At 37.4% G+C, this 70895-nt stretch overlaps 6 protein-coding genes, 1 long non-coding RNA gene and 1 pseudogene across 9 annotated transcripts; 7 read left to right on the top strand and 1 right to left on the bottom strand.

Moving 5' to 3' along the window:
* The first annotated feature begins 10312 nt into the window (after positions 1-10312).
* On the top strand, positions 10313-24233 carry LOC132096208 (E3 ubiquitin/ISG15 ligase TRIM25-like; annotated as a pseudogene).
* A 1822-nt stretch (positions 24234-26055) lies between these two features.
* On the top strand, positions 26056-33851 carry LOC132096189 (cytochrome P450 7B1-like). 2 transcript variants are annotated; one of them, XM_059501428.1, is made up of 6 exons: positions 26056-26296; positions 27709-27845; positions 28699-29301; positions 30689-30895; positions 31020-31198; positions 33091-33851. In XM_059501428.1, exons 1-6 carry the CDS (start codon positions 26217-26219, stop codon positions 33406-33408), a joined length of 1524 nt encoding a protein of 507 aa, XP_059357411.1. In that variant the 5' UTR covers positions 26056-26216; the 3' UTR covers positions 33409-33851. The 2 variants fall into 2 exon arrangements, with proteins under 2 accessions (XP_059357411.1, XP_059357412.1); XM_059501429.1 differs by lacking the exon at positions 27709-27845 and having other exon boundaries at positions 26058-26296.
* A 1547-nt stretch (positions 33852-35398) lies between these two features.
* On the bottom strand, positions 35399-41886 carry LOC132096207 (zinc transporter ZIP6-like). Its single transcript, XM_059501453.1, has 11 exons — positions 41787-41886; positions 39998-40670; positions 39672-39816; positions 39471-39572; positions 38792-38961; positions 37997-38167; positions 37743-37830; positions 37320-37658; positions 36649-36729; positions 36296-36486; positions 35399-35930 (listed from the first exon to the last, which is right to left on the bottom strand). The coding sequence occupies exons 1-11, from the start codon at positions 41882-41884 to the stop codon at positions 35778-35780; spliced, it is 2211 nt and encodes a 736-aa protein (XP_059357436.1). The 5' UTR covers positions 41885-41886; the 3' UTR covers positions 35399-35777.
* A 2222-nt stretch (positions 41887-44108) lies between these two features.
* On the top strand, positions 44109-49478 carry tmeff1a (transmembrane protein with EGF-like and two follistatin-like domains 1a). The gene is made up of 9 exons (XM_059501436.1): positions 44109-44564; positions 46165-46274; positions 46391-46520; positions 46888-46914; positions 47462-47555; positions 47766-47914; positions 48017-48134; positions 48246-48404; positions 48509-49478. The coding sequence occupies exons 1-9, from the start codon at positions 44414-44416 to the stop codon at positions 48591-48593; spliced, it is 1023 nt and encodes a 340-aa protein (XP_059357419.1). The 5' UTR covers positions 44109-44413; the 3' UTR covers positions 48594-49478.
* Positions 49479-50393: 915 nt separating this feature from the next.
* Positions 50394-53665, top strand: LOC132096197 (caveolae-associated protein 4a). Its single transcript, XM_059501438.1, has 2 exons — positions 50394-50913; positions 52818-53665. The coding sequence occupies exons 1-2, from the start codon at positions 50533-50535 to the stop codon at positions 53424-53426; spliced, it is 990 nt and encodes a 329-aa protein (XP_059357421.1). The 5' UTR covers positions 50394-50532; the 3' UTR covers positions 53427-53665.
* Positions 53666-54433: 768 nt separating this feature from the next.
* LOC132096194 (intraflagellar transport protein 57 homolog) lies at positions 54434-58595 on the top strand. The gene is made up of 11 exons (XM_059501435.1): positions 54434-54723; positions 55104-55278; positions 55355-55473; positions 55587-55677; positions 56533-56604; positions 56754-56873; positions 56958-57029; positions 57122-57253; positions 57356-57418; positions 57611-57677; positions 57779-58595. The coding sequence occupies exons 1-11, from the start codon at positions 54587-54589 to the stop codon at positions 57955-57957; spliced, it is 1227 nt and encodes a 408-aa protein (XP_059357418.1). The 5' UTR covers positions 54434-54586; the 3' UTR covers positions 57958-58595.
* A 397-nt stretch (positions 58596-58992) lies between these two features.
* Positions 58993-66289, top strand: LOC132096201 (transmembrane protein 71-like). 2 transcript variants are annotated; one of them, XM_059501445.1, is made up of 11 exons: positions 59031-59091; positions 61263-61288; positions 61409-61459; positions 61552-61600; positions 61763-61972; positions 63989-64179; positions 64274-64450; positions 64553-64619; positions 64963-65021; positions 65482-65531; positions 65650-66289. In XM_059501445.1, the coding sequence occupies exons 3-11, from the start codon at positions 61429-61431 to the stop codon at positions 65671-65673; spliced, it is 858 nt and encodes a 285-aa protein (XP_059357428.1). In that variant the 5' UTR covers positions 59031-59091; positions 61263-61288; positions 61409-61428; the 3' UTR covers positions 65674-66289. The 2 variants fall into 2 exon arrangements, with proteins under 2 accessions (XP_059357427.1, XP_059357428.1); XM_059501444.1 differs by lacking the exon at positions 61263-61288 and having other exon boundaries at positions 58993-59091.
* A 1739-nt stretch (positions 66290-68028) lies between these two features.
* Positions 68029-68430, top strand: LOC132096210 (uncharacterized). The gene is made up of 2 exons (XR_009422556.1): positions 68029-68239; positions 68345-68430. It is a non-coding gene; the product is annotated as an uncharacterized LOC132096210 (long non-coding RNA).
* Positions 68431-70895: the final 2465 nt, after the last annotated feature.

Raw genomic sequence — 70895 nt, 5'->3', positions numbered from 1 at the left:
ACATTATTTTAAAAATAATTTGTTTTTGTTTTTTGAACATTTAAGCATGTCAACATTACACCAAGTACACAAAATAATGATCTTTAAAAAAGCATCATATGACACCTTTAAGAAACCTATGGGTGACGTCACAGACACTACGTCCATGTTTTTGTACAGTATGGTTTAGGCAGGGGTTTTCAACTGGTTCTGTGCCAGGGACCACCATTCTGACTAACAAGTAATCGGCGGCCCACTATTGTGTGTGTGTGTGGGTGTGGGTGTGTGTGTGTGGGGGGGGGGGGGGGGGGGGGGTACTCCTTACCTGTTAGTGGGATTTCTGGGCGTGGTGACTTCCACACAGTCTGTCTATTCGTGGTGATATAGTGGTACATAGTGACAGCCTCATTTGAAAGCAACGTTGAACATACGAAACACAGTGGTACCTCCTCTCCTGTTTTGTCAGTCGTTACTGTAAATCCATATTTAACATAATCTTCACTGTATTTTCTTTTTCGTTTCCCACTACGTTTCCCTGTTTCCTCCGACGTTGTAGCTTTGTCTGAAGAGCATGCAGCAGAAGCCTGTCCATCTGTCCTGACATCTGTCACTTTCCTCACTAAAAAGCGATCCATGCTTGGTGCTGACTTTTTTTTTTTTTTTTTATTCAATTTTGAAAGTAACAATGACAATTTACATCAAACATAAGACAAACATACATTGGGGAAAACGTATAACAGATCTTACATTAGAAAGAATAAGAGTTAAATTCTACAAATATTTTTTTCAACAAAAGAGATGTTTTTATGCATTTCTTATTTCTAGTGATTGAATTCAATGAGTCATGGAATATTTTAAGATCTTTACAAAAAAAATTAAAGGAGGGTGTTATAGACATTACTTTAGCTTTATGTATATGAAACTTCCCAAGAAGAATTATTAACTTTAATGTGTTATCAATTATATTTGAACCAGTATTACAGTCCAAGAAGAAGATCATAGCCTCATCTATTCTGATTATTTTGTAGAATGTATCAAAAACCATCATAGATACCTGCTTCCAAAAGTCTTCAGAGTGTTTACATTTATAAAATAAGTGTATAAGCGTTTCAGATTCAAGATTACAAAAACAACATTGTGGCGAGAAGTCTTTTATAAATTTACTAAGAAATACATTACACGGATAATACCTGTGTAATATTTTAAAATGAGTTTCCTTAACCTTATTTGGCAGTAAAAATGCATTACTTGCTGACCAGATTATCTCAATTGAAGGTATAGAAGAAAAATGTTGTTTCCATTTCAGAATTGTTTTAGGGTAACAGCTGATATCTTGATTAAGACACTTTCTGATGTAAGAGTTATTACACTTCATATCCAAAATATGAACACCCCCAATAACAAGTTTAGGGGTTTGCCGTAACACTGGGTTGTAGCTGAGATGCGCTTTCACAAGCTGAAGCAATTTAATGGAGATGTTTTTAACAACCACATTGTAATCTCTGCATGTAGATTCAACCCCTGAGAGAGCAAGAAATTGTTGATAAGTATATATCTCACCATTACAATTTAGTAAGTCAGAAATAAAAATAATTCCTTTATCAAACCATTCTTTTTTATATATACTTTTCCTTTTAGATAATATATGTTGGTTATTCCATATTATACACTTGTGAGGGGAGAAATTGTGTTTAAAGGCTATTTTCCATGCATCTAGTGATTGCTTGTGAAAATTAGATAATTTGATGGGAAGTTTACTACATTTGAAGTCACATGATAATAAAAAGTTTAACCCACCACACTTTTCAAAAAACAAATTGGGGATATAAAACCATATAGAATCATTATGGGCCAAGCAATGTTTCAACCAATTGATTTTAAAAATGGTATTAAGAGTACTGAAATCAAGGACATTAAGCCCACCCTCTGAAAGAGTTCTGATAATCGTTTTTCTTTTTATATATTCAGTCTTATTTTTCCAAATGAATTTAAATATGGCCCTATCAATATCGGAGCACATTTTAGAATTTACGTACAATGAGAGAGCCGGGTATACCAGCCTCGAAATTCCCTCAGCCTTGGAAAGCAGAACACGTCCATGGATAGACAGGTTTCTCTGAGACCAGCAATTAAAAACCATCTTTGCTTTATGTAAACACGTAGAAAAATTATTTTCAAGTCTTTCATGTGGACATTTATTGATTATAATGCCAAGGTACCTAACCTTTTCTTTTACCTTAATTCCACATATGTCTGGGATAGCAGAAGGGTGAATTGTCATAATCTCAGATTTATTCTGATTAACAGAAAGGCCAGAGGCATGTGAAAAAAGTTTTAAAGCCTCTAATATAATGGGGATTTGACTTTTATCCTTCAGGAAGATGCATGTATCATCTGCCAGTTGACTGGTTAAAATAGTGCGGTCTGCTATTTGGATGCCTTCAATTTTCGAACAATTCACTACATAAAGATTAAGAAGCTCTGCAACCAACAGAAACAAAAAAGGAGAAATAGGGCAGCCTTGCCTGATGCCTCTCTCAATGACAAACCGTGGTGAAGTCCCACTAGACAAGGATACATTACTATTGATGTCTTTATACATAGTCTGTACAGTTTTCACAAATTTTGGACCAAAGCCAAATCGTCTTAAGGCATCATACATAAAGGCATGCTCTACTGTATCAAATGCCTTGTAGAAATCTAAGAACAAGATTAGTGCATCATCATTAACCAACTCAGAGTAATCTAAAAGATCCAAAACAAGACGAATATTATTTGAAATGTGTCGACCTTTCATGAAGCCAGATTGTGTGAGAGAGATAACTTCTTCTAAGCAGGGTTTTAGTCTCCTAGCATATACTGCAGCTAATATTTTGTAATCAGAATTAAGCAATGTTATAGGGCGCCAATTATCTAAAAAATTTTTGTCTTTATTTGGTTTAGGAATTAACGTAATAAGACCTTGCTTCATCGATGCAGATAATTCCCCTCGATCTAAACATTCTTTGAAAAAGTCTAAGATTAAATCTTTTATATCACTCCAAAATGATCGATAAAATTCAAACGGTAACCCATCAGGGCCCGGACTCTTATTAAATGGGGTCTTTGTAATTAGAATGTCCAGTTCTTCCATAGTTATTTCTCCCTCACAAACAGCATGACTATCTTCACTTATAGCTGGAATAAAAGGATCCACATTCAAGAAAAATGTATTAGAAAATTCAGAATGAAAGGAAGAAGTATACAGTCGTTGATAAAAGTCAGATACAAATTTTGAAATCTTGCCTTCCTCAGAAGTGAGATTACCATTAATATTAAGGGTTGTAATCCTTTTTAATTCACCTCTTCTTTTTTCTAAATTAAAAAAATATGTAGAATTCTTTTCTCCAAATTCAAGCCATTTTGCCCTTGATCTGATGAATGCACCTTTGGCCTTTTCTGCATAAAGAACATCAAGGTCTTCCTTCAATAAATACAACTTCTCCTTGTCTTGTTCACTGGGAGATGGCATACATAAAATATTATTAATTTCTTTTATGATCGCAGAGCTTCTTGACTCCTTTGCCTTAGAAAGTTGTTTACCAAACTTTATAGAGAATTTTCGGGACTCATATTTAAAAAATTCCCACTTTGCAATAGCAGAATCTGAATTAACTTTACATTTTTCAATAATATTTTTAATACCTGAACAATATGTAGGAAGTTGCAAAAACGAAGTATTCATCTTCCAGTATCCTGGTCGTCTCTGAGAACTGTTACGAAGCTCAGATATTTCAAGATCGATACAGGCATGGTCAGTTAGAGGGGCAGGAGAAATAGTACAAGAGCTATTAAAAGAAACTAGCCGGTCAGATATAAGCCAAAGGTCTATTCTAGATTTTTGAGACATGTCTGCTTTAAACCATGTAAACGACGAGATACTGTTTCCATGGACGTGTCTGTAAGCATCCAACAAGGAAAGGCTGCTACAAAAATCACTTATAACTAAATTAAGGTGATTAACATTAAGTCTTGGAGGGAATCTATCTAAATGCAGATCAGGGGCTTCATTAAAATCCCCTCCCACAATGAATGCTGCTGAAGGAAATTTCAAATTTAAAGCAAGTAATTTTGTAGATAAAGATTGGAAAAGAATATGATTTAAGTTAGAACTGTTAAAGCCATATACATTACATAAAATAATAACAGCTTCTCCAGACTGAACAACAGCTATTATCCATCTGCCCTCTAAAGAGAAGTGTGACTCAAGAATTTTACCACTAAAATTATGGTTAAATAAAATTACAACTCCCCCTGAATGAGTAGACCCATGTGAAAATAAAGTTTTACCTCCCCACTGTGCTGACCAAAAAGACTCATCATTAACACTAGAATGAGTTTCTTGTAGAAAATAAACATCTCTTCTTTTAGAATTACAAAATAAAAATAAAGCTTTTCGTTTAGTAAGATCGCGAATCCCCCGAACATTAAGAGAGAAACAAGAAAAGTTAAATGACATTTGTACAGAAAACAAACACACACAAAAAAAGAGAACAATCTGCCCTAGAGGGCAAAAAAGTTAACTATGCGAGAAGGAACAAAGTGCAAAACTTATCTCTTTAACCTTCCATATCAAGCATCAATGGATTAGAGAATATCCAAACCTATAAAACTAATCAGGCCAACATTCAAAAAGAAATGCTATGAGAAAAAAAAAAAGGACACCATCTTAGCAAGAGTTTACTTTAAAGTCATACTTGTAACTAAGATTCAATGTCACTTTTTTGGCCAAAAAAGGATAGAGGCGTTAATATGATTCACATATTATCCGCTGTAATCTTCTTTCCATCAATAATGGCAGCCGAACCCTTGAATCCAGCTCGTTTTCCATCTTTCCTGGCTTGACTTACCAGCGGCCACAGTTTATTCCGTGCGTCCCTCGCCCGTTGTGTCAGATCTTCTGTTATTTTGATGCCTTTCTGTTTGAGGACTTCAGAGTTTTTCGCGTCCATCCATATGCGATCCCGATGAGTGCGTGACAAAAACTGCACAATAATCCGCCGTGGGCTCGCGCCTCCCGCTTTCGGCCCGATTCTGTGTGCAACATCAATGGAAGTCTGAAGAACGTCTCTCAATCCCGGCGAGATTTGAGAAAAAATATCCATTGCGATCATTTTCACGTTTTCTCCCGTCTCCTCCGGAATACCAGACATTTTCAAATTCCACCTTCTTTTATATGCCTCCAGTTCGTCAACTTTTTCCCACAGTTGGTTGTTTTCATTGATCACGGCCGCTACTTGAACACCTAGTTCGTTAGTTTTAGTTACAGCCCTCTCCGTTTTGACGGTCACTGAATCAACTTTGGTGGCGAGTTGAGATATCAGGTTCGAATTGGATGCAACAGACCTTTCAATGTCCAGTAACTTCTCCATGAAATCATCTTGCTTTTTTCCCAGCCTCTCAATCGCCTTCAGTATATCATTTAGTATATCCGTATTTAAGGGCTCGGATACCTGCCGTCGTATCTTCGGAAGAGGGCTGTTGATCGGGGTGTCTGAAGATAAACAATCCATGTTTAAATCCTCTTCGACGTCGGGAGTGGGTTTAGCATAACCATGCACACGCTTCACACTCTCCGCCATTCCTTCCATTTGTCTCAGGTTATGTTTCGGCAGCGCGAGTTTCAATCAACGCACTCTGCAAGCCGCGACAGACGTTCAATTCTAACAGTCCCAAAAGGCAAATATTCTCAATTCCAGTTTAAAAACGTTGTAGAGTCATTCAAAACATAAAGTCACTTGTAGAATTAACGCAAAAAATCAAGGAAGGAAAAAAAAAAGATTAAGTTTTGCACAAAAGTTTATGCGAGACAGAAACGGTTTAGCTACACAGACGCCATCTTGGCGCAGTTTTTGCTTGGTGCTGACTAGCAATCTTCGCCTTAGTTAGAAACGTTATAGCTAACAGCTCCACTCCACTCCAAATTTAAATTCACCAATATTAAGCGTCTTTTCAATGAAACCTCAATAATGTATTTCCTTAACTCTCCGAGATGCTGGTCTATTTCGCGCGCAAGATGAATGTGTACGTATATGACGTTGCAAAGCATAGACCTGATAGGTGCAAAGCTAGCCTATCCTGTGTCAGTTTGAATCTCAACTCCTCTATATTATTTTTGATATTTTCATAAAATTTAGTGTATTCACACCAATGTGCAAATATTCTGGAAATGTTTGGAAAAATTAATTATTTAATAGTGAAATTACGTAGGCTGGAATGCATGTCACGGACCACATGCAATGCCGCCGCGGACCACACGGGGGGCCGCGGACCACCGGTTGAAAACCCCTGGTTTAGGTGTATGCTTCAGACACCTTTCACCGCTGAAAGGCGCGATTTGGCGTTCCCTCGGAAGGGAACAGTGTTAGATCGCCATCTGGTTGCTAGTGATGGGAAAACAAGGCTTTATTAACCTTTTGAGGCTTCATCAAACTGTGCCGAAAAACGGTTCATTACTCGAAGCTTTTTAACATGGTGCGCATTAGCGACATCTGGTGGTCAGATCGGTTTCTCCTGTCAATATACGCTTGAGAGGATGGTTTAAAAAAGTTATTTAAAAAACTCGTGTCATGCGTAGTCAGTTGATTCATACATTTATCCATCATATAGAATATGCAAGTGTGTGATTATAATTATTAAATGACTTGAGTAGCAGCAAAAATTTTGGATGAGCTGTTTTGGGTCTCCGTGTGACGTGCATTTTCTATGTGGTGTTGAGGTTATTCTAAACTATTCTACTGAATCCCAAATATGTGCACACACACACAACCAAGTCAATGTAAAGCCAAACACAAGTCATGCGACGCCCCGATTGTTTTTCAAACCAGGGGCCAGTTGCATAAATGATTTAGACAGGTCTTAAAAGTTAGTCATCTATTTTTTTTTCTTTAAGACTATTCATCAAATTCAGTTACATAAAAGCATAGATTAATCTGAGTTCATTCCAAAAACAAGACTGATTACTTATTGGCTAACTGCATGTTGGTCAAACTCATACTTAACATCGTCTTAAGGTTTATACAACTACTTGGAGGGCTGTCCCGTCCATAGACTACCGGTACATATAAAAACAGGTCCCGATTCCCGACCTTCCGATACTGCGTGACGTTCAAATATAAAGGTAAATCAGTAGCAAAACTCGAGAGGTTGAAGATCTGATTGTGAGAACTATTATTAATATTTACTAATATTTGTATTTGTAAGTTAAAATTTACACTCACAGCTCTGATGTGAAAAGCTGAATCTTTCAATTTACACACACAGACAATAATCAAAACACCCGTGTTTTGAATTGGAAGTTGTAGATTAATAGTCACAAATGTGTAGAATGACATTCACACAAAGAAAATGACATACACACATGTTTACGACATATTTACTTTTGCACTTTACTTCAGTTTCGCTGCACAACGTCAAGTCGGCACTTACAACCTCTCAGATCTGGAAGTACAAGTTCAAATCCTAGCGCTCTGACTTTTGCTACTCTTTTTGCGATATTCTTGTTGCAAAACTCACTTGTGCACTTGTATATGCAGATGTGAGAGAGCAGAGCTGTGGGCGGGGCTTTGGTGCGAATGAAGACATTTTATTGGTCGATGCCCGACCAATGAACAACGCCAACTGTTTTCACTGAATGGAATATCCTTAGCTTTGACAGGATTTAAAGACACTGCATTCATTTTGCCATTCAGGTATTATCTGGTAGACAAATAATGCAACATATTTTATATGTATATCCCACTGCATATCACTCTACCAGAGTTGCAATATAATGCTGTTTTTATTATTTTTATGTTTTGTAAAAATAATTTTAACATCTTCATTGGGTTAAATTCCTAATTTGCTTGTCAGTAATGAACCTTTTTAAATGCAACATTATTATTATTTTTTTAATAAAAATCGAGTGTTTAATAATGTCTAAATGTACATTAAACAGCAAAACCTAAAAAATAAGCACTTATGACCAGAAATACTGTTTTGAGCAACTAGTAGAGCTAAATACATGTATTTATTAAACATCAACATGGCCATCTAGTGTTTAAGCAATGGAATTGCATATGAATATGCCTCTAATTTAAAGCGTGCCTCTTTGCACTGGAATTTAAACCTAAATACTAGTTATTGTAGTATAAATAACCATATTAGAAAATGTTATATTTCAAATGGTCATTCATGGATCATAATTATTGTGCATATTATTTAGTACCATGATCTCTTCAAATTAACTAAACAGTAGAGTTGTGACGTTCGCGAACGAACCGATTCTTTTGAACGGCTCATAAACATGAACGATGGGAGCCGAGTCGCGGCTGGAGGGGAGCCGTTCTTTCTGTCGTTCTTTTTTCCTATGCGTTTTTCACACAGATGCACACAAATGAGCTCCTCCGCGAGACAGAACAGTTGTAGGGGGAGGGGCGCACCCAGCGCAGGCCAACCCTTTATAGCGTGATGATATTAGTTATTAGTTGTGCATGTTCATTGCAGCCCACTTTGTTATTGTTCATTGACTTGAAGGGGCTGATGTCCTATTTTCAAAGTTTACAGTAGTAATAGTATGTAGTATGTAGACATTTCCATTTTATTTATTCTAATTTTATCTACTTTAAATATTTTTTGTTTTCTATCAAAATGTTCTTGTGTGATAACAATGTTCTTGTGTGAAAGTGTTTGTAGTAAAAGCTGTTTTGCACAGAAATTCATTGCAGCCGGCTTTGTTTTTGATGTTTATTTGAGTAGGTATTGTATGAATAACATAAGTCAACATAGCTTTACACACACACACACACACACACACACACACATTTTGTACTAAAGGTAAATCCAAAATAGTGATGTCACTGTCTAAGCAGAGGGATTTGTGCAACCCTATGGAATATAGTCCACACATGACAAATGAGGTAATAATCAATATTTCAGAATAATTCAAACTCAGATATTGGTGTGTGATATCTGAGTTTTAATTATTTGGCTACAAATCTCACCTCATCATTCCTCCCAATGATTATTTCCAGGATAAACTGAGATGACCCCAAGCTGGCTTCTTAAAACTGACTAAATATTTAAAAAGAGCCAAAAGAGCCGTTCTTTTGAACGGCTCTTTGAAAGGAACGGATCGCGAAGATCCGGATCCCCTCAAAGAGCCATAAATCCCATCACTACTAAACAGGACTGAGTTAACATGTAGTACAGTTATTTTATTGGTTAAAAGCTACTCTTAATTGTTTAGTCACATTTAACTGCCAAGGAGGAGTATGAGAACATAATGCTGTTCCATTTTCCAGTATAAAATGCTATTGTAACGCATAGTCATTAGTCAATGTAGTAATCCATGCATAATCAATGCACTTTATGTGTTACAAATGACTAGGAATCGCTGCAAATATAATGAAACTGCTGTCTGTCCCAATTAATACATTTCAAGCATATTAACAGAATGTTTAGTTTAGTACTATTGATAGCTCCATGAACCACGTGACGGCGTGGCGGTGAGATCAAAGCATGCTCTGGTACAGCGAGTTTACTCTGTAATATGCAGTGGGATATACATATAAAATATGTTGCATTATTTGTCTACTAGATAATACCTGAATGGCAAAATGAATGCAGTGTCTTAAAATCCTGTCAAAGCTAAGGATATTCAGTGAAAACAATTGGCGTTGTTCATTGGTCGGGCATCGACCAATAAAATGTCTTCATTCGCACCAAAGCCCCGCCCACAGCTCTGCTCTCTCACATCTGCATATACAAGTGCACAAGTGAGTTTTGCAACAAGAATATCGCAAAAAGAGTAGCAAAAGTCAGAGCGCTAAGATTTGAACTTGTACTTCCAGATCTGAGAGGTTGTAAGTGCCGACTTGACGTTGTGCAGCGAAACTGAAGTAAAGTGCAAAAGTAAATATGTCGTAAACATTTGTGTATGTCATTTTCTTTGTGTGAATGTCATTCTACACATTTGTGACTATTAATCTACAACTTCCAATTCAAAACACGGGTGTTTTGATCATTGTCTGTGTGTGCAAATTGAAAGATTCAGCTTTTCACATCAGAGCTGTGAGTGTAAATTTTAACTTACAAATACAAATATTAATATGACAAGTTCTCACATTCAGATCTTCAACCTCTCGAGTTTAGCTACTGATTTACCTCCATATTCAAAGCTTCAAACGTCATCAATCAGGTGGTATTGTCATTTCGATAAAGGCATAGGCAGTGTGCTTTGAATGCTGCATCGGAGCCTCGGGATCAATCGTCTCATCACTACTAGTTGCTCAGTGGTGCTTTATATTTTTCACAGTTGCTGAACTTGTGTACCTTTTTAAAAAAAATATATTATTAGAGCAGCTTCCAGATAAAGTAGGTGTGTCCCACACGTCTCTAAAACCAGGAAACTAGGGAATATAAAAGTTCTGTGTCTCTGTTTATATTTGTGTTTACAAAGTGTAAAATGGCAGAATCCAGTATTTCAGTGGTTTAGGAGGGGTTCAGCTGCTCAATCTGTCTGAATCTACTGACGGATCCAGTGACCCTCACCTGTGGACACAGTTACTGTGTGAGCTGTATTACAGGCTGCTGGGATCAGGACGATCAGAAGGGAGTCTACAGCTGCCCTCAGTGCAGACAGACCTACACTCCAAGACCTGTTTTAGGTAAAAACACCATGCTGGCTGAAGTGGTTGAGAAATTCAAGAAGACAAAATTAAAAGGTTCTCGTCCTGATCAGTGTTACACTGAACCTGGAGATGTGGAGTGTGACATCTGTACTGGGAGAAAATATAAAGCCATCAAGTCCTGTCTGGTGTGTCTGGAATCTTACTGTCTGACCCATTTTGAACGTCATGAAGAATTTCGCTCTGGCAAGCGACACAAAGTGACATATGCCATTGGAGAATTAAAAGAGATAATCTGCTCTCAACACGATAAACTACTGGAAATTTTCTGTCGTACTGACCAGCACTGTATATGTTATATGTGTATGGTGGATGAACACAAAAACCACAACACTGTATCAGCTGCAGCAGAGAGGACTGAAAAACAGGTATGAACTGTATCATATTATACACTATTGAAAAAATGAAAATAACAAACATGGTACGAAGCTAACCTGTACAGTAATCTTTCAAATAATTTGGGTGAATTGATGGGTTTTCATGTTATCATGGCGTGGTCACAAGTTCAGTTTTAATGTTGATAGGACAGAAAAAAGCAGGAGTGAAATGTGTCCTCTTCTGTTTAATGATAAACTTTTATAGTGAGCCTCTGTTCATAAAGATAGTCCATATTTTTGGTTATGATAAAATAGCATCATAACATGTTAATAATTCTCCTGTCTTGTGTAGCCAAACTTTTGACAACAGGGAAAATCAGTTTCCGTCTAACCCTACAGAGGACTGATTTTTCACATGATGTTTCTTTTGTCTTACAGAAACACTTGGAAGAGATCCAGAGAAAATTCCAGAAGAGAATCCAGGAGCGACAGAAGGAGCTTGAGGAGCTGAGAGAGACTGTAGAGTTTTACAAGGTGGGTTTTGAGCAGAAGGTCAAGGTCAAGGTATCTTTATTTCATACCCGCAGGTAAATTTGTTTAAAAAAATGAAGAATTCGCTCATCCACAATAAAACATAAAAACATAAAACAGACATAAAACAGGCTGCACCATGACACATACACATCGTCTATCCAAGTTAACTATCAAATACTAAAACATCTATCTTACTCATATTATTTAAAAATTCAATTGCCACTGGAACAAAAGTATTTCTGTACCGTCTAGTCTTCCATCTCAAAGCCACAAACCGACGACCAGGGGGAAGTAACTGAAAGTCATTCCTTAAGGGATGCGACCGATCATTCAAGACAACACTTGCTTTCCGATACAGCTGATCTGTATAAATATTTCCCAAATACCGTTGATTTACTCCAATTATCCTACTCACCCATTTAACAATTTGGTTTAAGGAGTTCTTATTCTTCACTGACAGGCTTCCATACCACACCACAATGGAAAACGACATAATAGATTCGATAAAAGCATAATAAAACAAAGTCAACATGTGTCTATCAATGTTAAATTTAGCAAGTTTCCTAAGGCAACTCAAACGTTGATGACCCTTTTTGCAGACCATTTCAACTTCATTTCAACAATTCAACTCAAATGACAGTTTTGAGTCTATGACTGTGCCAAGATATTTATAACTCTCTACACGACCCACAACCTGTCCTTTGATAATCGTAGTAACGTGATCAACAGCGTGTGTTCTAAAATCAATGATCATGTCTTTCGTTTTAGTAATATTTAACTTTAGATAAAAATCATCGCACCAGGTTACAAAATCATCCACAACTGTATGTCTTCCCCCTGTAGCAGGCTCACTATCACTGTGTCATCAGCAAACTTAATAAACATCCTGTTTTCATGTAAGCTTTGACACATATTAGTGTACAAAATATTTAGTAATGGTGAAAGAACACAGCCTTGAGGAGATCCTGTGGATAAACATAATACATCTGAGAAGCTACCATTCACTTTTACCCTCTGCATTCTGTTAGTTAAAAAGTCCAGTATCCATCCCACTAAGTTGTGGTTCATCTTGTTATACTCTAGCAATATTCTGGCTAGAATATGAGGTTATATAGTGTTAAAAGCAGAAGAGAAGTCAATGAACAACAGTCTTGCATGGGTATTTTTCCCCTCCAGATGCTTAGTCGGTAAGTTTAACAACATAAGTGAAGCATCCTCGACACTGAAGAACAACTTCTGGCTGCTTAAGAAGATCTGTTTGAGACTCAGTTAGACTCTCCTCCAGTCAGTCAGTGAGGAGCCAGTGGTGGAGCTCCTTCAGTCCCACTGAAGCCCACTGTGGGGAACAGGCTGTGTGAGGCAGCAGTAAGAGCTGCGTGAATGGACTGATTCTGATGCTTCTCTCTCTGTGTGTCCTAACAGCGCTCTGCACAGACAGCAGTGGAGGACACTGAGAGGATCTTTACTGAGCTGATCCGCTCCATTGAGAGAAGCCGCTCTGAGGTGACACAGCTCAGAGATCAGGAAAAGACTGCAGTGAGTCGAGCTGAAGAACAACTGAAGAGACTGGAGCAGGAGATTGAAGACCTGAGGAGGAGAGACACTGAGGTGGACAAGCTTTCACACACAGACCTTCACATCCATTTCCTCCAGGTAACAGACAAACAGGTCAATAGGAAGGGAAGAGCATGCTGTACAGATTGTGTTTCTATCAAATGTTTCTGTGTGTTTAGCTGGTGTTTCTCGTGTCTGTGTACCGTTTCCAGTCTCTCTCTGTTCCACCTGGATCTACAGACTCATCCAAAATCACTGTCAGTTCAAGTCTCTCTTTTGATGATGTTGGAAAATCTGTGTCTGATCTAAGAGAGAAACTAGAGCATTTCTGCAGAGAAGAGATAAAAAAGATATCTGATAGAGGTAAAATACCTGCTACCCACAAGAGCATTCCCACTCCAGAATATGAGAGCAAGAAGGAGTTCCTAAAATGTAAGTATAAACACGAGTACATACAAGCTACTGTACATTTAAACAATATGAAGAACAAAGGTGTACACAATGAATCAAATAAATTGATCCAAAATCCAAATATCCAATATCCAAAACTGGATTTTTGCCAGTGACTGATTGTTGTATGTTGAAATAGACTTTTTTCCTTTAATTCCTACAACTTAATTAGAAAACATGAAATATAAGTTTCAGTTAACATGCTGTTTTATTGATTAAAATTCAGATGATTCCGTTTATTAATTTGATATTTTTGTTTCCCGTCAGATTTCCAGCGCTTCACACTGGACCAAGACACAGCATTAAAAAACCTTTTTCTGTCTGAAGGGAACAGAGTGCTTACTTTTGGCCATGAACGTATGGAGCTTTTCTTGTGCCAATAAAAATGAACGTAGCTTTTCAAGAAACTAATGAAAATATAAATTGAAACTAAAAAAATTATCTCTAAAACTAAAAAAAGAATAAATCGCAGGCAATTTTTTTGACTTCGTTTTTAATACACTGCATGTTTTGCTAACTATTTCACATATTTCAATCACTGATCTGAACTTACAAATGCGCTTCCAGAGTTTTCATTTACGCTTCTGAAGTTTTCGTTTACGCTCCCTGAGTTCCCTTTCGAGAGTACTCTCGTACTGCGTAAGCTAGCTTACGCTATGGGAAAAGGTCCCCTTTTCTCGAGAATATGAAGCCAAAAATTATCCTTAATTTTTAAATAATGTAAAACGCAGTGCTGCAGCACAGCAGACCCAAGCGAAGCGGCTCGCGCGCTTATTGGCTGTGCTGCGGCAACTGCAGCAACCTATGGTGAGGCGGCGGAGAGTAACGAACCAATGGGGGCGCTTCGCGCCCATTGGACGTCAGAGCGCGCCAAAATAGGCGTGGCTGGAACTATATAAGCCACCGCTTCACCATAGGGATCAGATTTCATCTCCTTCAGCGATCTCACCTGCACTTCGCTGTCTTCTCCGGAGAAGCCTCTACACGCCGTCGAAAAGCCTCTCAGCGGGATAGCACTGCAACGCAGATCTGAGGACGCCGGCTCGTGCTTCATCTCGACGCCGCCTTCAGCTCTCGCTTCCTGCTGCGCCATCCGGCGTGACTATATCCTTTTCAAAGCTAGTGTGTTTGCCGCTGCATCACACTTTTTTCCTCCAGAATTCGAGGCGTTGTTTCAAATGCCTCGGGCCTGCGCTTCCTGCCGAGGCCCTCTGCCCAGCGAGGACCGCCACATCATCTGTGTCTCCTGCCTGGGCCGCGAGAATGCTGAGAGCGCACTCTTCGAGGGCGGCTGCCCTGAGTGCGACGACATGGCTATATCGACCCTGCGGGCTCGATTAGCTCAAACCAGCCACGATGCTCCACCCGCTCCGCCTCTTCTCTCTCAAGTGCCGCGTAAGAAACGCCGCGATCAGAGAATGCCTGAGCATACTGCTACACGCGAGCTCACGCCGGAACACTCCCCGCGTGCCTCGCCCGCTCTCTCTCCTTCGCCTGTCCTCTTCGTGGACGAGCAGCGCCAGTCCCTGCTCACCAGCGCCCCCTTCTCCTTCGGAGCGCCTGAGGCGGAAGAGGACAGACACGACAGCCTTTCTCTCGCCGCGTCCAGTAGTGAGGAATGGTCGGGCTCCATTGCGGACCCCCCCCCCCTACAGCACCCAGCTGCACCGGACAACGCGCCAATATCGACGCGGAGCTTACTCGTGTGCTTACAAGGGCTGTCAGCGACCTTCAGCTCGACTGGTCTCCTCCAGACGAGCCCGCTAAAAGCAGGCTGGATGAATGGTTCCTGCAGGGGCGCCCTTCGGCCCCTCCGCAAAGAAACGCCCCCTTCTTCCCGGAAGTTCACAATGAACTCACGAAGTCGTGGAAAGCCCCATTCTCCGCACGCTTGAAGACTTCTGTCTCGTCAGCGCTCTCCTCTGTCGACGGCGCCCGAGACCACGGTTACGAGAGCCTCCCCCCTCTCGAGGAGGCTATTGCTGCACACCTCTGCCCGCCCTCAGCCGCTGGATGGCGGTCGAAGCCTGTGCATCCATCCAAGCCGTGCCGCACCACCTCAGCTCTCGCTGGCCGAGCTTACACCTCCGCTGGTCAAGCTGCTTCGGCTCTACACACCATGGCTGTGCTGCAGGTTTTTCAGGCCAGACTTCTCCGTAACCTGGACGAGTCTGCCCCAGATACCTATGACTTTAAAGATCTCCGCAGCGCTACTGATCTAGCCCTGCGTGCGACAAAGACCACAGCACAAGCGATCGGCCGAAGCATGGCAAGCCTCGCTGTTTTAGAGCGACACCTCTGGCTCACGCTCACGGAGATGAAAGACGCCGACAAATCCGCCTTTCTCAACTCTCCTATCTCGCCGTCCGGCCTCTTTGGCCAGTCGGTTAAGGGTTTCGCTGAACGCTTCACTGAGGCTCAGAAAACGTCACAGGCAATGAGACACTTCCTGCCGAAACGCTCTAGCTCTGCTGCGGGACGCCGTAGAAATGCGCCGCCCCCTCAGACCTCGAAGCCATCGCAGCCAGACTTACAGTCTCGCCCAGCGACCAAAACCCAGCACCGCTCTCGCTCTACGAGCCGCAAACCGCCAGAGAGATGGGGACCTCGGCCCAGGATTGTGCTGAACCCCGAGCCTCTGAAGCCCTCCTGACCTTCGGGCTGAAAAGACCGTGGTTAAGTCCCGCTGCGGCCGGACCACCACACAAGAAACCTCACATGCTTCCTCCAATCCCCTCGCTAAAGGCGGTTGGAGATGTCTATACTGCAGTAAACGAGCCTGTTACAATGCACGCACGCCTGCACACAAACGCCGTTTTCGCGGCGACCTCAATAAAGCACAAAAAGAGCTTTTTCTATGTAGGCAGTGTGCCCACTACACAGTACGCACCCCTACATGTATACACACTCCCCCAAGTGTCACAAAGACTCACTCGGGTCTCCTTTCATGCCCACCTTCCCGCTCGCGCCGGAGGTGCTCTAAATGTAGCGCGCGTGCCCACTTCTCAGTGCGCAACCCTACAAATAAGCGCTGTCACCACAGTGTCACAAGCACAGCATACTCGAGCTACTGGTCCCCTCATAACAGGCGGCCAGTGCCCGAAGCACATTCAACCCATAGCCGCACGAGCCGCTGCATGGCAGGCCATCCCCGGCATATCAAATTGGGTTTTGAATATAATAAAACGAGGTTACTCGCTCCAGTTCGCTCGCAGACCGCCGCGCTTTCGCGCCGTGGTCGAAACGAAAGTGAAAAGCGAAATGACACACGTCCTTCGCGCCGAACTGATAAACCTTCTTGCAAAAGGGGCGATAGAAACTGTCCCCCCTGCGCAGCGCGAGTCAGGCTTTTACAGCCGCTACTTCCTCGTACCAAAAAAGGATGGCGGTCTCAGACCCATCCTAGATCTCAGACGTTTGAACAAAGCGCTTATGACGCGATCGTTCAAAATGTTAACTACCAAACAAATACTCGCGCAAATTCGCCCAAGGGATTGGTTTTTCTCAGTGGATCTGAAAGACGCTTACTTTCACATTCAAATAGCACCCCATCACAGGCCATTCTTGAGATTCGCCTTCGAGGGGCAGACTTATCAGTACATGGTTCTTCCATTCGGCCTCTCCGTAGCGCCCCGTACGTTTACACGGTGCATGGATGCCGCTCTCGCACCCCTGAGAATGCGGGGAGTGCGAGTATTGAACTACCTCGACGACTGGCTAGTTTTAGCCCATTCCGAGGAACTACTGACGACACACAGATCCTGGATCCTCAGCCATTTAGAATGCCTGGGTCTCACGATCAACACTGTCAAGAGCGCTCTGTCTCCCAGCCAGAGGATTTCCTTTTTGGGGATAGACATAGACTCTGTGACATGTACAGCGCGTCTGACGTCACAGCGCGCTCTCACTATTCAGCATTTAGCCGTGTCGTTCGAAGCCGGGTCTCTTTACCCGCTCAAACGATTTCAGGAAATGCTAGGTCTGATGGCATCAGCCTCTGCGGTTCTCAAACTGGGCCTGCTGCGCATGCGCCCACTACAGCGCTGGCTGAGAGACCGTGTTCCAGCACGCGCCTGGATTTCCGGCCGCGCGCGCATCAGGGTGACCCACGGCTGCATCACAGCTCTGGCCCCTTGGAAAATAGCCAACTGGTATCAGTTAGGCGTAAGCACGGGCGCTGTCTCGAAATGGAAAGTAGTCTCGACAGATGCATCCAACCTCGGTTGGGGCGCCCTGTACGAGGGCAGGTCTGCCTCCGGCCTCTGGTCGAGCCCGGAGCGACTGTTACACATAAACTGTCTGGAGATGATAGCGGTCGAACTATCCCTGAAAGCTTTCCTCCCATTTTTAAAGGGCCACCACGTTCTGGTCAGATCAGACAGCATGTCAGTGGTGGCCTACATAAATCGCCAGGGTGGTGTCAGGTCAGAAACCTTGCACACCCTGACCGAGCGTCTTCTGACATGGGCACATTACAATCTGCGCTCGCTAAAGGCAGCGCATGTACCTGGCATCCTGAACCGGGGCCCGGACATGCTTTCCAGGGCGAATGTTCCCCCTGGGGAGTGGTCTCTTCACCCACAGACGGTTCAGTTGATGTGGAGCATCTTCGGCAGGGCAGAGGTCGACCTCTTCGCCTCAGAAGACAACATTGCCCAATATATTTTTCAAAGAGCAGGGACGCGCTGGCCCTCGATTGGCCCAGACGCCCGCTTTATGCCTTCCCACCGGTCGCGATGCTACCGCAGGTCATCGATCGGGTCAGGAAGAGCAGATGTGCTATGCTGCTAGTAGCCCCACTCTGGACGACCCAACCTTGGTTCTCCGAGCTGATGCAGCTGTCCAGTACAGCCCCAGGGCCAATACCGCTGCGGAAAGATCTCCTCACGCAGCTGAAGGGCGCGCTCTGGCATCCCCACCCCGAACTTTGGGCCCTTCATGTATGGCCCCTCAACGGGTACCCGGGAACCTCCCTGAGGGAGTGTTAAAGACCATTACGGAAGCCAGAGCGCCCTCAACCAGGCGCCTATACGCGCAGAAATGGTCAGTGTTCTCCACCTGGTGCCCTGGGCCGCGATGAACCCTCCCCGACCCCCTTCAATCCCTTCCTGGGACCTGTCTACGGTCCTAGAGGCCTTAAAGGGCCCCCCTTTTGAACCGCTTCAGTCTGTCGATATGAAGCTTCTTTCGTTCAAAACCGCTTTTCTACTGGCTCTGGCCTCAGTCAAGCGAGTGGGGGATTTACATGCGCTATCTGTAAGCGCTGACTGTCTCGAGTTTGGGCCTAATGACTCCAGAGTCATTCTCAGACCAAGACACGGCTATGTCCCCAAGGTGCTCTCAACACCGTTCAGAGCGCAGGTCATCTCGCTGTCAGCCCTTTCCTCGCAAAGCGACGAAAGCAACGCGAGCTTCATCTGCCCCGTCAGGGCTCTTAAAACCTATATTGCGCGCTCCGCCTTATTCAGGAGGTCGGACCAGCTCTTCATATGCTTTGGTGGGCGCACCCGAGGTCTCGCCACCACGAAGCAAAGCCTATCGCGATGGATAGTAGACACTATCTCGCTGGCTTACAAATCTAAGGGCCTTCACTGCCCGTTCGGCATCAGAGCCCATTCCACCAGAGGTATGGCCTCGTCATGGGCGTGGTCCTGCGGGATACCACTGGATGATATCTGTGCGGCGGCAGGCTGGGCCTCTCCGTCCACATTTATTAGATTCTATAATCTGCAAGTCCCTGCCCTGCAGGCCAGGGTACTTTCTATATAGACGTGCTAAGCCTTATCACGTCCCCCTTTTTTCGTTCCCTATATAAAGCTCACTAAGGTTGGCTGTTGGGACTGGGATTTCTCCTGCTATAAAGCCCCGAGCTCTCGCCTCGGGCTGTGACAGGTCGAAGTTCCCGAGCACGCACGGCGTTTTACATTGTGTTCCCATAGCGTAAGCTAGCTTACGCAGTATGAGAGTACTCTCGAAAGGGAACGTACTCGGTTACTAACGTAACCTCGGTTCCCTGAGATGAGGGAACGAGTACTGCGTAACCTGCCGTGCTATGTGCTCGGACCGGGTGATCGCTTCAGTCGATTTAAAACCTGATCCCTATGGTGAAGCGGTGGCTTATATAGTTCCAGCCACGCCTATTTTGGCGCGCTCTGACGTCCAATGGGCGCGAAGCGCCCCCATTGGTTCGTTACTCTCCGCCGCCTCACCATAGGTTGCTGCAGTTGCCGCAGCACAGCCAATAAGCGCGCGAGCCGCTTCGCTTGGGTCTGCTGTGCTGCAGCACTGCGTTTTACATTATTTAAAAATTAAGGATAATTTTTGGCTTCATATTCTCGAGAAAAGGGGACCTTTTCCCATAGCGTAAGCTAGCTTACGCAGTACTCGTTCCCTCATCTCAGGGAACCGAGGTTACGTTAGTAACCGAGTACGTTTTCGTTCGCCGTTCTGACACATTTCTCTCGTGGGGGCGGGGCTAGTAGCAGTGTGTTCTCATTGGTTACTGAGCTTTTGATTGATGGGTTCGTGACCTGGAAGTGAAGACGTCAGTGGTGTGTTTATGTGTGGATGTGAGCGTCTGTAATCGCAGCTTTCTATTTCATTTTAGTGATATTAAGTTTATATCTGTATTTATTTGCTGCTACACTATATTGTTGAGATGATTTCTTATAGAAGGAATAGCACAGACGAATGATATTTATCATTAGTCATTGTCGCTATATCGATCAGGAGGATACTGGATAACGTTAACCTACTTGTGGTAAGTCTGATTTTTTTTTTTATACTATACTAATACTATTTATATTACAGTACTGGCTTTTTTCAGGTAGAGAGGCATTTTAGAGCTCAGTGAGAGCCCATAACATTATACAGCTGTCAGCTGAGCTGTGTTGTCTTGATTTAACTGTTAGCCCAATCATTACATGACTTGTTTATCTATATTCGGTTACAGTCTTCGATTAGATCATATTCCCTTCGATTAGATCATATTTAATCCCCCAGCCACCCCAAACAACATTGAGCTAGAGTACTGTACAGTAGCCTATCTGTAGTGTATCAGTCAATTACTAATGCCAAAGGACCATAGTGCTGTCTGCCTGATTCAACTTTGGCAATGTAAAGCCTTTTTTACCATGCCAATAAAGCTATTTAAACCTGAATTTCTCAATTGCTGATTAATTTGCGATGCAAAGTTTTTGAAAGAGGAGAGACACGACTTGACCACAGACCACCTCTCTGTTCGTAATATGTAAACACTCAATTATTTTGAAGTATCGCCCTGGTTGCAATATTTATTCGGATTACCTTTGTGTGATAAAGATGACTGATAAAGCTATTATATGTATCTAGTATGAGTAACAAATAGCTTTTTCTGTGTCCATATTTGACTAATAATAATGAAAAAAGTGCACTTCAAATGAACATTTCTGAGACAAATGTTAAATCTTTAATAGTCTTTAATAATAAATATATGTCCAAATTTAAAACTTTATACATGCAAGTAATTAAGACATTACAGCAACTAGGGAATGCACAGCCATATGTTTATATATAGGGCTATTCAGCCATCTACTGGTTACACAACAGTATTACAGATGATAAATGCTGCTTGACTCCGAGGTAAATATTTAGTACTGTAAAATCCCTTAAATATAAATATAATAAATATTTTAAGTCTGCAACTTGTTACTGTATGGGGATTTCAAAGCAGTTTGTATTGTTAGATTATAATACATTTCCTCTCTCTTTTTCCAGGGAGTGGAGCAACTTTGCCGAATGAGCCTGATGCTGACACAGAGGATGGAGTGATAGTACCAGAGATCCACTGTCCCTATAAGACAGTAATCTTACTTTGTTCAGACACACCACCTTTGAATGACTGGGATCTTGATCTTCAGACACCTGATTTATTTTAATATAACCTCTAGATTAAAACAAACATAGTTCACAAGTACACACGAGGTTTTACTTTATTCTTATTAAACTATGCTGATCTTGGATTAGCATACCAATAGCATATGAATGTTGAGGGGATAGTTCACCCAAAAATACAATTCTCTCTTATTTTACTTACCCTCATGCTGTCCCAGATGCATTTTACTTTCTTTCTACAGATAAACACGAATTAAGATTGTAAGGAAAGTAATCCATCTCTGCGAGTCCTAGAGATGCTTTAAAAACCACACACAGTGAGCGTGACAGTAATCCATGCAACCTCAGTGGATGAATCAATTCCTTCTGAAGTCAAACAATATATACTAATAATGTGACTGTTTTAACTATTAAAAATCAATTCCAACCCACTGTCTTGCATACATGGGTTACAATCCACTTGTATTATGGACTCACAGCGATGGATTATTTCCTTAAATATCTTTGTCTATGTTTATGTCAAGAAGAAAGTCATATATATCTGGGTTGGCATAAATGTGAGTAAATGATGAGAGAATCCTATTTTTTTGGGTGGACTATCCTTGTACTGCTTGTGTCCAGTCACTGCTTTGTTACTTGTACTGCAACAGGAACTGCTCAAAGAATCATTGCATCATTTAAAATGTATATGAATTTTTAAAATGTATTCTGTATTTGTAATTGTGCATTTTGTATAGTAATGTATATCATGAGAATACTGTGCATTACATGTATATTATGCAGTTAATGTTTTGTGGATTCTGGTCTTTCCTGTAACAACATAATTGCATCCAAGACCTTCACTTGTGTTACTTGTGTATATGCTTTAGTGACAGTAAAGAATGTACATTTATTTGAATTCATATTTTCAATTACATTTATTTAACTGGTTGTATAAGTCACGATTGAAACGGTTGATGATTGTTAAAATCTATTTACAATTTTAAATGTTAGAAGATAGTGTTAATTAAATAAAATAACTAAATACAATTATCAATTTTTAAAAAATGGCAACAAGAACATTCTTTCCCTTTGAGGCCTGTATCTGACAGCAGACCACGATTGTAATTTTCATATCGTTAAAATTACTCTTATTTAAGTGATCATTAATTTTGATGGTGTAAACGTATATCATGCTAACCATGAGTAGTGTGATGGCCATGGTTGCCAACCTTGATTACCTGGTTGAGGTTTGACTTTCTTGACGGCTGAATATATCCCACACGTTTGCTAGTAGTATTCTCTTTAAATTGTAACAGCTGAACCTAATCACAGCCTAACATGCACAATAATCATCAGGAATAAACAAATATTCCCCCGAAAACATTGGACACTACAATATTTTAAGTATTATATACAGACAGTACTTTAATGTGCAATTACACCTGAATAGACTGAATAGATCTCTTGTGCTCCTAAAAATCTTCTGCCAACTAAGTAGTAGCAGCATGTAAATACAGATAAAATTAAAAAATGAAATAGAAAGCTGCGATTACAGACGCTCACATCCACACATAAACACACCACTGACGTCTTCACTTCCAGGTCACGAACCCATCAATCAAAAGCTCAGTAACCAATGAGAACACACTGCTACTAGCCCCGCCCCCACGAGAGAAATGTGTCAGAACGGCGAACGAAAACTCAGGGAGCGTAAACGAAAACTTCAGAAGCGTAAATGAAAACTCTGGAAGCGCATTTGTAAGTTCAGATCAGTGATTGAAATATGTGAAATAGTTAGCAAAACATGCAGTGTATTAAAAACGAAGTCAAAAAAATTGCCTGCGATTTATTCTTTTTCAGTTTTAGAGATAATTTATTTAGTTTCAATTTATATTTTCATTAGTTTCTTGAAAAGCTACGTTCATTTTTATTGGCACAAGAATTGCTCCATATGAACGGCCATATCATGATAATCCAGAAAGATTTGATGTATATGCTCAGGTATTGTGCAGAGAGAGTGTGAGTGGATGCTCTTACTGGGAGGTCGGATGGACTGGACATAGATGGTTGAGTATAGCAGTGACATATAAGTGTATTGGCAGGAAGGGAGACAGTAATCCAATTAAACTGGGAAGTAATAATCATTCCTGGTCTTTGATGTGCTTTCTTGGCCAATGTAGTTTCTGGCACAATGGAGGATTTATTGAACTCCCTGCAGTCCCCTGGCCCACTAGAATAGGAGTGTATGTGGATCAGAGTGCAGGAACTATATCCTTCTACAATGTCACTGACAAAATGAACCTCCTTCACAGAGTCCACACCACATTCACTCAGCCTCTCTATCCTGCGTTCTGGATAGATCCAGGAATAGGTGTGAGACTATTTGATTTATAGATGGTATAAAGATTCTACCAACAATAATCCTATATCACAGAGTTTAAATTTCAGATTAATATAATGGTTGTAGTGAAAGACTGAGGTAGAAACTATGAATAATGTAGAATAATATTCCTAATGTGATTTTTTAAGGCCGATCATGTTGTGTTTTTTTACATTATTTTGCTATGTTTGGGTCTAGAGTGAATCATTGAAAACCTGATGGGCAAATAATATAAAACTAATAAAGTGAATCATCTGAGTTTTAATCAATAAAGCAGCATGTTAACTGAAACTTATATTGCATGTTTTCTTAAGTTGAAAGCTACATTATATGCTGATTTTAATAGCACATTAACTCCTTTACCTGTCTGAAGAGAAAAGAGTGTTAACTTGCACTCAGATCACCCAGCCATATCCTGATCATCCAGAAAGATTTGATCCTTACCTTCAGGTGTTGTGTATAGAGGGAGTTGGATGGAGTGGTTGCATATAGCAGAGTCATATAAGAATATTGACAGGAAGGGAGACTATACTGCAAGTAGATTTTGGAGCAAATAAACATGTCTGGTTTTTGTTGTGCTTTGCCGTCAATTGTTGGTTCTGGTATAATAATGTTCTGACTGAACTCCCTGCTTCCACTAGCCCTCTAGAATAGGAGTGTATGTAGATCACAGTGCAGGAAATACATACACACACATATATATATATATATATATATACAGTACAGACCAAAAGTTTGGACACACCTTCTCATTCAAAGAGTTTTCTTTATTTTCATGACTATGAAAATTGTAGAGTCACACTGAAGGCATCAAGGGCTATTTGACCAAGAAGGAGAGTGATGGGGTGCTGTGCCAGATGACCTGGCCTCCACAGTCACCGGACCTGAACCCAATCGAGATATATATATATATATATATATATATATATATATATATATATATATACAGTGTATGTATGTATGTATGTATTTAAAGTGTATGGTTTCAAGATGTCAAATTACAATTTGTATAAAGCTGTGGAGATCATTATTTATAATATCTGTACGATTCTTTAATGTTTAGCAGTGGATAATTGAGCCATTGACATTGCCATTGATATCTCTAACACTCTCATTAGACCAAGTCCGTTTTTAAATTTATATTCTCCATTAATTGATTAGCAACAACAATATTCTGAGTTCAGCAGTGTTGTGGATAGTGAAAGCCTGTTTGGTGTCTCTTTACTGGCAGCATTGAAAAAAGAACCACAGAACAAGCAAACAGAGAGCCCTTTATATGTGGAGCAGTACTCGCTGCTGGCATTCATACACTCTCACATGCACACTGAGTCACAGACTTAAAGAAGAAAGAGACAGTTGAAAGAAAATGCTGAAAATATTTATATTGTATAAAGAGAATACTTCGATTTTCAATCAGGCACTGCCAGAACTGCATCTGAAGTGAATTGGTAATTTGCACCGACCCCCAAACACATACAGACAAATACAGTACAAACTTGCATTTGTGTGACCTCTCACATTCTGTGGGGAAAGTGCTTTAGTGTTTGTAATTTACGGTTTGAAAGACTGCCAGGGTGTGGCTTTTACGTGAGCAATGCACAAAGTTGTTTCAAAGTGTTTGGCCCTGTGAGACTCAGACTGTATGGTGTCCATAAAAAAAATCATAACTGTGTTTTATTAGGCTGTTCTGGAGAGTCTAATCAGGTACAGGATCCAAGCTTAGGATTGTAAACTCACTGTACAATTATATAAATAATGATATAATTTATTGCATGTGCAATAGTATTATTTTTCCTTTGAGTTGTGCAGTCCCCCATTTCTGCAAACACATAATTTAGTTGAACGCATTTAACCAGCAGTTCCACTAGAGGACCGCAGCATACTTAAAACTTTTTTTTTAATTATATAAAGTATTTTTAAAATAATTAGAAAATATATATGAAACAATGACCTCTTATGCAGTTTATATTTCATTTATAGGTAGACAAGTTTAAATATTTCAATCACTCTATCACTCTTTTGTCTGTCTGTCTATTTGATGTATGTCCTCAAAATAAAAATTCTATATCCTAAAATAGATATTTATTGTTATTCATATTTTAAATGCTGCTGCGTATATCGGGGAATAACAACAAACGTGGCTGTAGCCCAAGTTGGTTAGTAATAAAAAAGAGTAGCTGTTGAGCAATATTTAACTTTCATTGAGTGAACTGTACTGGGCGTGACTTTCTGAAAATCTTGGACACAAGTTGTTCACGTATTATCTCCTCATTTCTTGTCATAATAATCTCCTGTTGGACCATGATGTTTCATTTGTGCGGTGATGACAAGCCCTTTCACTTTTAAAGCAACAGTCGCAAAACCTGGACGAATCGTGTGGAGTGCTTCGTAAAGCCTGTTTTCCCCCGGACCAGTCTTCTAAGATTTTTAGGCTCTTTGATCATGTTGGGGTGTTTATTGACGATATTTCTGGTCTTTATCTCCGTGCTGCTGCTGATCTGCGCTTTCTGCGGGCGCAGAAGGTGAGTTTTCTGATATTTTGCTGCATGTTGGGAATGTTGTCATGTAGATGCCCCCCCCCCCCCCCCATTTTAATACGGATGAATACGTTGTTTAAAAGAATGTTTAATTGAGCTTTTGTGTCAATGTGGTGCGTGTATTTATTCAATAGACAGACGCATTTTGTTCAAATATTTGAAGAAACATGATGCATAAACCGATTCATGATTAGTGTGAATGTCCAAATAGATGAAACTTAATGTTATAATCATCATTCATCACTTAAAGTACATTTTAAGCCGCCTTGGCTATGGAGTGTCTGTTAAGACTATATGAATAATTTACAGCAAAACGGGGAGCTTGTTTACTCTGTTTGAAATCGAACCTTTCAATAGAAGGCTTTCAATGGGTATAGTCCCACAAGAATCTTTTCTTTCGAACAATGTGAGCCGATTCAGTGACTCGATTACGTCATCGCATTGTTCTCTAAGTAACAAAGGCTTATTTAGAGCTATAGGCCTAATTTTTTTATTAAATGTTACTTATTAAGATGTTTATAATTTCACTGGTTCCAGTACCATTTGTTGCAGTCATGATTTGGCTTATGAATCATTAAGTCACTTTAAATATATATTTTTTTATTATATATTATATTGTATAATATAATACTTAACAAATCGTTTAGAGCTGCGTTTCCCGAAAGCATCGTATATCTGAAGTAAATCGTTCTAGAGGCCACTGGTACATGTATTGTGAACGGCTTTAAATGATTCATTGAAAAGATTTGACTGAAAAATCGATTCATTCATGAATCAGGCATTATTTTGAATAAAGGATCCTATTGATGCAAAACCGCTTGTTTGAAACGATGAAACAAGGATGTGCATTACAACATAACTGAAGCACAATTCATGTAGTCTATTACCACACAAGTGGTAAAAAAAAAACATTCAAATTAACATCTGTATTTAATTTATGTAAAGTTTCTGTGCAGAGATGTTTAGTCAAGATATTTACCCCCCTATTATAGCAGCAGTGTGTTTTCTTGTTCAGTTAGGGAGTAGCAGTCTTAAAAGGATGTTTGGAGAACTAATTCCCAAAGGGCCACGCCATACTGGTCAACCTCGAAAAGTAGGACATGGGAGCAATACATCAGCAGTAAATCATTAAACAGTATTCTCACTAACTTAAAAAAAACTAAAAGAAAAAAACTAAAAAAAACAATGAAGCATTTTGTTTATCACAATTATATCATTGCTTTACCACAGAGAACATTATTAATAAGAAAGCTGGTGAACTACGTGGTTGGGGTTTGTTTGAGTTTGTGTGTTTGTTTGAGAGAGAATTTTATAAAGACATGGCAAGGTCTCTCAGACACTGTTGAAACAAGCATGTTAAAAAAACATGACTGTTACATTGTGTCCGCTTGCTGCAGGAAGGACCACGAGCCCCCACTGATTAAAGGCTGGATTCCATTCCTGGGAAAAGCTTTAGAATTCAGAAATAACTCTCAGCAGTTTCTTACGCAACTGCAGCAGGAGCATGGAGATGTTTTTACTGTACTAATAGCAGGTACATCTGACAAAAACACACACGTTTACTTAGCATTATTTATACACAAATCATTTTTTTAAAACAAGAACGTCTTCTGACTTCTAACAAAATGAAAATTTTTGTCATTTTTGGCTGAGCTTTGTGCTCACTGGTTTCCTTTTGCTCTTCCTCTCCCTCTCAGACACACCATTATGCAATACATGCTGACATAGTTATTGTGATTAAAAATATATGGTTCTGAAAGGGGTTGTGAGAATAGCAATTTTTAAATAGCTGATAAATAACATGCATGGAGCTTTTTTCAACATCAAGATTTAAGGTTACAGTCTTTATAAAAGTAAAAGGGTACGTGTATATTTTAGATTTTTTAATTCATCACAATTTCTTCAGTCCTATTGTATGACACAGCAGTTTTTACAAGTACAAATATCCCATGTCATTTTTTAATAATTTAAGGTGTTTTGTATTATTATTATTTTGTACTCTTTTCTGGGTAGTTTCTAGGTGGTTTACTAAACAAATCAAAAGAGTCCACTCTGACTCAGCAGGTCTATGATATTATGGTACAGTACCTACATTTGTTCCTCCTTGGAGTTTTTTAAAAATTATTATCATTTGTTTTGTTTGTGTGTTTCTATTTATCTTCTTGATAATTGTATGTCTGTAACACCAATGGCAAGTAACAAGTTGTGGAATCCTTCGAGTTAGTTCTGAGTATGAATAATACTGATGTTGGCAAACAACACTGAAGCCATGCAAAAAATATTCAACAAAAAATTACCTGAAAATAATAAACATGATCTGAAGTAGCTGCTGGACATTATGCATTATGTCATGACATGCATCTATTTATTTTTGTATGTTTCTTTAGGAAGGTACATAACATTCATAATGAACCCCCTCCAGTACCCCTCTGTGATCAAGCATGGGAAACAGCTGGATTTCCACACGTTTTCAGACAGCGCAGCATCCAGGACGTTTGGTTACCCACCGGTCCGGAGTGGCCTCTTCCCTGGAATGAGTGACAGCCTCCAGCGGAGTTACATTCTGCTGCAGGGGCCTGCCCTCGACCCGCTCACGTTCAGCATGATGGGAAACTTACAGCAGGTCATGCAACGCCTTTTTCTGCCCAGTGAAGAATCTGGGTCTGATGGCGATTGGCAAGAGGCGGAACTATATGAGTTCTGTAAATGTGTAATGTTTCAGACCACATTTAACACGCTATATGGACATTCATCAGATCTGCGTCTGGATCAGCTGCGAGAGGACTTTGAGAAGTTCGATGCCATTTTCCCTTTACTAATGGCCCGTGTTCCCATCACCTTGCTGGGAAAAACCAAAGAAATTCGTGAGAAGCTGACAAGATTTTTCTATCCTCAAAGAATGGCAGAATGGAGGGCTCCATGCGAGTTCATACAGACCCGAAAGGCTTTGTTCCAGGAGTATGACGCACTTCAGGACAGAGATAAAGCAGGTGACTTCCACATGCATGCACACAAACATACAACCTCATACAGAGAATCTAAAATCCTTTTTGCGGGGCCCACATATGACTGTGAAGCCTGTAGCTGATGGTAAATGTCCCATCTACAGAAGTATAATAATTTTCCCAACATAACATGAAGAACCCTGGTCTTCAGAATTTGGGCACCAAAAGAGATTATTAAATATTAAGTAAATGTACCATAATTCTCGCAAAACTATACACCGTCCTAAGTCTCACAGTTAGTTGTAGTCTGTTTGGTTTTGATTCAATAAAATGAATCAGATCATAAGAATAATTGGTCCAGGAATCAGACTACTAGATGCGCTGTCTGTTTTGCGCTTAGGATTGACAATAATTAGAACACTATGAAATAAATTGTACTTTTTTGTCAAATTCTGTTTTTTTTTTTCAATTGTAATTTTTGTAGACTCTGTTTTAATAGTTAAATAAAATTTTATTCATAAAAATGCATGCCTTAAAGCATTGAAATTGAAATCATGAAGCTTCCACAATTTATCATCAATTTATTAAAAGTTGAACAAAAATTTAATTTTTAAGGTCTTGTGAAATTTTTTTTATTTTTATTTTTTTACAAAATTCTGTGTATTTCAGCAATTTTTTGGTTTCTATTTTAGTTGACACTTCTTTCATTAAATTATTGTTTCATAAAATTTTAGTAATCAAAAACATCACTAATTAATTGATTTTATAAAAAGTATTAATTATTATTAAATATTTTATTTTTAATGCAAATGTTATTAGTAGTAATAGTAAAATTATACGCGTTATACAGTGTATTTTTATGACCTGATTTATGATGTATGACCTGAGGAAGTGATTGGGAGAGAGAGATGGGGGTGGGAAAGGTCCATGAGGTGGGATACAATCTCGGGACACCCAAAGCAAATCTTTGGCCCACACACACACTTAAGTTTCAGTTTTAGTAAAAAAAAAAAAAGAAATTGATACTTCAAATAAAAATGTATTTTATTTCATGTAGTTGCCATGGCAGTATTTATTGTCAGACATTATTGCTTATTTGACTCATTTTAATTAATCATAATCTTGACAAACTGCTTTGGAGATTTCAGTGCTTCCCCATTCAAGTATAAAAGACTTGTAAATGCATGCCTGTTGCCCACATTAAATTCCTGCCCTGGGGTGTTACAGAGTTGACTGTTGATTTCTGGCTTATAAGTTGACTTTTATTAAAGGGTCTTTTTGCTGTCCGTTTCTGTCTGAAGCATGATGTGCTTGAACAAATATAGTATTACACATAATGCACACTCATCATGACTGTGCTGCATTGGTTTGGACCAGTGCCCAATGGTTTACACACACATACACTTAGCTTTCTTTTTGTCTCTCTCCACAGCACATCATTTTGCCATGCTGTGGGCATCAGTGGGAAACACTATCCCAGCAGCCTTCTGGTGTCTTTACCACCTCATCTCCTGCCCGGATGCCCTCGAAGCAGTGAGAGCAGAGATTCTCAATGTGGTTGGAGAGAAGAACATGCAGTTGGTGTTTGAAGAAGACATCACAATTACACGACAGCAGCTAGAACAGATGGTTTACCTGGGTACCACACACACATTCTTACATAGTAACCCAACAAACAAATCAATTATTGTCTAAGCAGTGCTATCGATTTGAAATTACTATGCCAGTTTTCAATCATTCAGACTGTCTATTTCTCTCTACAGAGAGTGCAATAAACGAGAGTTTACGTCTCTCCTCTGTATCAATGAACATCCGTGTGGTTCAGGAAGATTTCTGTTTGCGTCTGGATGCCCAGCATACAGTCAACCTACGAAAAGATGACATTGTTGCTCTTTACCCACAAACCACACACCTCGACCCTGAAATATACGATCAGCCTCAGGTAACATGCTTCTGCAGCTGCTTAGATCAGTGATTCTCAACCAGAGCGCCTCTTACTTCAATCCTGATTAATTATCATCATTGCTGAAGACAATTTTTGCTGCTTCATATTATTGTGGAAACTGCAATACATTACCATTCAAAAGATTTCCAAAAAGAAATTAACAATACTTATTACTAAATTGATCAAAAGTAAATTCTTGAAAAGAATGTTACTACATGTTTCTATTTTGAATAAATGCTGTTCTTTTGAATTTTTTTATTCATAAAGGAGAGTTGATTTCCACAAAAATATTAAGTGTTTTCATCATTGATGGTAATAAGAATTATTATTCATAATTGAGTAGCAATAATAACTGAGCACTAAATCTGCATATTGTAATGATTTCTGAAGGATCATGAGACACAGTAGTCCATGTGACATCAGAGGGTCAGTTGGAATATTTTGAAGCATCGAAAATACATTTCCAAAAATAGCAAAAACTATGACTTTATTCAGCATTGTCTTCTCTTCTGTGTCTGTTGTGAGAGAGTTCAAAACAAAGCAGTTTGTGAAATCCGGTTCGCGAACGAATCATTTGATGTAACCGGATCTTTTTGAACCAGTTCACCAAATCGAACTGAATCGTTTTAAACGGTTTGCGTCTCCAATACGCATTAATCCACAAATGACTTAAACTGTTAACTTGTTTAATGTGGCTGAAACTCCCTCTGAGTGCAAACAAACCAATATCCCGGAGTAATTCATTTACTCAAACAATACACTGACTGAACTGATGTGAAGAGAGAGATGAACACCGAGCCGAGCCAGATAATGATTCGTTCACGAGTCAAGAACCAGTTGCATCGGTTTTCGGATCACCAGTAGTTCTTTCTGACAGTTCGATTCAATAAACTGGTTGAAGAAAACGGTTCACCGGTTCTTTTGAGCTCGACGTAATGGCGTCGTTGGCGATGATTGCAAGCCTTCGGTTTACCTGGGCTCATAACATTAGCACAGAATCAGTTCAGAATTAATCACCAAAAGAATCAGTTCGGTTCAGACGCTCTGTGTGACGAATCGGACACGTCTGACAGAAACGGTTCTTGACTCGTGAACGAGTCATTATCTGGCTCGGCTCGGTGTTCATCTTCAGTTCTCTCTTCACAGCAGTTCAGTCAGTGTACTGTTTGAGTACATGAATTACTCGGGGATATTGGTTTTTTTGAACTCAGAGGGAGTGTCAGCCACATTAAAAAAGTTAACAGCTTAAGTCATTTGTGGATTAATGCATATTGGAGACGCAAACCGTTTAAAACGATTCAGTTCGATTTGGTGAACTGGTTCAAAAAGATCCGGTTACATCGAATGATTCGTTCGCGAACCGGATATGACAAACTGCTTTGTTTTGAACTGTCTTACAACAGACACGGAAGAGAAGACAATGCTGAATAAAGTCGTAGTTTTTGCTAGTTTTGGACCAAAATGTATTTTCGATGCTTCAAAATATTCTAACTGACCCTCTGATATCACATGGACTACTTTGATGATGTTTTTCTTACCTTTCTGGACATGGACAGTATACTGTTCACAGTTTCAATGGAGGGACTGAGAGCTCTCTGACTAAATCTAAAATATCTTAAACTGTGTTCCGAAGATAAATGGAGGTCTTACTGGTTTGGAACGACATGAGGGTGAGTTATTAATAACATAATTATGATTTTTGGGTGAACTATCCCTTTAACAACTAGAAGTCACAGCCTTTGAATACTGTAACGGACGATGTGGGACTTGAAGTCAAAATGTTGAGAATCACTGCTCTAGATCCACCTAGCAGACTTCATTTTCAACATACTTCTTTATTGTTAGAAAATATATTTATTAAAATGTCTTTTGTATGTGGTTTCTTGTAGCGCTTCCAATTTGACCGTTTTGTGGAGGATGGGAAGGAAAAAACAGATTTTTATAAATGTGGCCAGAAAGTCCGGTACTATCGGATGCCTTTTGGCTCTGGAGCCACACAGTGTCCAGGGCGTTTTTTTGCGATGAATGAGCTGAAGCAGTTTGTGTGTGTGGCTTTACTCATGTGTGAAATGCAGTTGCTGGAGAACCAGCAGGAGGCGATGCTAGACAACAGCCGTGCTGGTCTGGGCATCATGCCACCTGCTAATCAAATCACTTTCAGATACAGAACCAGGAAACCAGGGGAAAATATGAAGAGGGAGGAATGAACTAAATGAATAGAGAGAGACCTTTGTCTGTTCAGTTCTTAGGTATTTTCCTCTCATTTTTTTCACAGGGTGCATGCAAATATATATATATAAAAAATCATCAATAAAAATAACACTGCCATGGAAAAATCTCATCTTTGTATGAGCTAAACATACATCATACAGTGCAGTTGGAATCAGGGTTGATGCATTACAGTGAACAGCTTTCTACGTATATGCTATGTGTGACATAAGGACAGCTTTTCAAACATCTTACCTCTCATAAATCAATTTTATCCTATCACTGTGTATAAATAATTACAAACTCATAAAGTGGCAAAGGCTGTACATGCCAGTCACAGGATTTCATGCACTGCAGTCTGCAGCTCATCATCTAGAGAACACTAATCATTTCTTGAGTCCAGCTTTGAATATTAAAAGGTAAATTTTTCTGCTGTTTTGTTTATTTTTTTAACTCTTAAAATTAGGTCAGGATTATTCAGTATGTCAAAATATATTGAATAAACAAATTGCTGTTCAAAAGTTTGGGATCAGTAAGATTTTTAGGTATTTTTGAAGTCTCTAGGCTCATCAAAGCTAATTTATGTGATTCAAAATACAGTAAAAACTAATATTGTGAAAACAGGGTTTATACAGAGATTCTTAAATTGAATTTACTACCTTTTTACCACCTATTTTACTACCATCACAATATTTTTACTACCAACATGGCTTCAAACTTCCACTGTAGCAGTGTTAAGTGTTAAGTAAAGTGACAAGTAAAGACATGAAATATCTTTCCAAAATGAATTAATAACATATTTAATCACAATTTAATGAAGCAATTATAACTTAATTTCAACACTGGGAGGGAGAGATAGAGAACCAGAGAGAGCGAGAAATAAAGTCAGGAGAGGTTCTGTAGGTGTATGTGAGTGTGCATGTGTGTTAGGGCGAGTGAGCTACATTCAAGAACGAATGTGTATGTCCATTTGTTTTTTCTTTGACGATTCATTCAGACTCTCATCAAACATAAGTACGTATGGTCCGGCATGATTTATAGCTTCAACCAGTTGCTTCTTAAAATAGGGGGCGATGCCAAATTTGACCATGTAGCTGGTCTTGTCTTTGGCCAAAGCGAACGATTTGGCGATTTGGGAATCCGGGAACATCATGCTGAACAGCTCTCATATGCCATCATTGGACTTGGACGAGTGGTGTTTCACTGCCAAGTCTAAACACCATAGTACTTCAGCCTGTAGCGTAGCGGTGGTGGTGCAGATCGTCTGTATGCTGGTGGTAGGATTACTGGCAGTGGACTGCAAGGAGCAAGCAGGCAAGGTTGAGGGAGCAGTGGAGGTTGATGGCGTCGATGTACACCCATGATATAGACCCAGTTAGATGGGGCTTCGAAAATTTATCTACCTCGTCAGATGACGTTTACTACTTTTTACTAGCCTTAATTTGGCATAATTTAATTTACTACCTTTTACAGCCCCGCGGAAACCCTAGAAAAATTATTACAATTTAAAATTTGTTTTAATTAAGTTTCTATTTTAATAAGTTTTTAAAAGTCATTTATTTCTGTAGTGGTAAAGCTGAATTTTAGGCAGCAGTTATGCTTTATTAGTAGAAGTATTTAATAATAAAAAAACTTACTGACCCTAAACCTTTGAATAGTATTGTACACAAATTATTACTTATTTATTGGTTACTGGTTGATATTAGTTTTTTTATATATATTACTACTGGTCAGTATTCTGTATTTTATCAGTCGATATTGTAAACCTTATGCATACTCATTTAAATTTAAATATTTGTAGTGATATAACGTCTTATGAAATTTCATCTTTAAAAACACTACCATTTAATAACATTGTAAGCACAATCTTTAGCATATCTTAAGAATATCCATTTACTTCAATACTATTAACAGTATACAGTATCTTTTTATATACTTGTTGGAAAGTTCAAATACAGTTTGGAAAAGGAATCAGACAAAGGCATCATGGGACACCCAATAATACTTTACTGGAATGTTGGAGAGACAGCATGTGCAAAATGAACAAATGTAACATGCTTCAAAAGCAACCGTACAACACTGTAACAAAAATAAAAGACCTCCAGAATCTCAATGTTACTCAAGTTTCTTTTTTACACTAAAAATTGTAACAGCACTTATAAATACTTTAACTCTCACAAACCACAATTAAGACAACAATTATTTGTGCATATTAAACTGCTGCCACCTTTTCACAGGTTAAATCAGATTTTTTCAACAGGTGGACACCAGGTAAGCAAAATTCATGGTTGAAGAATGTTAGTAGATGTTATTGTGGAGTGATGTTTTTAGTAGTGAAGGAAAAACTTGTTACTGCATTGTCCTCAGGTCAGAAGCCAATGTCAAGTTGTATCTTATGCTCAAAAACAGCAATGATAAGCATGATGCCGAAGCCCAGGAGAATCCCAGCATTCTGCAGGAGAAAGAAGCCATAGTGACTGAAGCCTGCTTCACTCGCGTCATTGTGTAACATCTCCGGAACCTACAAAATACAAAAAAGGGTACATTTTACAGATCACGATTTCAACTAGATAAACATGAATGATCATAATGTGTATGTTGCAAATAAATTTTTTATTCACACATCATACATAATTAGATACTATTTATGTTGGAAATAAAGAGGAACAGTGTTCTTTTGCAATTATTTATATACTACTACAGTGTTTGTTAATATTTTGAAAAGGTGGTTTGTAATTGGCTAATTTTGTTTGTTTTTATTTTTAGACAGTAAATTCGAACAAACTTAATTCAGTTTGATTTTTTTTTTTTCTTTCAGTTTTTATTTAAATATTAATAGTTGGGCCCTCCTCAATCACAGCAGTTCTATGTTTCTGTGCTACTCACCATGTCCACAAGAGCAACGTACATGAACAAACCAGCCGTGAGAGCAAAGATCCATGTGGCAACATTTTCAGCATAATGACCGATCAGAATGCCTGTAATCATGCCCAAATATCCCATCAGGGCTGAAAGCAGATTGTACAGGATGGCCTGTCGTACTGACATGCCTGCCTTCAGCAAGACTGCAAAATCACCTGTGTAAAAGACGAGGATAACGCAGATGAGTGAGAACAAAAAACATTTCACAGCAATGTGATGGACAACAACCTGAATTCCGATTCCTTTGCTAATTCCATACACTGATACATTTCTAAACACAACCAAAACAGTCCCCGTGATGAGAAACAATGTCTTACCAAGCTCATGTGGAAGCTCATGGCAGAACACAGCGACTGAGGTACTAAGACCACTGGACAAACCTTCAGTGAACGCCGCCCCTGAAATACAAAATCCCACATAATCTGTAAATGCTGTTCCAAAGCAGAGTATGTCTTGGTAAGCATTTTTTTTTTCAATAATCTTTTTCCAATGTGAAAATTACACATCAATTTGAATATACGCACAGTATATATACACATGCATGTTTATGCATATAATATATATAAAACACTGTGCTTAATACAAACTACATACAATTCCCAAATCCTTGAGAACAAATTAAGAATTTATATTTTTATTTATATACATTTCAAAATATATTTAAAATATTAAAATAAAACTATTATTAAATACTATTTTTATACTATATACTGTTATTGTATATTAATTATATATAAATAAATACAATGAAGAATTATACTTTTTAAAAGTATATATTTTTTTTTATTAAAAAGTTAAATCTCTCTCTAGATATAAGCAAACTGAAAGTATTTGTGTAATTTTGAATATATATATATATATATATATATATAAAAACACGGCAGTTCAAAAGGGCACTAATAAGTTTATTCCAGTCCTGTATATTAGAGACTGTAAGCATAAACTTTTTTTTTGTTTCATTTGTTTTGTGTGTGTGTGTAAAATGTACCTATGGCAAGTCCATCACTGAAGTTGTGAAGGCCGTCTCCCATGATGACCATCCAGGCGAGTGTGGCCACGCCGGCCTCCTGGAAGTGCTGGAGTGAGTAGGAGTGTGTGTGTCGGTGCGAGTGTGTGTGCGGGTGGTGGTTTTGGGAGTGGTGGTGATGCAGTATGTGGTGATAGTCATGGTGATGATGATGTTGCTCATCTGATTGGCCAACAGTGTCATGGAAGTGGGAGTGGCATTTGTTTTCACAGTCAACATCGTTGTAGATCTCTGCCCCCAACATCACCTCCTCTTCCTCTGCAACACCCCTAACCGCACTTCCACCATTTGTTTCTGCAGCTGATGTTACAGAATTACCAAAATCATGTATGACAGTTTCATTTTGACTGCATAAACATTAACAAGCATCAAAAGTTATGTTACCCTCAATCGTCTTGACGTCATTGTCTTCTAATGATGGCAGTTTCTCAGATTCCAAAACTTCTGTGTGGAAATCAACACTCTTTTGCACCTGAAAGCATAGAAATAATATTTTAAATGACATAAATTTAAAGAACAACTACATGTCATTATAACATTTTGGAAATTAATACTATGATTTAAGAAATGGCTTAAAGTAGAATGTGAATTAGGTGACTATATCATGAATTAGGAGATCTTAGACTTGCTTTTCTGACCTTCTGTTTTTTGTCCTTGTACATTTTGCCGAGGGTCAGGAAGTGTTCGATGAGGAACATGATGTAGACTCCGCTCAGAGCTGTGAGCCCGGTCCACACCGGCCGAAGGGAATCCTCTTCCACCTCTTCACCGTGGTGATGATGCTCAGAGTGGCCATGCTGACCCTGAGACTGAGAGATGCCAATCAAAGGTCAAGACATGCCTTTGACTTTTTATTTTGTAAAATAGAGATTTTTTTTAAATATTTTTTTGTTTACGTAATTAACACTTATTCACCAAGCTTGCATTAAATGGATCAAAAGTTAGAGGAAAGACATTTAAAACATACAAATGTATCTCAGTTAAAAAAAAAAAATTATTACAGCATTGGTAATAATAAGAGATGTTTGGTTGAGTATCAAATCAGCATACTGGAATGATTTCAAACAGTGATTTCTAAAGTGCATGATTTGTAAAATCATGTGACACTTAAGACTGGAGTAATGATTCAGTTTTGCATCACAGGAATACTTTAGATTTTAAAATTCAACAGCAAACAGGAATAGATTTCAATTAGGAAACAGATGTTTTTAATTGTAATAATAATACTTTTACTGTTTTTATTTTTTTAATCAAATGAGCAGACTTAAAAACTTTTTTTTTAATTTTTCAAAAGTCTTACTGACCCCAAATGTTTGAATGGTAGTTTGTGAGTATTTGTACTGTATGCAATCGCAGGTGACTTCCCATGATTCAATCATATTAATAAAAACACAGACAAAACAAAAACATTAGAAAGTAAGTTTGTATCTTACATGTGGTATGAGGTGGAGGAAAGCATCTCCACTCAGAGTTCCCACTGCAAGAGCCACCAGAAAGCTCAGCAGGAAGTTGAAGCAAACTCTGTTCATGAGTGGGATCAAAACCACACCAACTAACGCCAGCAAACTGATTAAAGTGATGGAGAGAAACCCTCCTACCCATGCTGTAACACAAACACACTGCATTTCTCACAATAGTACCACACATTTGTTATTTTTGTGGTATCAGTGGATAATGGAAATTTCATTGTACGTGATCATTTTTACATTGATTACCTTTGCCATCTTTTAATGCTCACTCAAAGTTTATCTTTGAAAACACTAATAATTTAATAACACTGTTTAATGTAATCTTTAGCAAATCCCAAAATGTCATGCCTAAATTAAATTAAATACTGATTGGATTAATTTTTAGTGTTTTGTTATTTAGACAAATGATATTGTACATTTATTGATGATCAAAATGTTTTAATAAATCATCAACTTATTTTCATACTGTGCATTTATGTATACATATTTATGTATAACAACTAATCCAATAGGACTCCCACGGTGTTACGATTTTCTCTGGCTTAACTTAAATTCAAAATGAAATTTGCATAAATAGATAGCACTTAAATATAAATGAATAATCAACTTGATCTCAAAAGGATATTAAATAACACATACTTACCAATGCTAATTGAATAATTCCTTGGACTTCTGCCATTGGTGTGATTTTGTAGATGATGATTGTGATGATGATGGTGGTGGTGGTTGTGATGATGGGAATGATCTGGAAAAAAGTAAACCGTTATAGAAATTCTCCTGATCAAGTATTGTGATTGTGTCACAAAAACACAGCTTTAAGTAAATTCCATCTTCAAAAGCTCACTTGAATGGTCAACATCATGCAAGAGGCAAGAATTGGAATCAATCTGCATGAGAAGGGCAGGGCACAGGTAACTGAAGTCCTTGACAGAGAGACCCCTTTCCTTCGTCATGCCATGTGACTGCAGGATTGTGGACGCATTTTGACACTGAAAGAGACATTTAAAATTTGTGTGAGTGGAGTGTGTCAGGGATTTGCAAGGGTCTGTGGAAAAGCTTAGAGAAAAACTTTGCAATATAGAAAATTATAAATGAGAAAATGTGTATATATATATATATATATTACACAATAAAAAAAAATAACATTTAAATAAATAGCTGTTTGTGTACCCCCAGATTCGAATGGTCAAGTCCATGTTGATCATGGTCATCTTCTGCATGGGTGGGTGTGTCCTCAGTCTGGTGGGTGTGGTTATTGGCCTGGGTGGAGTTAAAGGATGCGTGGTCCTGCGTTAAATCATAGTCAGCGCTACGATTGGTCCGCCGAGATTTTGTGACGTAAGACGGTGTGGCTAAAGTTGTGGTCAAGTCCTGATTCATCTTCATGTAGAGATTGTGATGGGCATCGGACTGGCTTTTCTTCCCAGAGGTGGGATCAGGCTGCACTTTTGGGATGGGGTCACTCTTCTCCGCGTTATGGTCAATACCTCCCTTCTTGCTGGTGGCGGGATGTGAGAGTTTGGTGAGTTTGTCCACATGAGCGTGCCCGTGATCATGTGTGTGTGTGTGATTATGTTCATTGCCATGGTGATGCACCATCACTTTTCGGATTCGGTCTAGCCCCACCCTCTTTAGTAGGTTGTACAGGCCTTCTAAGGTGATGCTCCCATTATGCCCATACTTGTCAAACAAAGCCTGTAGGTGGCGCTGCTGTGCCTGTTCTGCCACCTGAACATCAGTCTCAATGGCCATTTGACAGTCTGTACCTGCCCCCACTGAATATGCCCACAGCAATGTCAGTGACATCACTGAAAAGAGGCGTGGCCACCTGCCAATCATACTGCTATCCTAAAACATAAAAATATTACCATTATTATAACAATGCTGTAATAGCACAATGTCAACATTGCAATTTTGAAACAGAAAAAAACTTTAAATCTAGTTTTTGCCACCTCAGTCAAAAAAAATAATTTATTAAAAATAACTATATAATTTATAATAGTTTTTGAACTACAATTAGTTAGTATAAACACAGTAGATTGTCAAAATAGTTGGTCACATTCACGAACTGTGTACACAAACAAATTATGTTTCATCAATAACCTTTAGCCAAATGTATTCAAAATGTATGATTAAATATTAGTAACGACTTTAATCACACATAGACAAAAATCGCATACTCTGAGTGGCTTGATTATCATGTTAGGATTGGATTTTATATAGAGATATTTCATCTTCAGTGCTGTAGGAAAGGTTGTCCGGGAGTCCCATATGGATATAGTTTGGGCGTGTTTTATGGAAATTACAAACTTTATGCAAACAAGTTCACTAACATATACACACATGTTGTGAAAGTGCGTTAATATTTCATGAGAACTTACGAAATACGAATAAGAACTTACCTATAAATACGAAAAATTCACGCAGTTATTTGTACATAAGACCCCATTAGTTTTACTGTTAGTTACAGTACAGATGGAACATATATTTAAAACTAGCTGCAAAATCATATCAGAAAGGTGTGCCATTTGTTATTAATATTGTAAATAAAAAAGTATTGGGGCACCGTATTCATGAAATACGGCATATAAATTGAATTCACGTGCTTCTGAATAGTGTTGACAAAAGTGTAAAAGTAGCATGTGTCATAATCAGGTGAGTTTTGTTCTAATGCACTTCCATCACTCACAGTTGTTTATACACACTAACTGAAACAAGACAACACTACGTTGTTTTCTCCGTTAATGACGCTTCGTACTGGATTGCAGAGTCAATTTCGTTTATATTCTGAGACCTATGAAATCTTTACTTGTAAATTTATCAGACGCATCAGAAGTGTTGTGGAGGAACAACAGGCGTCACGCGGCCTAGTTTGTAACCTTTCTGCACATCGAATTTCTCCCGCAATAACTGTGTGTTTACACGCGTAACGGACGGATCATACATCAAAACTGCTTACCGGGAGTCCACACGCGCTCCACGCTCGAAAGTATAGACTGCGATTTTGCACACAACACCACGAGCAGCTCGACCCCACCGTGTGCAAAGAAACGTCATCACAAAACCGGAAACAGTGTTGTGACTAGAAGGGATACAGTCTATGGAAGGGATATGGATATACAACTCCAACCGGAAACTAACAATGAAATTTTATTTTATAATTATTAGATTGTGTTTTATTAATGTCTACACCTACCCCAACCCTAAACCTACCCCTTACAATAATGAAAAAAATAGTAATTATTTTGTTAATTAAATCTCAATAGATTTGTAACGTAAATCATTTATAAACCTATACCAACACAGGATAATTCATCAACATATTTCTTATTAAGCTATTTGTTGTACATCTCGATTTTAAAATAAAAGTTCAAACCCTGGCTCTGAGTGAGTTTTTATGTGGCCAAATATTAAAATGACATGGATTTAAACGTCCTTGAATCACGCTGTAAAGTGAAACATGCTCAGGCCGTTGGTGCCCTCTGCAGGTATTTGTTATAATACATAATACATTTAAGTTGGTCATGTTCATATTTTGTGTAGGGATATTGTATTATTGCATTATGTAGGCCTGTTTTATCAGTGTTGTTCAATAAAACCATGTAAAAACTTGGTTTTGATACTTTATTTGAATCAATTATTATTTCAACATTGTTAGTTTATATATAAATAGTCATAGACTGTTTTTCACTTAGGACTTATTGTTTTACGAAAAAATATCAGATTAGTCAATTGTCGAAAAAATCTGTAGATTACTTGATTACCAAAACAATTTTCAGTTACATCCCTAGATTGGTTTTGATTTGTGTGAAATATTTTGTCATTTAAAAATAGTATAAAAATATTGTCTCATTCTAGTGAACCAAGTATCTGTATCTCGTAAGCGAAGTGTATTGTCACACACCCAAGTGTTGATAAGTGTTGATATTGCTCATAATAAAATGTATAATACAGCGTTCATTCTTCAGGTCAATCATATTCATTAAAAAAAAAAAATCAGTTTGAATTAGGAACTTTGCCATAATATCCTTTCAAATGTTAAAGTTGTCACAGTCATTGCATGCTTTTGGGCTGCACTTTATTTGTGCCATTTAGTTTTATTAGTTTATTAGAATTTGAAAGATAATAAAATAGTTTGATAAGTATAACATTTCTGATTTTAGTCCTTGTAAACCAAAAAAGTAGTGCTTGAAAATTCCTTGAAAGTCCTGGAATTTAATTTTGCAGTTTCTGTATGAACCCTGAGGTAAAGTTTATGCATGGTGTGGCCGAACATGATACCTGAACACACACACACACCCAGCAACAAATATCGCACACAAATACACTCGTGTTAACACAGGTGGTTATTTAGCTATTTATGAAGACATATAGTCTAACCCGAAAAGAAAACCTTTTGCATTTTTAGAATAAAAAAAGAAACATAGCTCTGTCAGGGGTTTTCTAGTTGTTTTCGAGAGGTAATTAAACAAATAAAATTATTCATATTTTTATTATGTATCTTTCAGAGCAGTTATGGGTAACTGCCTTAAATATTTATTGTGAAAAGCAGTTGCGAAAAGTACATTTCCAATTAAATTTTTATTTCTTTCAATGTTTAATCATTTAACAGTAATAATAGTGGTTAGAGAAAAGGCACCTTCTTAATAAAATCCACGTTTTCTAGGTAAAATATTGCTCATTCGGTTTTGCACAGTAACAATAGGCTATAAAATAATTTAACCTAAATGCAGTTGTATATACTATCACATTATAAATGTATCCTTTTACATAGTTAATGGGCCTACTGCACTTCATGGTTTAGAAATGGGCTTTTCACAAGGAAATCATAATATTGTGTATTTGGCATCAATACACAGTATTGTTTCAACATTCCAGAAATAATGAGCTCTGTTGTGTTTTTAATAGACTCTTTGGCCATTACACTAATCACATCCATCCCAAATATGATTATCTCTTTTGTGTGTGATGTTTAGGACCCCCTTCCTAAAATATAAACACAGCTAACCTACCATTCATTTCATAGTGTAATAAAAAAAAAGTATTGTGTTTTTATTATAAAAACATATTTTAAAATTGAATTGCAATTTATTGTATTATATTTAGGCCTATATATATGATGATTATTGTAATTATATATTAAGTATAATTTATTTATACTGTTACAAAGCCAAAGCAAATAAATTAGCAGGAAAAAAATATCCAGGAAAACACTGACTGTATCTCTATTAGTTACTCTATAAGGTTTCACGTGATCATAGTCCATCTCGTATTGTTGATGTGGAATCTTATACCTACCTCTCTCCGTTTTCCCTCCTTCCCACTGTTTTTGTGTCCGTCTGCTTGTATCATAGCGCAGATGAAAGGTATAGTGAAGGAAACTGAGACAGACTCTACGCGAGCGACACTATAGGATAATTGGAGCGCGTGAGCTGGTGTGATGCGTCTGAAGGTATCGGGTCACTGGCCCTTCTATCAGCTGGACCGATGAAAAGAAGAAATGAGCCATAGCAAGTGCAGCATCAGATTTCATGTGAATGAACCGTTCCACATCATTTGGCGTACCAGTCGCGCGGAATCCTCGCAATGAGCCGCATTATGTCCGGTGGTTCGTGCGCTGCAGGTGCTGGATGCCGTCTCGCGATGTTCGGGCTGCTGGTCCTCGTGCAGATGCCTGGGGCCCTGACGTCCGACACGGATAGCGACTGTTTGTCTGAAGATGTCAAAGGATGTGAAGGTGCGCGAACACAGAAATACACACACGTCTTTATTTACTGCTGGGGCGGACTGTTGACTGAAAATAAATAGGCTACGTATAGTCTAATCCCTTTACCTAATCCAAACCATTAACGTGCACTGGCATTTTTACAAGTAAATTTATTTAAAAAATGTTAAAGAGGTTTTAAGATTTTACAGTTTATGAAAATCCCTTGCTAAAAAAAAAACATATGCTAAAATAGTGGAATGTGTTAGCCTACATCATTGAGTCAGACACCGTCCTTTCTTGGAAATGCATGGAGTTTTTGTATTATTATTATTATTTATATTTGCAAAATTTACATTTCAAATAGGCCTACCTAAGATACAACATTTGGGAACAAAACAAATGTAGGAATGCAGAGGAAAAGAAAGAACAATAAAATACAATTTATATGTTAAATTGTTTGTTAAAAATTGTTCTTATTTGAGATGTTTTTAAAGCTTTTTTATTGGTGAACATTTTTTGAAGCGGTAATGTAAACAAAAGTCAGAAGCAAATTGTTGGATTGTTTTTTTTGTATTTATTTACCCATTATGCAAATTAAGTTTGAAAAATATATCTCCTTAATGCCAGAAAAATCACAGTGAAAAATAACCTTAATGTATCCTTAAAATCTTAAAAAATATATATAAATAAATTAAGCCAGAAGTGTTTGGTGCATTTTTTTTTCAGTAAAATGTTTAACTTAACTATTTATTACAAGGTAATAATAATGAAATATTTTATTATTAAACAAATAGGCCTATTTGTTGGGTGCTCTTTTGAAAATTAACATTCAGGCATGGGAGGTTTTTAAATTTGACCAATTACGAAAATCCTCTGCTGGAAAAAATGAAAAGGCAGGGTAAAATAGGGTTAAATAGGATTAAATAGTTAATTTAAATTGGTTCCAAAGCCCCTCTACAATCAGCCAACAAACCAGCCTTGAGACACTAACTAAGACCATCAATCTGTTGTAGACTGGTTTAAAATGTATGATCTGTAGACTTTTCTTTGTTGTGACATTCAGACGTGATGGTCATATATTGACCCTCATTTACTTTTAGCTTACACTTATCAAAAGAGATCAATGCTTTGATGTAGGTTTTCAGGTTGTGCTGTGTCTGTGTGGACAAAAACATACTGTCACGTTCGGTGAGACAGGAAACCACGGGGATAGAACCAATTGCAGGTAAGTCTTTATTAAAGGCTTAATCCAAAAGAATAACAGTCCAGGCAGGGGTCGAAACCAAAACATCCATCCAAACATAAACAGAACAAGAAGACAAGGCACGGGCAAGACAGATTGACGGACATGAATTCACAACGACTCCGTGACACATACTAAGACAGACCGGGTTAAATACACAAGGAGAGACAAACGCTAATGGGAAATTGGCAGAGTGAGATAATTGATAACTAGTGACAGCTGGGTGCACTGATTAGGCAGGGACATGAGGAATGTGACTAATGAAGTGACAGACACCGTGGGGAAAGGAGGACATCTAGTGGAAACCCAGGGAACACAACCCAGACACTGTGACACACACAGTACACACATGCACATGATGACTGACAGTTGTGTGTTTTGTTTTAGGTCTGTCTGAGAAGAAAAGTGACCTTCATGTGTGTGATGAATATAGTTGTTCTTTTGGAGGAATATGCTGGTACAACGGATCACACCTGGAGTGTCTTTGTCTGTATCAGGTTTGTGTGTTCTGCTGCAATGGATGATGCTAAGCTCTCTATTATTGTCTTGATTCCAACAGTGACATAGTTACTGTCTCATGCAGCTTTCAGGAGTCACTGTTTGTTTCTTTCAGTGTCCACAGAGCTTTGCTCCAGTATGTGGGTCCGATGGTAACACATACCGTAGTGAATGTTTCCTAAGACAAGCTGCCTGTGAACAGCAGACCGCAATCACTGTAATTACTGAAGGACACTGTCACGCCGGTTAGCAAAAATACTACATCAAATGCTTTACAAAAATAGCAGTTAAATACAGTCATTGCATCTCACTTAACAATATACAAACATTTTTGGCTCTACACTGATGTTTTACTTTGAAAATCTGCCAACATACAATCCTTATAGCAACTGAGTAGTTTGGGTTGTTAGAATAAGAAACAGTAGTGAACCCACACACAAACTCACAAAAACATTCAGATGTTCAGCTTATTTTGTCAAATAACTAATGTTTGTATTGCATATTTTGTCACATTACTGACATTTTTATATTGAATAATTGCAATCTATGTGTAATCCGGAATTTTAAAACCAATAAACAGATGTGGCATTTTATATTTATCCCTTTTCTCAGATGCTGAGTCGGCATCAGGAGATACAGGTATGTCATCATCATCATTATTATTATTTATTCATGTGTTATTAATATTATTATTTGCTATCAGAGTCAACATCTAACGTTTTAAGCAGTTAATTGTTCGGAGACATAGAAATTATCTAAATTTATTGCCATATGATATTAAAGTTGGCATGAAAATTCACCATATCTATTTTCTCAGTGCATGTTATTAATCTTATTGGGATTGATTAATCCATGCATATGTTTCTTTTTTTTTTTTTTACTTTTTAACCTCTATGTCATATTTCAATCTTCTGTTAAAATGACAGATTTCTTTTTGTCATGTATGCCAGACTTCTCCAATCATCTGCTTAAACCCTGCCTTTTTTTTTACAACCGACTTTAAGGTGCAGAACTGCCAATCAGCAACTTATTTATAGAACCAAGTCTCACCTTACTTATTTGTTTGTTTGTTTGTTTGTTTGTTTTTATTGTTTCACACAAAATGTACATCACAAACAGAACCCAAACAGAAAATTATATGTGGCTTTCAGCACAATGTAAGTTATGTGTGAATGTTTGTGTGTAGATCTGGAGAGCTCAGGACTGGAGCCCAGTAGATTCTCCAAGTGTTCCAGCTGCAAATTCGGAGCAGAGTGTGATGAAGACTCTGAAGGCATTTGGTTAGTCTACATGATTTGTGTTTGTATACTACAGAGCAGAAGGGCCTAAACATTTTATCAGCCAAATCCCTTGATGTCAAATATATATTTGATATTAGATGTTCAGAGGAAAGTACCCCTTCATATTTCAATAAATTCCCATTGTGATTTCCCATTTGTGAAATCCTGCTATAGAGACAAACATGCAAGTAATATACATTTTCTGTGCAGGTGTGTGTGCAATATAGACTGCAGTGGATATAATATGAATCCAGTGTGTGGATCAGATGGACAGTCTTACAGTAATCCATGTCAGATCAGAGAAGCATCCTGCTTGAAACAATCTCAGATTGATGTCAAATACCTTGGACAATGTCCAGGTAAACACACACATGTACACAAACAAATCACACACATCAATAAACGGATATAGAGACAATATTTACTGTAATCAAAATGACTGTGTTTGATCCATCCTATAGATTCAGTGGATCTAGTGGGCGGAGTCAATGTGGGTGGAGCAATGCCCTGTTCTGAAATCAACAGCAGCTTTTGTCTGCATGGAAACTGTGAGATGAAAAATGGCCTGGCAACGTGCAAGTATGACCCACAAACATGCACAAGTCATGTATTATAGTAAATAGCAAATTGGATGTACAAATGGGGGGTTATAGGCGTATGGGGTTAATACGTTTTGGTATTGTTGTTTAGGTGTGATCTGGGGTTCTCCGGTGTGCAGTGTGAGCAAAGAGACTTCAGGGAATTGTACGTGGTGCCCAATGGCCAGAAGCTTCAATATGTCCTGATTGCTGTGATCATCGCTGCTGTACAGATCAGCATCATCATTGCGATCGTAATATGCATCACAAGGTAAAAGTCACCTCACATGCACACAAGCTTTCACCAAATAAATGCTAATATAAAAATAATCAAACTTGTCACACACTCACCAGTCCTCAAACTGTTGCTTTTAGGATTCATCCAAAAAAGCCACGAGGTCGGCTTCAGAAACAGAACCTGGGACACTTTCCCAAAGATGGAGGATGCATGATTGAATAGCTGCTGATTACTTTAATACAAACACACAAACAACTGCACAACTATCTTTTGACGTTAGTATTTCAGTGGCCTTATTTCACCCTGTCACCATGATCTTTTTTATTTTAATCTCTTAATCTCTTTCCACTTTTCTCTCCCCTTCTTAATTCTGACTTTTTTCGTGTCTCTCCCTCACTTTCTTAGTAGTCCGAATGCAGTAATCCACATGGTGAAATGTTTACATTAGTAGATAATTACATTTTCTGAACACAATTTAAGTGGTTCTTGCCATGCAAAACATCCTAGCATGATACTAGAATGTTTGTATGTATATTTTTGAGGAGATTGTTTGCTATAAACGTTCATAAACTATAAGATTTATGACTGGAGGACAATATAACGGGCCTTAAAATCCCATAGATTTACACATACCTGAGGGCCCAGAGCCATATAATAGGGACCAGAATTATATCAACACTTTGTGGTGGACTTTTTTAACTTTGGCCAGTAAACAACCACCCAGAACACTATTACAACCACATAGAAATTTGCTTAAAAAAAAAGAACTCACAGAGAGCCTTAGCAACTACATAGTAATGTCCTGTCAACCACATATACAATATACAATAGCTGAGGGCAGAGGTTAAAGCAAATCAGAGAATGCTTGTAAAGCCCATTCTTACTATAATCTCTTGTTATACTTTGCCTTCTATCCACCTTATTTTTAACGTAAGAGCGGGTGTGGCCATTTTTAACTTGAATGTGCAAGGTTTCTGGTGTCTGACAGTTTTTTCAATTGTACATAAAATCTAGTCTATTATGCAGCTTGATATTACAAACCAGTATTTGTTATTTTATTTTTAAATGTATTATAGTAATCATAAATACACTGGTTTGTTTACTGCACTTTGTTATTCTTCTAGGGTTTTTTTTTTTTTTGCACATAATGGCTAATATTGAAAGTCTTGCTCATTCACAGAAAATAGCTTACTTCCATGTAAAAGAAAAAAAAGGTGAAAAGGTTTGGAAAAACATTAGCTACAATCTTTTCATTCTGGAAACAAAGCAAAAGTGAGTTTTATAGCAGCACAATCTAAAACCAGGTAAAACAAAACCTCTTCCCACCGAATCTCTGTAAAGCGGGTTTTCATTATGTGTGACTGTGAAATTCTGTCAGTTTATCATTCAGTTTATCTTCTAAAGTCAGTCTGTAAATCAAGTGACTTGCTATTATGAGAAGGTCTATATAATTTTGCATGTCAAATCTGTAAATTCAACAAAAATGTATAAATTGGGTTTAAAGGAAAACTTCATTGTTTTGTGTTTTTCTTTATCTGGGTGTTTTTATCTCTACCATACTAGTGTATTTCAGTGGCTCATAGTGCATGCTGGGAGATGCAGTTTTTTTGAATGTCAGCTTGCCTGAATGTGAGGTCGGAGGTCAAAACACCAATGCGGAACACCTCCAAGGTCAGTTTACACTGTGTGTGTGTGTGTGTGTGTGTGCTCCACAGCTGTTGGCTTCAGTTGACGGTAAGCAACAGGGGGGTGGATTTATAAAAGTAAGTGCACCTCACCATGCAAACATTCACATTTGCATTCTAGATCAATGTCATTGTCATTTTATCTATTTCAGAGCTGAGAGAGCGACACGTATTGCATATCCACAAGATTCCCTGACACATGCACACACTATGGGAATGTTTGAATTAATGGGGCTTTCCAATGCTTCTGTGATACAGCTTCCAAAAATGTATTGGTATCCTCTTACAGTTGTATTTATATCCATGCATTTCTATCTGTGTGTGTGAACAGGGGTGGAGTTTGTCAGATTCCACGGGGGTCTCTCTCTTGGAGTGTCAGTTTCTCTCTGTACTGTGTGTTTGATTCCGTCTGTCCCTTTACCCATCTCTGGCCCGATAGCTTTATTTTCAGGGACTTGTGAAAGAGAGAATCAGAGATGGAGAAGAGAGGAGATGTAATGCTGGGGGTTGAGGATGAATCCGGGCAGCCTGTCTCGGCCTTGTCGATTCTCTCTCTGCTGGAACGCGTGTCTACGATCATCGATGGTGTTCAGGCCAGCCAGCAGCGCATGGAGGAGCGTCAGCAGCAGCTAGAAAGCTCGGTGAGCGCCGTCCAATCCGATCTTCTCAAACTAGCTCATGACCATGGCGCCACGGCCACAACCGTTGACAAACTGCTCCAGAAAGCCCGCCGCGTGAGCACGCACGTTAAAGAAGTACGTTCACGTGTGGAGAAACAGAACGTGCGTGTGAAGAAAGTGGAAACAACACAAGATGAGCTGCTCACCCGCAACAAGTTCAGGGTTGTCATCTATCAGGTAAACAAATTCCCAACAACTGCAGCATGTGTGTTATGGCCGGGTGACTGAAGGTGTGGCTTTATCTTTGTGGCATTTGACAGCAAGTTGGCATTATAATCTCACACAATGCAATAGAGGGTGTACTTGAGAATTTCCCTTTTTGAGCTGATTGTCTAACTATTTCTGTTTGTGTGTCAGATGAGTGATATAAAGATATTTTTGATATGTCCATTCAAGAGACTTCCAGAAAGAGGGAAACCGTGAGTGACTTTGGGCCTTAAAGGGGGTTATTCTGTCATCATTAATTCTACGTGGAACACAAAAGAAGATATTTTGTAGAATGTTGGTAACCAAAGGGTTTCAGGTTCCATTGACTTATATGGTATGGCCAACAATTTAACTGTGAATGGCTATTGAAGTCAATGGGACCCAAACCTTTTGGTTACCGCCATTCTTCAAAATATCTTCTTTTGTGTTCCAAAGAATATCAGGTTTGGAATGACATGAGGTTGAGTAGATATAACAGAAATTTTATTATGGAGTAGAGTATCTCTTTAACCACAGACATTAAGTATAACAGTAAAAGGAACTATTTAATTGTTTCCCAAAAGCAACTATGGTCGCAAGTTCTGTTGTTAACAATAGAGTTCAATGGAACTAATGACCATAGGTAACTAACAATGCTTTTGGGAAATGCACTTTTTGTTTGACTCCTGACTCTGTAGTGCAACACATCAGTATACAGAATGAATAATTAGGGAATATGTGTGACATAATAAATTAGTCTAAACTAGGCTTTTAGACAGTGTGTGTGACAGTATCATGTGTGTTTGTGTATGGTTATTCTGAGGTTTCCTTATATAGAGCTGCACACACAGCTGAAGAGACTCTTTAAGGCTATTCCCTGAATAGGGAGTTTATACATACACATACATAGACACCATTCTTACAGACTACAGAAATGCCCTCAAGGGAAGGGTCAACTCATGTAACCAGTCTTCAAACTGACATAAAACCTAGTCTCTGTTGCTCTGTTGCTAAGAAATGCCCACTTAAAAGGAGAAACTCTCTGACCAACTTATAAAGTGACCAGCCACAGTATGATTTGTTTTAGCATTATGTAAACATACTGCAAATGTGTAATTGATAAAACAACAGCTGTAGATCAGCACTCAGAATTTAACTCAAAATAATAAAACGTTAAATTAGTGGAAAGTGTATGTAGGCAGAATTTTTGTGCACCCAAATGCAAAAGTACAGATTATTGTAGGCATAATTCTAAAGCGAGAGAGAGAGAGAGAGAGAGAGAGAGAGAGAGAGAGAGAGAGAGAGAGAGAGAGAGTATGATTGATAAGTGAATAACCTTCAAAAATCTGACTCCATGAACATCTAGATGGACTGATCTTTCTATATGACTTTCTTTCTTCTGTGGAGCACAAAAGAAGGTCTCATTTTTGTCCATACAGTGAAAGTCAATGGGGCCCAGTATTTTTTGTTACACCACTGACTTTCACTGTATGGGCAACAGTTATAATATTCTTCAAAATATCTTCTAGTAAATGAAGACAATTATATGTGAGTTGCATTTTATAACTGGATCAAGATTGTAGGAGCATCTTTATGCTATAATTAACAAAAAAAAATTATATAGAAATTTAATTTAAATATACATTTCAGTCCAAATACTGTATGATGATAAGGAAATTGATGTGTGGTAATCAGCTCAGTGCTTCTTGAATCTAGGTAGCTTGCAAGATGCAGCAAAATTGTTAACTGCACTTTCCTTACAAATGTTACTACATACAATTTTATGTACACACAAACAGCACAAAGTTGTTCTCCTTGTCTTTCTCAGAGTAGATACATTTGGAGTGTGTTTTCCTACATGAGTAATGTTCACTCCTTTCTGTCTTCAACTGCAGGGTGAAACTGAAGTTCCCTCTGTTGCTGTCACCAAGACTCCTAAGGGGGAGGGGCTTGCTAACTTGGAGGTGGAGCCAGATGAGTATGAAATCCCTGCTGACCTATCATCTGATGAAGAGTACATGGTGGTAGAGGAGGCGGAGTCATCCCGAGGCGCCCGTCTGAAACAGAGTGGGTTGAAAGGCATTGAGAACATCAAAGCTGCATTCTCCAAAGAGAACATGAACAAGACCCGTGAGAAGACACGGGAAAACCTCAGCAAGACCAAGGAGAGCCTGAGTAAGACGGGCCAAACGCTTGGAACCAAATTCAACACCTTGGGTGAGAAGATTGTGCCCCCTGAGCAGCGAGAGAAGATGCGTCAGAGCAGCGAGAGGCTGAAGGAGAACATCGCTAAGAAAACACCCAATAAAGAATCGTTCAAAATCAAGCTGAAGAAGGAACGCACAGTCGCTGAGGGCCAGGAGGGTGCAGAGGCGGACCTTGCTGTGACTCCCCCCAAAGGCAGGAAGTCTAGCCCAGATGTGACCTACACAGAGGTGGTTACCGAGAACAAGAGGGAAGGTCCAGTATCAGAGGAGGGAGCGACTCGTATCCAAGACGACTGAAAACAGCAGTGCACCACAGAAACCATGGAGAAATTAAAGGCTAAAAAAAATAGAACGCAAAGAAAGTAATTATTTAGTAAGTGGAAGAGAAAATGTTTCGTAAAAAAAATGTGCTCCAAAATGTGAAAGTGTATAAGTATGTGTATGTTGGGTAGCTAAATTATTAAAGCACTAGATGTGTTTGTATAATTTCTGTTACCGTAAGCCACATGTGAAATATATAAAAATGTGAAAACATATGCTGTCTAATGTGTCCTTTTACTCTGCATTTGTGTCTTGGAGTAAGGAGTGGATGACTTTGTCCAAAACACTGGTATTTAAGCTGGGGACTGAACCTGAGTTACAGTCAGTGAAGATCAGAGAACATTTGGATTGCTAAACCTTTGTGTTCGTACACATGCCAGCATCATAGAGACAGAGACTGGTAGAGTGAAAGAAAGATTGACCCATCAGCCAAAAAAAGATCTCTTGGAATTAATCTCAACAGCTGACCGGCTCTGCCCAGCACATAGCAACCTAACATGAGGAACACACTGGCACACAGTTTATCGAAAGACAACCAAACACTATAATGTTTCAATTCAGCTTTTCGCTCACATAGTTCTTCTGATGTTTTTTTCAAATAAATGCTGCTCCTTTGAAATTTTTGACCATAAATTACAATAAATAATATTGTCAATAATAATTATTATTGTCAATAATATTATATTATATTATATTATATTATATTATATTATATTATATTATATTATATTATATTATATTATATTATATTATATTGGCGCCTTTTCTTCTCCGCTCCAGCGTGTGGCAGCACTCATAAAACCCGCCCCACAAAACGTTCAGCCAAACATTCTTATTAATTGTAAGATAGTGTCGGTTCACCAGTGCCATTTTCTTTACAATTACATATTTTGTATTATTTGTTATTGCTCATTGTTTATTATTAACCATCTTGGTTCATTACTTTTATTTTGTTTCCTATCGTGTCCGGTGTGTGACGTCATTCCTGGCGACAGTAACTACAACATCCCGAGTCCGCTTTTGCAGCTTGGATATCAGAAACAACTGATATAAAAAATACACGGAGAGAAGAAGAGACCTATACCTGTAGTCATATCTGTGATATTTAAGCGTGTTGAAAGTGAGTTGAGACAGGGATGGCGGAGGAAGAAGAGCGCGGACCCGGTTCGGTTTTTCAGACGTTTGTGCTGATGGAGGATCTTCTGGATAAACTTAAGGTTCTGGATTATGAACAGCATGTTCTGGATAAACACAACATCAAACCCCTTTCCAGGTGAGATGTAGAATCGCTAACGTTACTTAAATGTGAATTATAAAATAAGATTATGCTGTTTTTCTGACAAAAATATTACAATTAAGTTAGTAGTTCATGTTTTTTTAACAGTTAACTTGTAATAAAATCCAAAACGGCTTGCATCTTCTAATTATATTTACATTAGTCTACAAAGTCAATAGCCCTTAAATAAAATGTTTAAAAAATTATTTGCGGCCAAGAACAGCTCATGTATTTTCCTTATTTATTTATGTTTCATGTAACCTTGCATAAAAACAGAATGGGATAGTAACCTTCAAACTAATAAAAACATTACCAGGGTTAATTAGTAGGATCAATCACTGTTGAATCAAAATAAGCATTTCTGCTCTGTTTTTCAGGCATTATTTTGTCTCTAGCCCTCATGTGTTGTCAAATCCTGGAGAGCAGTTCTATATGTTCAGTGTAATTGCTGCCTGGTTGATTTCTCTGTGCGGCCGGCCGTTTGACACACCGCAGGAATATGATGACCCCAACGCCACTGTCTCCAACATCCTGTCTGAGCTGCGTGCCCTGGTATGATGACACCCTCACAAGTGTGCATAGAAGTATTTGGGTTTTTTGATTATCACTGCATATCTGTTTTTTGTAGGGAGGCCAGGTTGATTTCCCCCCATCTAAGCTGAAGTCTGGGTCTGGAGAGCATGTCGTTTATGTTCTAGATCAGCTGGTAGAAAAGGCGCTAAAAAGTAAAGGATTCACCTGGGACAGGTAACCACACACACACACACACACACACACACGATGTTCTGTGCTGCTTTATGTCTCATATTAATCTTGTTGTAGAACTGCAGAATTCAAGAGAATTATTCTTTCTCTATCAGGCCGATATACCCGTCTGTGGAGGTGGAAGACGAGTGTGTGCAGGAAGATGATGCTGAGCTCACACTCAGTAAAGTTGAGGAAGAAATTACAGTGAGTCAAATTCAAACGCGATTCTAAGCTTCGCCTTCTATTTTAAGCTTTTAGCAGTAATTTAGCTCAGAATTTAGTAAGTTATATTTGAATTAAAAGTGTATTTATAACTATTGATTAGATCTGCTTCTAGCAAAAATTGAAATCAGAATCACAATCAGACTAAACTTCTTTTAGAAAAAGGAATTTTTTATGATTTCCAGGAGTTCTGAGTAATTATGTGCATATATATATATATATATATATATATATATAAGACAAGAATGGAAATGAAAAATAAGTATAATATTCAAATGAAACTTAAAATCATAGACAATTTGATGGAGGTAGCAGAAGACTTGCACATTATGCACTGTATACACAACTGTTTATATAAACATTTTAAATAATATTAATGCTAGTAGTAATAGTGGTAATAATAAAAATGTTCAACCTTTATGTTGTAATCTAAAAAATACAGTTTGTCTGCATTAAAAAAACAATTCCATGCTGATAAATAAATGTTTATGTTATTGGTTTAAGATTTAAGACAGTTTTAAGGTATTATGGTGCAATTTATGTGACTTAAATAAAAAACAAATGTGTTATACTGCACGTTAATTATTGTTCTACATCAAATGGAAAAATACAAAAAAGATATGGAACGCACGTTGTAAAAATGTGTATATTGTGATATATTTAGTTAAGGACTAAAACAGAGAATCTCATAATATATATATGTGTAATTATATCACCCAACCCTTGTTCACACAGTAAAGTCAATGAACATATGACTTTGAATCACACACACAAACTCATGTGTAAAGTAAGTGGCAGTGAGTCACACACACACTCATTTAAAATGTGTATCTTTAGCAGGAGGATGAGGAGTATGAAGAAGAGGATGGCCTTGATTTAGATGCATTGAAGACCAGAACCAATCCGAGTGTGAGTTTTATTTGAAATACCAGCAGGTGCATTTTATGTAATAATAAAATATAAACCTAAAAGGAATAATTACTTACTTCCTTTCTCTGGAGATGGTTTAGTTGTTTCATATGTAAGGTAATATTAGTTAATTAGATGTGTGTGTTCAGGAACTCAGTGGATGGAGGCCTGCGGTGGTTCTGGAGTCAGATGTTGATGCCGCTGAATGGAATCTGGAGGTGGAGCGAGTTCTTCCACAACTAAAAGTCACCATTCGAACCGACAACAAGGTCTCAAATACTTCAACCTTTAATCACAGTATGTAACCTCTATGGTGATGGAGAGGCTCTGATTTACCTATTAACATGTTTCAGGATTGGAGGATTCATCTTGATCAAATGCATCAACATCAAGAAGGCATCAACACATCCTTGCAAGATGCCAAGGTCATCCATCCGTCATAGATGTATTTAAAAAAATATTTCATTTACATAATGATGTGAAATACTAAATTCTGTATATGTTTGGATGTTTTCAGGGGTGTCTCTTTAAATTGAGGGAGGACATCAGTAAAACACTGGAGAAAGTGAGCAGTCGTGAGAAATATCTCAACACTCAGCTTGAGCATCTTATTTCAGAGTACCGCCAGGCACAAGCACAGCTCAACAAGGTGAACATTCCGACCAATCAGAACCTTAAACATTATTACTAACCTTAAACCAATCAAAAGATAGGATGTCAAATGTTGCATGTGGTTTATTTTCCCCCTCAGGTAAAGGAGCTTTATCAGCAAGCCAGTGGAGGCGTCACAGAGAGAACCAGGATTCTAGCTGAAGTGAGTCTGAAAACAATGATGCAGTCACACAGTATTAACATTACAATGATTGAATCATCTTTTGGTTTCCACACAGTAGCAAAGTTCTTCAGAAATAAATATGTCTCATAATGCTGTATACAGCCATACTATGTCCACATATCCGCACAATATTCAAATAACATTCATAAAGCCTATTTATTTTTACTCCAGATCAGCGAAGAGCTAGAAAAAGTCAAACAGGAAATGGAAGAGAAAGGCAGCAGCATGTCTGATGGAGGTAAACCACACACACAACAAACCCTCTTTTTCAAGCTACTGCTGATGCAGTTTGTTTATGAGAGCTGTAGTTTATGCTTGTTAATGTGTTTCGTGTTGCAGCTCCAGTGGTGAAGATCCGTCAGAGTCTTACCAAGCTGAAGCAGGAGATCGAGCAGATGGATGTTCGGATGGGAGTGGTGGAGCACACGTTACTGCAAGCCAAACTCAGAGAGAAAAACAACATGACCAGAGACATGCATGCGACACACCTCTTAGAACCCAACACACAAACTTACTGAGAAACTTACTGTTGGTTATATTTGGTGTTTAAATAAGTGTAAATAACTAAATATCTAGTATTGAACAATAAAGTAAATATTCTCACTACTATAAGCTTTGCTCTCAAAGTTTGCAGAAGTCTCCGGAGAAAGAGAGAAGGGTGTTGGTTACAGAGGATCCTGAGCTAAGCATTACACACACATGTAACCGTTCCATGATGTCATCCTCACACCCTGCACAGAAACACTAGAGATTATTCTGGTCTGCACATGCCCAAGTTATCAGTCCACATCCTGAGGAAACATTTGCTGTGTCTGTTTTCTGCCTAAGAACAATGAACTTTTTGTTGTATTTCTTTATTGAATTGTAATATTTGTAGGAATTCTCAATTATAAATAGTACTTATTTGCAGCAACTGTAAATGGTATGATACCACTGATCTATATATTCTCTATTATAGATGTATAGTCTGTAATACCCATTATCCAAATGACTATTCTTAATTGTGATTCCAAATTATTAATAATAATCCCATGAACTTTCTACAAATTTACAACTTGCCTTTTACTGACCGGTACTAAAAGCTGAAATAAAATCAGAAGCACTGTTACAGGTTTGTAGGCTATCTGTTGCCTGTTGAACTCATAGAAGTTTTTTTTTTGTTTTTTGAAAAATGCGAGTAGCAAAACAGTTGATGGTAGCCATAGACTTCCATAGAATGAAAAAAAGTCAATTGCTACAGTCAACTGTTTGGTTACACAAGTCCTTCCAAACATATTTTTTGGTCAAGATAATACCCATACAGGTTTACAAGGACATGAGGGTGAATAAATAATGACAGAATTTTCATTTTTTAGCCAACTATACCTTTAAGCGATATTAGACTATCTTGTGCAGAATAACTTACAAATAAAAATACTTAATCATGAATATTAATACATTACTACTTGTGCGAATATATGCATTCACAAGTATGTGAAATAATGTAATAATTTGATCAAATATAATTGCATTACTGTTGCGCGACTGTGTTGTTCAGATAAGTTTTGTTTTGAAACCCCCATCAGAAGGCGTGGCTCTTCGTGACTGTCGGTTGTTTGTAGGGAAGCGGACAGACTTGATCCGCGCCGCTATCCGCATTCTCCCCGGTCTAGGTAAGTTGTTTTTCTCGTGTTTCTTAATCTCTGTAGTTTCATATGTTTTGAGCAGTAGAAGGAGAGCACATACAGCCCTAAAGAATGTGGCGAGAGGAAACCTGATGTTAGTATCGCATTACGCTTCGGCATCATCACTTTATAGCCTATATTATCTACAATGTGGGATTTTACATTTTAGTATAAAATCACAACTGGATATGTGAGTGAATGCTTCTCGTGCATCTCGTTCAGGCCCCCAGCAAAGAATCGAGGAGCGTCGCGTCTGAACCTATGGTCTGAATAGAATTAAACTAACACACGTCAGAGCATGAAAACAACGAGAACGCCAGATTTCGTGTAAATATCACACAATTATTTATTCTGACTAGAGAATATCCCCTTCAACATAATCTATTATTATTGTTCTGAATTGAGAATATCCCCTTTAAAATAATCTATTATTATTACTACTACTGTTATTATTATTATAAATATTGTCAATTTATTTATGAAAGGTACACCATGGCATAGACTGTAAGGTAGACTTAGAAACTTAGAAACAGACATTGCATCTTAAATCAGTAATAACATAATTAACGTTAACACAGCTTTTGCATATTTGTACAATGTGCTGTGAAATATGTATTTTTTTCTATTCAGCCATACATTGGTTAAATCACAATTGATCATTATATAAGTGAGTACACAAGAACGAAAGTAATATAAATAGATAAATTATTAAATTATAATTGCAATAGAAATAAATTTTTATTTACATTTTGAGCTCTGTTTGTGTGTTGCTATGCATGTGTGTGCGGTTTTGTGGTTGGCACACATCTCTGTAATGAGCTGTGATATTGCAGCTACTCATTTCACTTATGCTCTGCATATGCTTATTCTCAAATTTTATGTATTTGCAACTAAATATGCTAAAAATATTTTCTTAATGTTAAAGTCATTGTGTGTGTCTAGCTCACAGAGACTACAGGAAATGAGTGAGGGTTTGGGGGGCTTTCTGTTGGTTCTGTTGGAATTTCTTCGGGCAAGCGAGCATGTGTTATTGTACTCTCTCATTTTTTGCCGTTAGTCTCCTCTGCTTCTCTGATAGCAGCTGCAAGTCACATACATGCACAATACTCTGTTCAGCCAATCAGTTTATTTCAAGCCAAGAAGTGGTTAGCAGGAAGTACAATATATGGTCTCCACCTACTTTGACCTTTCTTTTACTGTCTATGACTTTGACAGCATCCTCCCCATTTGGATCATCATGGCTTCCTGATCCCCCTCCCCATCCTACTGTCTTTACATTCTGTCAGACACCTCTCCCCATTTTTCATTAAATGATTCATTTTATTTCATGAAATACATTTGATTGTGAACATTTGCTCTATTTTATATAAATATTAACTGGGATTAAAAAAAATACTTTTTCTTTCCTTTCATTTGACCTAATTTCGTTAGAAATCCACTGCACAAAAGAATTCAATTTCTAAGTGTAGCCTAATTTAAAATTTTGCTTTATTTTTCATTTATATTGCATATTTAATTCTTAACCATTTTTTATATCATCAGGATTTAAAAAAAAAAAAAATAATAATAATATATATATATATATTTAAAGAAATTTACAAATGTACATCTGGATTTAAAGTACAATTATGTAGTTCTGTCTTTTGCATTGTTTTTCATTAATGGTTCTTTAGCTCTATAGCAGAAAAGTCATGGATCTGTGAGTATTGTTCATTTGGCCTTGCTTCCAGAATGCAAATAATCTTATGTTACTGATCTTGTGTCTTTGCCAGTCTTTTTCATGCTTCACAATCTCCATTTATTACTGGTTTATACATATATCAATATAATGTTTATTTTTGCTTTAATGTTATCTTAGATTAATTTATGTTTTTGTTGTTGCATGACCTTAATGTGAGGCAAGGAATAATATATATATATATATATATATATATATATATATATATATATATATATATATATATATATATATATATATATATATATATATATTAAATTACCATTTGTTGCATATGAGCAATGCACATTTGTGGATTATGTACAGTCATCATTACTGGTTTATACCGATATCAGTATATAATTATTTCTATTTATTTTGCTTTTATTTTATCTTTGTTTTAGTATGTTTTTCATGTTGCATGACCTTAATATGGTGCAAGGAATTATTCAAGAAAATCAATGTGAAGTAAGAAACTAATAGAAATAGTTCAACAAATTGTTTCCCGTAAGCTGTACAAACATGCTAAATTATGTACAACCAATTTTTTTTAAGCATAATGTTATTTTTTTATGTTTATTATTACAGGTTTAACAGCAACGTGAGCCATGTCTTTCTTCTTTAAAGGAGTGGTTACAAGTATGTATGCCTTCATATCATGTCTTACTCCCATTCTTCCTCTTGTGCACACATTCTTTGATAAGATTGACCTGACCTGATGTTTGTTATAGGTTCTCCGGTTAAGACCAGAAAGCAGGAGGCTGAATATATTTGTCACAGGTACAGGAATGTAGACAAACAGCAGAAACATATATTTAAAAGCTTTTCTTGTAATTTTCTCTAAGTATATATGTAGTGCTAGTTTGTGCATTCGTAAAAAAAATAATAATAATAATCATTGTGTGTGTGTGTGTGTACATTAATGCTGTTTCTCTCTTTCAGTCTTGATGTCTCCCACATCTGTGACTCCTCCTTCGAGTGTTTCTCCACCAATCCGCTGACAGGCTCTGTGTGCGTGTGCCGTCGAAGTCCCCGCCTACTAGCCAATGGTTATTATGTTCTGACAGAGGACAGTTTTACAACAGATGACGAGGGTAATGTCACCCTGACTCCCTCACACACCAGCGTCTCATACAAAGAGAATCTTGTCCGGTGAGATTTATTACAGTGTTTATTTTTGTTGTTGTGTGTGTGCACAATTATTTCATTCCAGCTGTGCTATACACTATACACTGTACATTATACACTATACTCTAGCACCTGTAGCCACATTCTATGTTGTGACTGTACTATATTCACACTACATTGTAGGCATATTAACTGCCGTAGCTTGCTAAAGAATGTTTACATTTTTTTATTTTAATAAAATACATTTTTAGAACTTTTAAAACAAATGAATCTATTTTAAGTTTAAGTATCTAAGTATTTTACATCTAATATATATATATATATATATATATATATATATATATATATATATATATATATATATATATATATATATATATATATGTATATATATATATATATGTATATGTATATATATATATATATATATATATATGTATATATATATATATATATATATATGTATTGTGATAAAAAAAGAGTCTTACATGCTCTGATTTTTGAACGTAAATAAATTTAAAACCATTTAAAACCATTTTCTGAGCCTAGTGAAACTTTTTTCTGTTGTGGAGTCTTTTCAGTGATTGGTACAAAAATGAAAAGTAAAAGTTTTTTTTTTTTCAGGTGTTTTCTGAGCTGTATTGTCATTGTGATATAACAACATATATTATTTAAAAATTAAGTGGTATTATAATTACTATAATATATTAAAAATAGGCTTTGATATGAATATTTTCTTATAGTGGTTTAAACTTTTCAGGACTGTATTTTTACTGGTTGAAATATATTATTTTTCAAATACAGATGTGTTGTGAATTCAACTTTCACATACTGTATCAAAAAATAGTTGTAAGATTTTGCAACCCCTAAATGCCCAGAGTTTTGCCATGTTTTTCCAAATTATTGAAAATTTTGCCTATATAATATTGTTGTTGTAATTAATTCCTTCCATAAGAGATATATAATTGTGCAAGAAAGTAGAGTTGTGACGTTCGCGAACGAACCGATTCTTTTGAACGGCTCATAAACATGAACGATGGGAGCCGAGTCGCGGCTGGAGGGGAGCCGTTCTTTCTGTCGTTCTTTTATCCTATGCGTGTTTCACACAGATGCACACAAATGAGCTCCTCCGCGAGACAGAACAGTTGTAGGGGGAGGGGCGCACCCAGTGCAGGCCAACCCTTTATAGCGTGATGATATTAGTTATTAGTTGTGCACGCATCCTTCACGTCCTTCACATCCTGCGTGCCTCTGTCATTGGGTAGGAGCGTTGAAAAAAAAGCTGTTTTGCACAGACATTTATTGCAGCCCACTTTGTTATTGTTCATTGACTTGAAGGGGCTGATGTTTGCAAAGTTTACAGTAGTAATTGTATGTAGTATGTAGACATTTCCATTTTATTTATTCTAACTTTAAATATTTTTTGTTTTCTATCAAAATGTTCTTGTGTGATAACAATGTTCTTGTGTGGAAGTGTTTGTAGTAAAAGCTGTTTTGCACAGAAATTCATTGCAGCCGGCTTTCTTTTTGATGTTTATTCGTGAGTAGGTATTGTATGAATAACATAAGTCAACGTAGCTTTACACACACACACTTTGTACTAAAGGTAAATCCAAAATAGTGATGTCACTGTCTAAGCAGAGGGATTTGTGCAACCCTATGGAATATAGTCCACACATGACAAATGAGGTAATAATCAATATTTCAGAATAATTCAAACTCAGATATTGGTGTGTGATATCTGAGTTTTAATTATTTGACTACAAATCTCACCTCATCATTCTTCCCAGTGATTATTTCCAGGATAAACTGAAATGGCTCCAAGCTGGCTTCCTAAAACTGACTAAATATTTAAAAGAGCCAAAAGAGCTGTTCTTTTGAACGGCTCTTTGAAAGGAACGGATCGTGAAGATCCGGATCCCCTCAAAGAGCCATAAATCCCATCACTACAAGAAAGAATATGTAATGAATATCAATGCCTGCATCTCTCAGGGTTAAAAAGCTACTTCAAATCTGACATACTTTGTGAATGTTTATTAGCATATTCAGACGAAAGCGTGGGGCAAGAAAGTCACTGGCAAGTCTTCTAAGTGATGTAAACCAGTCATGCCAATCCTGGCTGGAAGGAAGTGTATTTAGAAGACCTGATCCCATTACTCCCCTCCTGTCATCATCATGGGATGAGCTGGATAACAGCTATGAGACAAACACACCCCTCAGCTTCACCTATGGTTAGAAGGCTTCTAGTTTTGGACTTCAACATCTTTGAAAATATTTGCCTGTTCATTTTTTATGAATGTTTTTGTTTATTTATATCTCCCACAGACCCTGTTTCCTCCCCTGATAAAATGCCTCCTCAGACTCAGCTAGAAGAGGAGGAGCCTCCACGTGAGTCATGCTCCGCCCATGAACAATCCAGCCAATCAGTAAGTGGCCTCCTGGATGTTCCTCCCCCATCCATGTGTCACCTCAATAGTTATAGCTCATCCAGCAAGACATCAGGTGAGAAAGGGCGAATGAAAGAGCTCCTTGCCTACTATGAGTTTTTGATGAATATGGAAAAATAGAAACAGCTGGAAACTATTTAAATTATTTTTGTTTCAGAAACTGTGCTCTTGAAAGTCCTTCTCCTCACCCTAACTTTGTGCCTCTGCATTGCCATCTCCTCCGGGTAATGAAAAATGTGTGTGTGTGTGTGTGTGTGTCTGTGTGCGTGCATGTGTGAGAGAAAAGATGTAAATGCATACTTCCCTACAATATAGTTGTCAAAAAACTACAAAAGCCAGTTTCTGCCTTGCAATAAAATAATAAAAGTTAACTTTTTATCTCACAGTTATGACTTCTTTTCATAATTCTGCTTTTTTTCTCACAAAGTAATTACTTAAGAAGTACATACTTAGAGAGTATGTGATTTCAGACACAACCAGTGAGATTTCTGTCTGTTTGGCTAATTTTTTTGTGAAAATGGGCAGAGCTTTACTTCTAATAGATTAATGACATCATAATCCTCACAGGTGGCTGCTGGGAGGTGTTTCTGCAGCAGTGGCGTTCATGGTTCTGCTTTCATCTATATGTGAGTAAACAAATTAAGTAAAATAGCAAACTTAGTCACTATTATACTTATATAATCTGAAATATTCTTGAATTAAAAAAATAAACATGCAGCATGGGCCTTGTACTGTAAATTCTGTTCATCCAGATTTGAAAGAGACTGAAAAGTTATTATATTGTAAAAGTTACAAAGATTTTATTTATTGTGTTAAACAAATTGCTCCAATGAATTGTGCACAATAAATAAAAAAATATATATTAATATATTGGACACAAACACACACACACATATATACAGTATATATATATTCATGTTGGTTTCTGGAGTGATATCCTTGTTAAACACCATTATAGGAAAACACTTCCATAAACCTATTAGATTTAGGATGGGCGGTCAAAAGTTATTTTATGAACCTAACTTCTCTACCATTTATGAATCAAATAATGTAAAATCATTCTCTCTGTCTCTCTCTTTCTCTCAGGTATGTCTAAACCTGGAACTGCAGTGCGCTGGAGAAGAGCAAAGACTGAGGTGAGAATCTGAGTGCAGATTAATAATAGACTCCTGACTTTATGAAGTTTCTGTAAACGGAGACAAAAATGGGACTCGAAGTGAAGAATTTAACATCCAGATTGTGTCTCTTCATCAGGACATCACCTCCAGAAACGAGTGAGGAGGAAGCACACACACAGAAACACATCTGTGTGAAGTCTGTCCTGAGGAGAAGTGAGTGTGTGGACACGCATTCTGTATCAGCGATAAAAATAAGTTATAGATGAGTTTTTGTAGTGGTGTTTGCACTGATCAGCTAGAGAGTTCTGAATATAATAATTACTGAAGAGTGAAAGAACCAGTGATGGCAGATGACTGTCACAGGAAATGTTACATGCTAAGATTAGCATGCATTTTGGACATTTCAAGGAAAAATGATAATTCTGTAAATGTTTAAGAATTTGATCAGTTTTCCTAAATGAAAGACTGGATTGCATTATGAGGGAGTCTTCGAGTCAGTGGAGATGCCCTGCATGACAAAGCATAGAAGTGTAATGTGTCAGTGGGTTTTATAAATGCATCGGCTTGGCTTGGCATTAAGTGTTATTGCCCAGCTTGTCTATCAGATTATCAGATTCTAAAAAATATTTACTGCAAAACCTAGTTTAATATAATATTATAATGACTTTGCAAGAAATTGTAGCAAAAGAAGTGCCAATTTATCTTTGCACAGATGCCTCATATTTGTCAAGTGCCTTTGTTATATGAAACAGGACAAGTGTTATTACCATTTTCCAGGGTTAAAGTCACATATCCGTGCTGTGTGATTTAAGAGGGCTGAAATTTTAAGCACAAAGTGTTGCTATCTGGAGCGCAATAATTCAATTTTTTATAAAAGCATTGCACTTAAAATAGGATTTAAAGCTCTGATTTCACAAGGACTTATTAAGAAAATTAAACCCTGTTTACAGGGAATTAGTGCTGCCAAAGGAGACCATGTTCTCGATTTACTTTGTCACGTTCACATAAGGCAACTGCTCTAACAGAAAGTTAAAATGAGTAATCTGTGAGTAGGAAGCAATGTCTGTCACAACTTGACCAAAATGCATTAAATGCAACTGAACTTGTATCCTTTGAAGGGAATGGCTAATTTCTGATATTTTTATTAGGATGATGAATATTTTTTTTTTTTTTAATTACATAGAGTCAAAAGCAAAGCAAGGATAAAATGAAGTTTTTCTAAAGCATTACAATTTTAGAGGTTTAAGCCTAAAAATCTGAAATCAAACATGTCTGAGACCGACCCAAGGTGAATAAGTGAATTAATCAAATGCATCTATCTTAGCCAATAGATATCGAATGTGTTAATATGAATTGTATTGTCTTTGGTGTTTATCATAGATTTTTTTGTAGTGTTTTGTAACAAGAATGAATATTGCTCTATAAAAAGTCTATTATTATTGTAAAGTGTTCTGTAGAAAATGTGTCATCGTGGGGCCAATCACAGAAAGTTTAAAGGTAAGGATGCTGAAAGGATTTAAGCTGTTTCTCAGCAAAGCCGTACATTATTTATATTACACAATATCATATTAAAGGGCTGACGACGCCACCTATGGGGCAAAAGTTAAAAGTAATTTTACCGACATTAAAGTGCTTGTGCTTGTCCTTAAATCCTTATCAGGAATGCTATGTCCAGATGTTGAATGCTGTATCAGATATACAAAACATTTACATTATATATATATACAATTAGAAATGGGATCAAAAATGTTGAAAAAATACAGAAAATAAAAAATTTGTTTTTATTTATTAATGTTTTTCAAATGATATATTTAATAAGATACTAGGTACAGAGTTAAAAGACAAGATGATTCCAATATGACTGTTTTAAACCATTGACATATTATGCTTGGATGTAATTTAAATGCAAAAGCATGTTGAAAAATTAAGAAGGAACTGCAAAAAGCACATCTCCTAGTACTAGTTTGTACTAAACAGGAGTCATAATGTGTTCACTGATCAGTAATGTGTTGAAGAATACAGCGCGGCAAATTATTTTAGAAAATATTACATTATTTCTTTAGGGAGAGCTGCCTTGAAGCTTTGATGACTGCATTGAACCTGTTACTGCATTTAACAATCTGTGTCACAAAAGAGCTAAAGATTTACTGTAAATAGTAAAAACCTTAGTTATGTATTATTCCACTGCATGTGAAAGTAAAATGTGAAATTTAAGTGTCTCATGTATACACTGAAAAATATAATCTTTAAAGTAAATGCATTTATGTAATTTGCACAAACATAAATTGCCATGTTAGAAAGTATTAAAGGAGTGAAAAAAACCCTGTATTGTTAATTTTCAATAATAAAGTTTTATATATAAATATAATAGTTTTTGTTTTTTGCTTTATTCAAACGCATTGTCTTTTAGCCAGATGTTCTTTAATATTGTTGTTTTTAAAAATCATACTGGATCAGAATCACTGCAATTGACTGTTGTTGCTCTGGCTAATGCAATTAACGTAATGTAATTGAGCCTGCATTGACTTGAACTTACACATTCTGATAAATTTGCTCCAGGTATTATTCAAATTGGTGAATTTGGAGAAACACAATGAATTTTAAAATAATCTCATGTAATGAAAGCAGGACGAGAAATTAGGCCTTCAGGTTATTTTTTAATCTGTTCAAACATTTAATATATTTCATAATTCGCTTCTGGGCTTTGTGTGTTAAATATGGATGTTGTGCCTCTGGGCCTGTAGCTGTGAGATATCTGTATTCATCTCAGACATACGTTTCATGACACTATAGGATATTATAATGATATTAATAATATTAATACCAAGTAGTAGTTTGTGAGTTTTGTTAGTCACAAATTCATAAAACAAGCTGTTATATTGAAGTATTTATCTTATTTAATCATTCAGTGACTAAACCAGGAACAGTGAATCGTAATTTCCATCAGTTCAGTAATTTATTGTAGATCTGCAGCGTGAAGATCTCTGCATCTGCTTGTGACCTTTAGGACTGAGAAATTATGTCAAGAATTAAAAAATGTCATTTTCACTATAAACAGTTTAGAAACATAGTGTTTGCACTTACCACCTGTGTTTTAAGCAGCCTCATCAAGTTTACAATAACCTAAAATATATGATATGATGAATAAGTTTTATATAAACTATGGAATCGTATTCACACATCATATTTGCCTGTGTTTGTTTAACTTGTTACATAATCAAGAATCAAATGCGTCAGACACAAACCATGTTTTAGAGGAACCTTTAAGAAGTCTTCCATATAAACACACTCCATTTTTGACTTAAATTCCTGTATCACTTCATCTGGTGTGTTTTCATTACGAGCTGCAATGGAAGACAGACAGACATTCATTATGAATTATGTTTCAGTGAAACTGAATCACTTTGCAATGGTGACTTTACATCCAGCACATATACAGTATTAGATGATCCTTTAAGGTTTCAGGGGAGGGTTCACACTGAATTGCATGTTTTCATTGCTGTCAAGTTTAACATGTTGCACTGTTCATGTAGTCTAAAGAATACAATGATTAAACATGATACTGACCAAACAGCAAAGCACTGGCTTCCTCGTCTTCATCCATAAACAGTATTATGATGCATGAAGGGCAGTTTATGAGCTTGCCATCCCAGATCATTGCCAAAGTTTTGTAATCTGTTCACACATTAATACATTTTAACAAGGAAATGAGGTCATAAGAAATCATTTATCTTTTGAAATAATAACAACTAAAATAATAATGATTATGATTATAATGAGTCTCATGGAAGAATATTGCTTGATATTAACCCATTATTTAGTGTAAAACATGCATAGATCGTGTTGAATTACTGTGTTTCAGAGTCAGACTGTACATCAGTTCCTACCGGTTCTGAACAGAAGCGGATCCATCATATACGAAGGAAAGTAGATCCCAGTATCTTTGTGACACTGATCTCCACTGTGATAAACAAAAAGATTTGATATGCTTGAAAAACCTCACATATTAGAACAATCATGTCAGTGTCTGTGAATGACTAAATTATCTATATCTATCTATATTTACAGTATATTTCGTTGTTGTTTTTTTTTTTTTTACTGTCATAAGGACTCAACAAAGTAGTATAAAAAAGGTTGTGTGTGTGTGTGTGTGTGTGTGCGCGCGTGCATTTTTTCACTCACAGGCGAGTGATTTCAGTCACCGTCAGGGTGTTGTTAGCACCTTTCTGAATGTAAAGAACAGAGCTGTCGGTGGTCTTGAAGGACTTAAGACCTCCTTCCCATGCAGCTGCTGCCACAAAATACCAAGAGCCCATATACTGCACAAGATGAATATATATAACATAACATAACATAACTGATGAAAATATTTCTTATAAGTAACTAATTAGCCACTTAACTAAAATGAGTTAATGAGTGAAATTCAGTACAAAGACATACAGTATATTTTAACAACTTAACAAAACAAAAAAAAACTAGTTGACATTACTGTGCTGCAGTGTATATATATATATATATATATATATATATATATATATATATATATATACATACACACAGTACAGACCAAAAGTTTGGAAACATTACTATTTTTAATGTTTTTGAAAGAAGTTTCTTCTGCTCATCAAGCCTGCATTTATTTGATCAAAAATACAGAAACAAATTTAATATTTTGATATATTACAATTTAAAATAATTGTTTTTACATTTATTATACTTTAAATTATCATTTATTTCTGTGATGCAAAGCTGAATTTTTAGGATCATTATCACATGATCCTTTAGAATTTATTCTAATGTGATGATTCATTATCAAAGTTGGAAACAGTTCTGCTGCTTAATATTTTTTCAGAACATGTGATACTTTTTTAGGATACTTTGATGAATAAAAAGTAAAAAAAAAAAAAGAAAAAAGCTGTTTTTAAAATATAAATATTTTGTTATAACAATATACACTACTGGTCAGTAATTTGGGGTCAGTAATTTTTTTTCTTTTTTTTTTTTATAAAATCAATACTTTTATTCAGCAAGGATGTGTTAAATTGGTAAAATGTGATAGTAAAGAAAATATATTATTAGAATATATATTATTAGAAATTTTTATTTTATTTTGAATAAATGCAGTTCTTTTTAACCTTTTATTCATCAAATATATTAGACAGCAGAACTGTTTCCAACACTCATAATAAATCAGAATATTAGAATGATTTCTAAATGATCATGTGATAGACTGGATGTTACATGTGACACTGAAGGCTGGAGTAATGATGCTTTAAATTCAGCTTTGCATCACAGGAATAAATTAATTTTTAAAAGTATATTCAAATAGAAAACTATTATTTTAAGTTGTAATAATATTTCACAATATTACTGTTTTTTCTG

Source organism: Carassius carassius, chromosome 20, assembly GCF_963082965.1.
Source record: "Carassius carassius chromosome 20, fCarCar2.1, whole genome shotgun sequence".
NCBI classification, from domain to species: domain Eukaryota; kingdom Metazoa; phylum Chordata; class Actinopteri; order Cypriniformes; family Cyprinidae; genus Carassius; species Carassius carassius.
Note: the sequence above shows the minus strand (reverse complement) of the source record. Positions and strands in the feature narration are given on the sequence as shown.

Excerpts from the sequence above, each read along its gene's own strand:
- LOC132096189 (XM_059501428.1), top strand. The coding sequence starts at position 26,217 with ATGTTGGGGTGTTTATTGACGATATTTCTGGTCTTTATCTCCGTGCTG. Across the intron at positions 30,896-31,019 it reads AGAACAGATGGTTTACCTGG|AGAGTGCAATAAACGAGAGT; the intron begins GTACCACACACA and ends TTCTCTCTACAG. Across the intron at positions 31,199-33,090 it reads AAATATACGATCAGCCTCAG|CGCTTCCAATTTGACCGTTT; the intron begins GTAACATGCTTC and ends GGTTTCTTGTAG.
- LOC132096207 (XM_059501453.1), bottom strand. The coding sequence starts at position 41,884 with ATGACGTTTCTTTGCACACGGTGGGGTCGAGCTGCTCGTGGTGTTGTG. Across the intron at positions 39,817-39,997 it reads TTGACCATTCGAATCTGGGG|TGTCAAAATGCGTCCACAAT; the intron begins GTACACAAACAG and ends TGTCTCTTTCAG. Across the intron at positions 38,168-38,791 it reads TCCTCCACCTCATACCACAT|TCTCAGGGTCAGCATGGCCA; the intron begins GTAAGATACAAA and ends GGCATCTCTCAG.
- tmeff1a (XM_059501436.1), top strand. The coding sequence starts at position 44,414 with ATGAGCCGCATTATGTCCGGTGGTTCGTGCGCTGCAGGTGCTGGATGC. Across the intron at positions 46,521-46,887 it reads TGAAGGACACTGTCACGCCG|ATGCTGAGTCGGCATCAGGA; the intron begins GTTAGCAAAAAT and ends CCCTTTTCTCAG. Across the intron at positions 48,135-48,245 it reads AATGGCCTGGCAACGTGCAA|GTGTGATCTGGGGTTCTCCG; the intron begins GTATGACCCACA and ends ATTGTTGTTTAG.
- LOC132096197 (XM_059501438.1), top strand. The coding sequence starts at position 50,533 with ATGGAGAAGAGAGGAGATGTAATGCTGGGGGTTGAGGATGAATCCGGG. Across the intron at positions 50,914-52,817 it reads TCAGGGTTGTCATCTATCAG|GGTGAAACTGAAGTTCCCTC; the intron begins GTAAACAAATTC and ends CTTCAACTGCAG.
- LOC132096194 (XM_059501435.1), top strand. The coding sequence starts at position 54,587 with ATGGCGGAGGAAGAAGAGCGCGGACCCGGTTCGGTTTTTCAGACGTTT. Across the intron at positions 54,724-55,103 it reads AACATCAAACCCCTTTCCAG|GCATTATTTTGTCTCTAGCC; the intron begins GTGAGATGTAGA and ends TCTGTTTTTCAG. Across the intron at positions 57,254-57,355 it reads CACAAGCACAGCTCAACAAG|GTAAAGGAGCTTTATCAGCA; the intron begins GTGAACATTCCG and ends TTTCCCCCTCAG.
- LOC132096201 (XM_059501444.1), top strand. The coding sequence starts at position 61,429 with ATGTCTTTCTTCTTTAAAGGAGTGGTTACAA. Across the intron at positions 61,460-61,551 it reads CTTTAAAGGAGTGGTTACAA|GTTCTCCGGTTAAGACCAGA; the intron begins GTATGTATGCCT and ends TGTTTGTTATAG. Across the intron at positions 64,180-64,273 it reads ACCCCTCAGCTTCACCTATG|ACCCTGTTTCCTCCCCTGAT; the intron begins GTTAGAAGGCTT and ends TATCTCCCACAG.